Source organism: Punica granatum, chromosome 2, assembly GCF_007655135.1.
Source record: "Punica granatum isolate Tunisia-2019 chromosome 2, ASM765513v2, whole genome shotgun sequence".
Taxonomy (NCBI): domain Eukaryota; kingdom Viridiplantae; phylum Streptophyta; class Magnoliopsida; order Myrtales; family Lythraceae; genus Punica; species Punica granatum.
Window position 1 is genome coordinate 8,853,093 of NC_045128.1, and position 68,920 is coordinate 8,922,012.

Here is a 68,920-nt window from a genome sequence, read left to right on the forward strand (position 1 = left end):
GGGGCAAGTATGTAATAATCAAAGTTATGGTATCAAGATGTGAGAGATGATTTTTTTAAACAAAATGTGTCTGAAAAGACATAGTCAGTTAACTGCTTATATCATTTTATCATAAAGTCATTTCTCTTCATCCTGATGGACATTTCCTTTCAACGAGACACTAAAGTGTCTTATAAATAGATGTTTTCCACATCAAATGATACGAATGAAACATTATATTTAGAAATTTTCTTGTCTCCCCCCTCTCCACATCGCTCTAGAACCGCACTCTCGTTCTCGGTCTGCTGCAGAAAACTTAAAGCAAGATTTAGTGATTATGTTAACATCTATACATGTTTAGGGATCGACTTCGTCGATGCCAGACTCAGTCGGTCATCGGCTTCTTTGTATTCTAGAGATTTATTCGCAGAGATCCCGATTGCACATTATTGATGGGGGCGAATAAAGCCTTAAGGAAAGTGATTACGTGCCTAGAAGCCATCTCTCCAGTTTATTCATTTTCGCCAACCCCCAGATCCTACACCAACGGTAAGTGTCATGGCCTTCGTTCTTCACTGCCCCGTAGTTGCCCAGCGAAGCCCCGATCCTAGTGCCTATCGGCAAGCTGCTTCTCGGCGAGCCTCAGCACCTCGTCCCTCATTGTCAACTTGAGAGACCCATCCACGTCCCTCTCGATGGCCCATATTATATTTTTGTATTTGAAGTCTATCTTGGTCTTCTCGCTAACATCCTAAGTTAGATGAATTTTGCAGGGGAGATGGGACTAGACAATTTAGCGGATTAGGATGGGAAGGCATTATATAGATGTTGATACATCAATTGGAATGGAAGGAAAAAAACTCGTAATCATGTTTTGAAGGAACAAATAATAATTTCTTCTTAGTTTTTAAGTTAAAAGCTAAGAATCATTATGAGATCACACTTGGCTTAAGTTTATAGTAGAGTTCATTTAACTTAGATGACACGACGAATCTAGTTAGAGTTTCACCTCAATGGTTACTGTGTCTAGTCTCTCTGCACCAAAACTCAAACCAGCTAGACGGATTCACAAATACTCTACGTACCTTCATTAATTGCACGCTCATCCATCGTCTTAAAGGAGCTCCCCGTCCTACATAGCTGGTTCCACATCGATCCCAACCCGAATGTTATGCGCGACTATTTGACATTAATAATGATGATACATGTATCAGACAGTTCAATAAGTACCCGTAACCTTATTTTATTCAGTATCATGGAAGTGACCTGATGCAATCTATGTTATATATATAGAGGACCATGACCATGTTATTGTCATAAATAAATGAAAATGACAACACTAGCAAGCCCACCGTGCAAACTTTCAAATCAAAGAATCTAAGGGTATGGGGGAATATACTAGTGCCATACCCCACACGGATTAGAGACATTATCCGTCGGTCAACTTTGGGTCAGACCATAATTTTGGGTTGTTCTTACATCCATTTCCTTCGCACAATGATCTCCATCCTCACTTTTTTCCAATTGAAAAAGGAAACTAGGTTTGCTTCTTGTCGAAGGAAAAAAAAAACAATTTTTTCAATGTGCGATGTGCATCGAGTTATATATCTGAAAGTCCAATAAATTTCGACTAATTCAGCTCGAACCAAATCGTTCCATTAAGAGATAGAACTCATTCAACATGAAGTTTCTTCATTTACAAGACGGAATTTTAGATCTTATTTTAAAAAAAACAAATATTAAACTACTTCTAAGAAGCAAATTTTAGTTTGAGGAAGGGGGACAATCGAGGAGATCATTTGCCAAGCACATGTAAATCAGATGAGAGAAATTTATTAATTAAGCAGCTTGTGCGCATTTAGTCTATGTTTATCCAAAGCTTGGGAGGCCAATTAGAAAGGGAACACGACATAATAACGTATGAGGAGGAGGCTCGTAATGGCCTTGTTAAAGGGTGACATGATCCGTGTCAATGGTTACTATGCACTAGTTTAATTGCTACATTTAATACCCAAAAATAACGTGAATATGGGTAGAAAAATTAATGTTTGGCTTGCCTTACTATCTCAAATTAATTCAATGACCGGTAGTATTTTTAGTGCGTATTCAAATTAATCTAATAGTTTCGACTAATCTAGTTCGAATTAATTCGGTTTATTAAAGAGTACAATCATTTATCGAATTTTTCGTTTACAAGATTCGAACATGAGATCTTACTTAAATAGAACAAACGAATCCTTTGAACCAATTTATATTGATATAAATTATGGTCTTTTGATCATCTATATCGTGAATTAAGCCAAAATTAATGGAAGAAAACATTGCTTCCTGTAAGCCCCAGTAACAATTTGGAATATAAAATGATTTGCGTTTATTATAAAATGTCAGAAAAATGTTCGACAAAAATTAAAATATTAGAAAACACTGGACGGATCCCCCAATTAAGCATATATCGATTTTTCGATGTCAACCTCTCGCGACCATTTCATATATCAAGCGAATATTTAAGAAAAGGGGAATAGGGACGAAAATGATGTCATCATGAACCGAATTAATGTAACATTTTTCTTATGGACCCGATTGATGCAACTTGCATAAGTCAAGAACGAAATTGATCATTTACTCCCTTCTAAAATAATTTCATCAATGAAAATCACTCATTTAAAAGTACTGGAGAAGGTACAGTGATACATATCGCCGACTCAGAACTAACAGATTCTGAATCCAAATTGCCATTTTATTAATTTATTTATTTTTCTATTCTTACACTAGAAGTCATGAATGATCACGAACAGTACTTTTGCACCAAGAATGATCAAACTTAATCAAGTTCAATTGTGGACCGGAGAATCAAGCCATAATGTCTTTAAAACCAAAACAAGCCAGCCACCTGGGAACAATCATGGGGAACGATTTTCATTGTGATAAATTCGTTTCACATAATAACTACTAATACAATAATCCCGCTTTATAACACTCACCAATATAAAAGTATATGTCACATTGCAAAATAACGTTACATTAATTTATGTGCCGTGGAACGTCTTACGATGATCGAATCAATTTAAGTACATCTCGTCTCCGATCCGCCTTCTTGAGCGAGTCAAAGAGAGGATTTACGGGGATAACCATTTTTACACGGACCATACCGAAAAATCCTCGGCACGCATACCGAGTATAGGTTCAATGTCGACCGGTGCATACTCATGACTTGTAACAATAGGCATGATGGAGAAACAAGTCGTTGTTGCGTCATCTTCCAAATATTTCCATCTCAAATCAAAATCTTGCATGCACACATACACGTGCCTTCCATCCTCTTCAGTCTTCCAATCTTTCCCTTTTGCTTTCCAATCCAAACTAAGAAAAATTAAAAAAAAATTATAATTCATCCAAAAAAAGAAAAAAGAAAAAAACCAAGAAATATTAAACAAAATCCAAAGTACAAATCATTCCGGGAAGATCAGCCAGGAAAGGAGGAGGAGAAGAAGAAGAAGATGAAGCAGCCCAACCGGGCAACTGGGCAAGTCGCAGTGAACGGAACGAAGCTCTGGGAGGCTGAAATCGGAGGGGAAGACAGCAGGGGATTGACGGAGTGAAGCCCTAATTTTGTGGCTGAACCTCGGCGGCACTGCTCTGCGCCGACTCTCAGCTCAACGTCTCTCGAATCTGGTACCCATTCCTCCCCCCCTTTGTGTAAAAGCTCCATTCTTTTGTGGGTTTGGGTCGTCAGCTTCGGAGTCAAAGTCCTAATTGAGTAGGCCGTGTCATACGCTTGGATTGGATGTAAGTAGGATCGAAAGAAGAAAAGGGAAGGTTTTATCAGAGTATTCAGTTCATTTGATCGGTGCTAGGGTTTCATTCTGAAGCATCTGTTTCTCGGGGCGGCTTTTAAGCTATGGCATTTGATAATAACTCTTCGGCGCCAGCAGAGTTAAGACCAATAAACGTGGCCCGGACCTTGGTTGAGGATCCCCGCATTGTGCCTGCCCCTGCCGCCACCACCACTGGTCGGCCTGCTGGGGAAGGGTTTTACACGAACTCGCCCCATGAGACCGGGAACAGCCCGCATTCGATGCCTGTGTATTACCCCACACCTGGGATTCCAGATGCCGCAGGTTTTGGTGGCCTAGGGCTCGGGAATGCTGTCCCTGCAACATGGTACCCGCCTCGTGGGGCGGTGGGGCCAGCCGGGCACATGAGTGTGAATCCTGCTCTTGGGCTCGGGTATAGCCCGCATTTGTTGACTGGGATTAGTGGAACTGCTCTTGATCAGGTGGGGAATAGTGATGTAGCAACAAATTTCAGTGTCTGCCCTAATTTAGGGACTAGGATTGTTGGGAATCTTGCTAATCAGGCAGGTGGTGAGTCTGCTGGAAGCTTTGTTGGAGTTAGTCCACATTATGTTCCTAGGGTTGGTGTTGGCGGCGTCGATCAGGCAGTTGGTGCAAATGTGGGGGGCACTGGTTTTAGTGGTAACTCAGCGACCAGGGTTAGTGGGAGTGGACCAGAAAACGTGGGTGGTGATTCGGGATCTGAAACTGGGATCAGGTCCGACTCTTTCAAGCGAGGGAGCGGAAGTGGAGCTGATCGCGCGAGTGAAGATGGAGGGGAGGACTCAGTCTCGGGTAAGAAAGTCAAGTTCCTCTGTAGCTTCGGGGGAAAGATCTTGCCTAGACCAAGTGATGGAGTGCTGAGATATGTGGGCGGACAGACGAGGATTATTAGCGTCAGGAAAGATGTTAGCTTCAATGAACTTATGCAGAAGATGGTGGAAACCTATGGACAGCCTGTTGTGATCAAGTACCAGCTTCCTGATGAAGACCTTGATGCCCTTGTGTCTGTCTCGTGCCCTGACGATCTCGATAACATGATGGATGAGTATGAAAAGCTGGTTGAAAGGTCCTCAGATGGGTCAGCCAAGCTAAGGGTATTCCTCTTCTCGGCCTCTGAGCTTGACACTTCAGGCCTGAGCCAATATAGGGATTTGCATGATAGTGGACAACGGTACATGGAAGCCGTCAATGGTATTATGGATGGGATCGGTGTTGGATTTACAAGGAAAGAGAGCATAGCAAGCGCAACATCTACACAAAATTCTGATATTAGTGGCAGTAACGAAGTTGTTGACAGCTCCATTCTGGGCCAAGGAGAATTTACTAGGCCACCATCAACGAACAATGTCTCACTCTCACCTAAAGAGGCTCCATCTGTCTCCAAGGACGCTTCGACGATGTTCTTCGTGGAGCCAAATCCTTCGTCTTATTCTGATTCTTCAGCTGTTAGTAATTTCAGGATTCCAGCGGTTCAGTCTAGTGCTCCACAATTCCAGTCTCCCCACGGGGAGGTTGAGCCCGAAAAACCTGTGCCACTTTCAGGGCCACAGGCAGTGCCTTATGGTATGCAGGCTTACATGGACCCTACCAAGGAAAGTATACCCCGTGCAGTTGTCATGCCACCACCTCCTCTAATGGGTTTCCCTAGTTCACATTTCTTGGGCACTACGGGGCCCATTTATGCCCCACAGCAGCTTCCTGATGGCTCGGGCATCAGCAACCGACATCAGTATGTCTCTCCTGTCCACATGACATTGGGCCCCGCAACTTCCCACGCCAGCATGAGGCAACCTTTTATTCAGCAGCCTCTCATTCACCAACCTCAGCAAGCTCAGTTTGAGCAAGATGGATCGTCTTCTGGGCATAGGATCGTTCTTCTTCCAGTGGACTCAACCCACAGTACTTATCACCATCAAGTGGCAGTTCCACCTACAGTTGGAGGAGGAGCATATGGGTGGCATCCCGTTTTTCCTCCGGGACAAGTGGCCGTCTCAGATGGGTCATCACCTAATAGCCAACCAGAGAAGTTGCAGATATTTGAGGACTGTTATATGTGTCAAAAAGCGTTACCTCATGCTCATTCCGATACTTTAATTCAGGAGCAAAGAGATAATAGGACTGGTTCTGGAGCTGGTCCCAGTCCTACAGTTTATCATAGTCTTCCCGTGGAGGATAACATCAGATCTCGACTTGCGAGCAAGCCAGTGGTAAGTGAAGGTTCAGGGGAAGGAATTACTGAATTAGCAAGTGGGATTCAATCACCTGCCCATATGGAAGTTCCTCACCAGGGTTGTATGTTTGTGGGGTCCACACCTCAGCCTTGTCTGGATAATGGGCTCCCACAGCATGTTGTAAATAAGCCTATGAATGTTGAAACTAATCCTGTTGGAATCACGTCTGTTGAGGGTTCAGAACAACAGTTTCAGGGATTACCAGCAGAGTACTCCAAACTCCTTGATGCAAGGATAGAAAATTTACAGATGAGTGCCCCTGAGATGCTTCACAGCAACGATCGAAGTAATCAGTCACTAATCAATGACCTTTGGATGGCTGAGAGCTTAAAGCCGACGCAGAATCAGCAGCAGCACAATCCACTGCAGGAGATGCTTCTTAACGCCAGCGAGGTTCCTTATCTGCCTGAATTTCAAACTGGAGTGTCCAATCAGACTTCTCAACCTTCTGAGCTAGGCATTCCGCGGTCACACTCCCAGTCAAAGATGGGAATCCAATTGGATTCTCAAGGTGTTTATAATGGCAACCCTGCACTTACAAGTGAAAGAATTCCATCTTCTGCTGCCTGGATGGATGTGAAGTCTCTTTTCCAGCATATGCATGTGCCTTCTGATGCCCAAGCTGTGCCCTTGCATGGAAACAGACAGTCTTTCGCACCGCCACTAAGCAGGACTGAAGATCAAGACTCCTCGCTCTTCGTAAACCAGGATCCTTTCAACATGCATAGTGATGCTCATTTCCCTCCTCCAAAACCTGTCAAAATTGCTCTGAGAAAGGATGCATTAGGAAATAGGGATCCTTTTGTCGATAATTCATCAGGAAAGGTTGGAGAATTTGATAGAGACACTCTGCATTCGGCGAACAATCTTAATGTGGAGCAAGTTCAAACATCAAGAGGTTGGTATCTGAAGTAATACATCCAATTTTGTTCTGTAATCTAGGCTAATTTCTTAGTTCTGGAGTCATTTTATTTTCTTTGTTCTATTAATTTTCTGCAGAAGAACGAATTAAGCAAGACCTTCAGGATGTGGCTGAAGGCGTAGTTGCCTCTGTTCTCCAGTCAGCTTCCTCTTCTGAGCTCGGTCTTTCGGTTTCTGATGGGAAGCAGGGTGCTTTTGAAAAAATGCCTGAGGAAGAAGTTAGAGAAGTTGATGTGGAATCTCAATCTGAAGCTCTTTCTGAGGTGCTATTTTCATTTTGCTTTTTTGAAACGATTGCTGTATTTGTATCTCCTCTGCATCTGCTTTATGCATTCTGCTGCCTTACGTCGTTTCTTCCACTAGGATACTGAGGCTAAATTGTCAGAGAAGGTGAACTTAGGGTTTCCTGTATCAGAAGGCCTTGGTCGCTTGCAGGTAGATGATTTATTCTGATCTCATCTCTTGTCTTATTGTTATAACTGATACGGATCTTATTTAAGACAGACATATGGGATTGCAGATAATTAAGAACAGTGACCTGGAAGAGTTACGAGAGCTCGGTTCTGGGACATATGGCACTGTTTACCATGGAAAATGGAGGGGAACAGATGTTGCCATTAAGCGTATCAATGATCGATGCTTTACTGGAAAGCCTTCGGAGCAAGAACGAATGGTACCAACTCTTGTGCATGATACATGAAAAATCTCTAAGTATTGAGCAATTTCATCTTTGACCTACTATTATACTATCTTGTTGCTCAATCAGAGATACGACTTCTGGAACGAGGCTATCAAGCTTGCTGACTTGCACCATCCCAACGTAGTAGCCTTTTATGGTGTTGTGCTTGATGGGCCAGGTGGTTCTATCGCAACAGTGACAGAATACATGGTTAATGGGTCCTTGAGGAACGCTTTGCAGAAGAGTGAGAGGTATTAAATTCTGTTATTATTGGGCTACTAATAAATCGACCTTGAGCCCATGACATCCATCAACTCAATAGTTTGGGCATCCAAAGACTTATTTAGTGATATCACTGTGTTAAAGTAAGCTGGGAGAGTCGAATTCGAGACGTTTTACCATGGCTCAGTCTGCTCCTTGAATTACTAAATTGACATATGCTGTAGTTTTCCTTTCCAATTAGAATCGATTTTTAGTTTTTCTTTATTCACCTTTTGAAGCATATCGCGGTATCTAGATGCTGATGTAAGAATTTATAAGTTGGGTTTTCTTTAATACCAGGAATCTTGACAAGAGGAAGAGACTAGTGATAGCGATGGATGTGGCCTTTGGTATGGAATACTTGCATGGAAAGAATATCGTGCATTTTGATTTGAAAAGTGATAATCTGCTAGTGAATCTCCGAGATCCCCATCGACCCATTTGCAAGGTCAGTGGACGGATAATTTCCCTAGAGTATTTGCTCCCTTATAGGTTTCTGTTCCTTTAAAGAGCATTCTTTATATTCAATATCAGGTTGGTGATCTCGGGTTGTCTAAGGTAAAGTGTCAGACTCTGATATCAGGCGGGGTGCGGGGAACACTTCCATGGATGGCTCCGGAGCTCTTAAATGGCAGCAGCAGCCTCGTTTCCGAGAAGGTTCCTCTCTCTTTCCCTCTCTCTCTCTCTCTTTCTCTCTCTCTCAATTAATGTGTAAGGTTCTTCATCTACAGGTTGATGTGTTCTCATTTGGCATTGTGATGTGGGAACTGCTCACGGGGGAAGAGCCATATGCGGATTTGCATTATGGGGCTATTATAGGTAATATTACTTTGTTTTGCTTCATCCCGGTATTCAACTATCTTGAAAAATGATCACTTGGATTGCATGGCTGATTTTCTGCATCACTGGCAGACCTGCATTCTCATCGTGATTTTGTGTAGTTTTTATAAGCTAACCAACTGATGCTTGCCGAAAAATAATTCAGGGGGCATTGTGAGCAATACATTGAGACCGCCAGTACCAGAATCTTGCGACCTCGATTGGAGATCACTGATGGAGAGATGCTGGTCTGCGGAGCCATCAGAGAGACCCACTTTCACAGAGATCGCTAACGAACTGAGATCCATGTCCGCGAAAATCCCTTCGAAGCCGCAGAATCACCAATAGATGGATCCTACGCTACAAATGGTATATATGTAGTGCAAACATCTTCTATCCCAAATATATGCTGGAATATGTGAAGTTTTCGGGTTTCCTCTTGTTCGAGAATATTATGTCTGGGCCTATGGGCGATTAGATATCGTGGTCCGTGTTCATGCTTCTGTGCCATCCTGGTCCCGGGATTAGGCTGTGTTCTTTCGAACAGGGTTTTTTCTTGTTTTTCCATTGGGGGCAATACAAAGGTTCTTTTGTTTTTTCTTGAAGGATGCGGTCTGGTGATCCTTGTGATTTTGTGGTCTTATAAGTACTATTTATTATTATTATTATTATTATTGTTATTCAGGTAAATTAAAAGTAACGAACTTAATAACCAAAAGGAAAGGAGTTTTCTAAATTCTGTTGTTTTTGGATAATTGGGTGAAATCGAACTCGAATGGTTTGTAAAGGAGCAGCATTTGGTTTTAATCGAAGACTACTAATGAAGACTGGTATTACGCCGTGTTTTCATTTAAATTAATATTTAAAAATGGAACCCATGAAAATAAGTAGGACGAAATTTTATACTTAAAATTAAATGAATGGCCGTATTGAAGAGTTGTTAAACAAATATTTAGTTTTATTTTTTCTAAAATGTTAAATCATTTTCAATTTTGTTCTCTAAAAAATAATTCATTAAAAAATCTTGAAATTTATCTAAACCAAATAAAGATAAGGTTTTGCAGTAAAAGTTTACACTCTAAAATATTTTAGAATGTTGTATGTTGATTTTATGTTCTTATTTATATTTTAGTAATTTAAGCATATATATATATATATATATATACATGCATACTAGTTTTTTCAATCAACAACATAATAATGAGTAAATGTGTATGTATCATAGAACTATTTAATAATGTCTTTATCATTAAGAAGACTTAAAACATTAATAAAATTTTTTATTTCTGAGGCGTTATTTAAATATTGAGTGTAATGTTCATTATATTCCTGTATGTCTAAATTTCTATAAATTACATATCCATAAATATTATTGTACTGTAATAATTGATTAGAAGAAGTTAAATTAGAAAAGGTTTTATTATGTATATCTGTCTATTTCTTATGATATTTATTTAAAAATTTGACATAAAGTAATTAATATGGTGATTTGTTTATTTATGTAAAGATATGTGATTTTCTGGTTAAAAATATTGTTTATAAAATGTTCATCGGAGAAATTATTTGGTAAAAAAACTAAATGCAATTTTAACATAATTGCACTTTTCCTACGTTAATTTTAAGATCTTGAATTATGCATATAATTTTTTTACTAAAATTATTGAAATATAAACAATACATACACTTCAATTATAATATTTTTCTTTTAAAAATATTTTAGCATAATAGTTATTATAATATAATAAATTTAGTCTAGATATTCACATGATGCATTAATATAAAGGGATGATTAACTCATATCTGAGATGTTCCTCATAATGAATAAATGAATTTTTTGTGGCCAAAAAGGACAAAAGGTTCCGAAGTAGCCTATGTTGAAGGTTCTTGTTGAACGAATGAAATTCTCTAATCGCGTGATATTCGAAAATCTAAATTAGTAATCTATATATATGTGTCTAGTTTTAATTAAAGAGATATTCCGTGACAAAAAAAAAAGTTAAATTAATCAAAGAAGGTGCACAGCAGTGATGCACTTTCTCGCCTGATGACCAAAGTGAGCAATAGTGCACTTTCGTTTGATAACCAAGAGATCCTAAGTTCGAACATTGAACTACCCTAAAAACTTATATTACAATATTTTGGTTGGGAAGAAAAAAAAGAATCAAGCTTTTAAATTTCCGTTAATATGGGATTAAAAATAGATTTTTAATATGTGGAAAAATGTGCGTGGGATCTTCATTGTTGCAGACTCGCAATAATCTCTTTTGTTCTTAAGCAAACGTGTGGAGCTAACCAACCAACTTGTTGAAGTCATCGCTTGCCTCCTCAGCCGGCAATTTTGTGGTCAACTCTCATTTTATACCCTTTAACCCAGGAAATTTCGAATTTTCATCAATCTACCTAAGAATACCAACAAACATTTACGACCGTGTGGAGACCATTTGGAACTTCCTAGATGACGCACCGCGATATTTATCCGATACATAACCGAAACCCGACTCCCCCCAACAAATCCTCTCTTCTAAATCCTATTATTTTACGGGAGGAGACGACTTAAGTAGTCTATGCATTGTCAATAGTGCTTGTCGACAATCCCGAGCCAATGAACCCACCGCAACATGACCGAACCGATGTATGCATCCGTTTGTGGTTTATTTGACCGTGTCTCCTATGTGTTTGGCAAACCGAACCAATGGACCGCGTCCATTTTGTGTTTTGGTTTTCCGGAAAAGAAGGAATTTTCCAGGAAGCAGAACCAAAAATCATACATATATTGTTCCAACCGTAGAAAACTGTCTTGTTTCTTTGATATTTCCTCCTCCCTGTTCTATCCATAAAAGAGACTTTTTCTCCATAGCCAAAGCAGCAAATCGTTGAGCGATGGCTTCTCATCAGTACAAGCCTCCGAGCTCTCCGATAAAGGAGCACGAACATGAAGGGGAGGGCGTCGATGACTACCTCAACTCGGAGGAGGCTGCTTCCTCTTCTTCCTGTTTCTGTTTCCAGTGGTGGAGTAGGGGAAGCTACCACAACGCTCACAGGCCCCTCCTGGATGGTGACGACAGTCATCACCGCCACGGGCAGTGGTGGAAGGCTGTGAAGGAGAAGCTCATGGAGGCAAGGGAGTTCACGGAGGTGGTAGCGGGGCCTAAGTGGAAGACGTTCATCAGGAGGGTCGGAGGTTACTTCGGGAAGAACAAAAAGGCACAGAGGGGCCAGTTCGGGTATGATGCCGAGAGCTATGCTCTCAACTTTGATGGCGGGTTCGACAGGGAAGGTGAAGAAGATGATGCGTTGATGTATAACATCCGATCGTCAAGGTTCACGGCGCCATCTTTGGAAAGCAACAATGAGTATAACCATGGCGGATTATGATTAATATTCTCATTTAGGTACGAGTGGGTCCTTCATTTTTTTTAATCATTTCTCGGGTTTCGATTGTGATTTCGCGAGTATTGAATGGCTCCCGATCTGGGTGTCAGGGTGTTCTGATGCTTGAATTGATGTCACGTGAAGATATAGTTCTCATCAAAGGTTCTGCATTCGTTCACGAAGAGGTATTTATCAGTATATAGGACATTTATTTCTCGATGTATAGCAGGCAGCCAAAAACAAGTCTCGATTTGATACCAAATCCCGTGAAAAATCGCATATTCATATGGGGATTGGAAGTTGATTCGTTTGTTATTTCATTCAACTACGGTTTGTCTGAATCAATGGATTGTTTCTTTTGTCGTTCAAATCTCAATCAACTAGCTCTGCACTCAAACATGGACAATCGAATTATTGAATAAACAGAACATCGCAATTTTTATACTTGGCATCTACAGCAGCATGTTACATTGTTTAAGGTTGCTTCAATTCACATTAACTTGTAAGTTCACATTAACTTCTAATGCTTAGTGCTGAAGACATCTGTTCAGATGAGCAGACTGGCAATGTTCAAAGCCAAATGCAATTTGCACATTACTCGTAGAACGTGAGATAAGGATGGAAGATATCTTGACAAGCAGTATCAGCATGGAGTCGTCCTGGCATAATTTTTTGTCCATCAATCCTTCCGCAAATCGGATAGCTTTACCAATTCTGGCCTCGGTCAAAACACCTGACGTTAAATCTTGCCAAATGGAACGGTCCAGAGGAACCAAGACCTGATGCGCAAGCACAAAGTCCTCCACAATCTTGAGAGCGTCTTCTGCTCTGCCATTTTTTACTATGCCGGGGACGAGGGTACATGGCTGACGTGATCAGGATAGAGCGACTTCTTCATCTGGAAAAATACCCAGAAGGCAAAATCGACTTGATCATCCCTGATCAAACCATAAATTATCGTATTGTAAGTCAACATATCGGGAGTGGATCCTGCTGGTCTCATCACCTTCCCGTTCTTGCATAGGGCAATCAAAGAGTATATTAAAAGTTACGGTGTTTGGTCGGCAACCAATATTTGCCATGCTTTCGAAAAGCTTGATGGCTTTATGGACTCAACCCTCTTTACCCAACCCATCAAGCAAAGTGTTGTAAGTCACAGTAGAAGGAGAAAGACTCATCTCCCCTAATCTATGGAACATTTTCCATTCCTCATCTACTCGTCCATCCTTATATATAGGGAATCAATCAAAGAGTTGATGATTTTTTAATCGTGAACGTAATCACATCAGGAGAATAATCGTGCCCTCCCTCCCTTATGTTTTTTTTTTAAAAAAATTCATAATAATTATTTTAAATAAAAATATGTGGGTCGATTTCTCCAATCATGTTGCCACGTGACATCATTAAGTCCAAGTCAGCCGCTAAGAAGTCTTTTTTGATTAAAAAAAATTGATAACGAATACAAGAGGTGACGGCGACGACGAATCAAGCCTAAAATAACTTTTGGAAAGCATTGTATCTTGATCAAAATCATATGAGTTGAAAATACTCATCATACGGGTTAGGTAGCATTTCGAACTCCCTATTGTGAATTGCTATGATTCCAATGCAATTTGATCACAAACACTACCTCATGCAAAATTAATATCATCTAATGTAACAATCAAATGTTTTAATAGGTGACCATTCAATTTACTTAGTGTTAGATGAAATAATTAATATGCAATCTAATTTTCAAATAAAACAGAACATTGCAATTTTTATACTCGAGGTCTACATCGGCATGTTACATTGTTCAAGATTGCTTCAATTCACAGTGACTTCTGATACTTTCTGCCGAAGACATCTATAAAACGCGTAGGAACGTCCAAAGCCAAATTCAATTTGGACATTACTTGTAGTACATGAGGTAAGGATGGAATATATCTTTTGACCAAAGACCCAAGTTCTACAGGACGACGACTATTTAAGGTTGCTGGAACTTTCTCCATTCTCCCGAGATTTGATGCCTCGAATCCAATCCTCAAGCGAGTCATATCTGCACCTCAACGTGCATTAACAGCTCTGAGATTATCAGCTGAATTCGGTTGTTTATGCAAATTCATGGCTTTCATATCAAGAGGTACCTGAAGAAGATGGCCAAAATGCATCACATCTATGACTCGGAAAGAATCTGATGGCAAAATTCTAAGATTTAGAAAGGAAGTCTTACTCATTTTGAATCACTGTGAGACGTGACAACACGGAAAAGAACAAACTCACTTTTGAACCCGAGACCTCTTCTAAAAGAAGACACTGAAGAGTAGTTAGTAAGAGGCCCGAAGAGTATAAGATGATATACGTTGGGGAAGTAGGGATTCAGAAGAACTAACCTTACAAACTTATAAAATGCTCAAAGCAGACTGCAGAAATCCTTTCTGTTGAAACTCATTCTGCCTATCGAATTAAACCACGAGCAGTAATTAGCACCAAGATCAAATATCCTCAGGCAAAACTTTTTATTTCAAGCTGTAAAATCATTGTGAAACAGATGGAGCCACAAACATAGAAACTACAGGGAAGCCAAAGTATAATTGTACCTCATGGATCCTGAGAACACGAGATTCTCAAATCATATGCAGCGAAAACTCAAGAGATCCTCTGCAGCTAGTTTGGGAGTTGGGCAAAAGTTCCCGTGTTCGGGCTGCACCCACCCACCACCATCTTCTTGTACATAGCGTACGCATAATCTTTCTTTCCAGACACAGTGTACCCTCGAATGAGTGCATTATAAGTGAACACATTTGGCTTGAATCCCCTGCTCTGCATCTCCTCATACATCTCCAGGGCCCGCTCCATCATCCCAGAAACCCCGAGGTGGAGTATCAACGAATTGTAAGTGTAAAGATCGGGGCACACCCCTTTATCTTGCATCTCCTCAAAAAGAGACAGGGCCTCTTCTATGCGCCTTGCTCTGCCAAACCCGTCAATCATGAGATTGCAAGCGATCAAATCAGGATCAAGCCCAGTGAGCCTTAACTCATTGAAATACCCAAGAGCATCATCCACTCTCCCTGAGCTACAGAGGCAGTCCACGAGGATAGTATATGATCTCAGATCAGGTCTTATCCCTTCCCTCACCATCCTATCAAACAAACCACGAGCTATCTCCACCTCACCCATTTTCCCGAATCCATTAATCAAAATATTGTATATTGCACAGTTGGGCTTGCAACTATAATCCTGCATCTCCTTAAACATTTTCTCAGCTTCTTCTGCTCTCCCTGACTTCAAAAGCCCATCCAAAAGTGGACCATACGTGCAAGCAGTTGGGGTGAGGTCCCTGCTGATGAGATCATAGTATAAGTCCACAGCTTGATCTAAAGCATCACACTTGACGAGGCCGGATATAATGATATTGTGGGTTACGGTGTTTGGCTTGCAACCTCTGTGGAGCATCTCCCTGTACAATGCTAAGATCCCATCTTGGTTCCGGGATTTCCCCAGACCATCAAGGAACAGGTTGTACGTGAAAACATCAGGAGTAGGGCCAGTGACTTTCATCTCACCAAAGATTTTCAAAGCCATTTCCATAAGACGGGCCTCAATAAGCCCGTCAAGGAGAGAATTACACGTCTCTATTGACGGGCTAATCCCAAGATCTCTAGTAAACCTTTCGAACAAACTATGGGCATCGAGGGCTCTCTTACGCTTACACAACACCTTGATAAGCGGTATCAGCATGGAGTCGCCTTGGCATAACTTTTTCTCTACCAATCCTTCCGCAAATCGGATAGCTTTACCAATTCCTGCCTCAGCCAAAACACCCGATATTAAATCTTGCCAAAAGGAATGGTCCAGAGGAACCAAGACCTGATGCACAAAATCCTCCACAATCTTGAGGGCGTCTTCTGTTCTGCCATTTTTTACTACGCCGGGGATGAAGGTACATAGGGTGACGTGATCAGGATAGAGCGACTTCCTCATTTGGAAAAAGACCCAGAAAGCAAAATTGACTTGATCATCCCTGATCAAGCCATAAATTATCGTATTGTAAGTCAACACATCAGGAGTGGATCCTGCTGGTCTCATCATGTATAGCATCTCTAGGGCCAATGGTACCTTCCCATTCTTGCATAGGCAATCAAAGAGTATATTAAAAGTTACGGTGTTTGGTCGGCAACTATTATTAGCCATGCTTTCAAAAAGTTTGATGGCTTTATGGACACGACCTTCTTTACCCAATCCATCAAGCAAAGTATTGTAAGTCACAGTAGAAGGAGAAAGACCCATCTCCCCTAATCTATGGAACATTTTCCATGCCTCATCTACTCGCCCATCCTTATATAGCGAATCAATCAAAGAGTTGATGATAACCACGTCAGGCTCACACCCGCTCTCCACCATCTCTGAGAGCAACCTGATAGCTTCATCCACTTGCCCAATATTGCTATAACACTTCATCATCATGTTATAAGAAATAGAGTCTGGAGCAATCCCGCTGTTCCTGAGCCCATGGAACATCTCTCTTGCTTCCCTGAGCCTCCCTGCCTCAGCAAGGCTATACAGGGAGGCATTGAAAGCAACAAGATTCGGAACGATTCCTCGACCTTTCATGCTGTTAAACATCTCCAAAGCCTTCTCTGAGTCTCCCTTCTTTCCGTAGTAGTCGATGAACAGGATGTACGTGTAAGCAGCTGGTGCCACCCCAAATGACTCCTCCATGCTACCAAAAAGCTCAAGTGCCTCCCTCAACCTATCAACTCTCAGAAGCCCGCATATCAACGTGTTGTATGTGTGGAGATTAGGAGCTATTCCTCGCTTCCTCATGACATCTAATGTATGAAATGCTTCATCAAAATTCCCAACTTTGCACAATGCTTTTAGGAGTACCGTGAACGTTATCACATCAGGAGAATAACCATCCTTCTCCATCTCATCCCAGAATTGTCTCACCATCTCCAATTCCCCATGGTCACTAAACTTGTCTAACAAAGTGATGTAAGTCACCTTGTCAGGCTTCTGACTGCTCATTTTCATCTGACAGAAAAGTTCTTTCGCATCTCTGAGCTTCCCTGCATTACACAGCCCATCAATAAGCACAGTGTAAGTGACAACATCTGGCCCACATCCTTCACTCTCCATTCTCTCCAAAACCTTATATGCCTCCTCAATCTTACCCGCCCTCCCAAGAGCCCGAATGCAAATTGTAAAGGTATAGACATTTGGCTTGAGCCCCAAAGTTGCCATCTCAGCTAAAAGGCCCATAAGAGTCTTGGTGTCTCTCTTCTTCCCCGATGCTACCATAAGTGCAGAGTAAGTCTTCAAACTTGGCTTCAGCCCTTCAGAAACCATTCTCCTGTAAACCTCAAGAGCCTCCTTGGAAAATTCAGACTGAAGCAACAAATGAATCAACCCATTATAGGAATACGCATTCATCACAAACTCTGCTTTCCTCATACTTTCAAGGGCAAGGGGGGCTTGCCGAATCCCCCCTCGGACATTGAGAACCTTGAATATCGCCAAATAGGTCCGCGAATTCCGGTAAATTATCCTTTTCTGCATAAAATCAAACACAACAACCATATCTTCCACTCTCCTATGAGCCCTCAGTATCTCAAGCATGCAATTGCAAGTCTCAGTGGTGTGAACAGGATTAGGAAGCTTAGCAACCGACATGAAGTATGTAAAGGCCAATTTTGGGTCTGAAGTCAGCTTCAAGACCCTGACAACTTCCTCGGAGCACACTGAGCTACTCGGCTCCTCACAACTTCTCACCACGAACCTACGGCTGCCCACCTGCTTTTTCCTCTGTTTCTTCAAATTTACAGAATACCCACATGGCCAAAACCTCAAATTTCCAAGAATCGATAGCTCTGCAGTCTGATTGGCGCCATTTACAGGAGATAATTTACAGTTGAGGCTGCAAGAGCTATTACTTACACTTGCAGTGGAGCAGCAGAGGGTAGAAGGTGAGAGCACTATAACAGCCATTTCTCTATATACAGTAAATTCGATACAGAGAGGAGAGAGAAAGGGAGAGCAAAAGATGTCGGGAGCGCTGGCGAGGAGCTAAGCTCTCATGGTTGTCGCGCAGAGAAAATCTGAGAAGGAAGATGAGGCCTGCCGTGCCCTTCCGGATATTTTTCAGGCCATTTGGAGGGAGTGGCGTTGTTTTGTAGTTCCACCCCTGAAAGTTTATACTTCTCTGTTCTCGCATAACAATTAGGAAATATTACAATTAAGTCCATATACTTTTAACCATGTCACAAGTACACCCTCTTCACTTTTGAAATCGATTCTTAACATTATGAACTGATTGTACGAGGAATTGCGTAGACTTTCGCACCCTGCGTGAACAATCCATGCTAATAGATCAACGTTGCCTTTAGCCTTTGTACAATTATTATTAGTCAAGCTCTCCAAGCCAATACTGATTAGTTAGTTTTACGCATTGTTCGTAACAGCTAGTAGGATTCATAGAGATGAATAACATTAATCTTTACAAAAATAATTGATTAGAAGGATTAAAGCGTGAGCATTAGCTGGCGATCTTCAGCCAAGATGTCAAGCTCTTGGGTGCAAACTGATCCCGAAAATGAAATTGCAGGGCAAAAATGCACAATATTGGGGCAAATTGAGACTAAACGCAGCACTTTAGGGTGCAAATAATATATCTCACAAAATAAAGAACCTTTCTAAAATATCAGGCCTGTCCACACCCCATCGAGAGTGAATTCAGCAGGCCCCATGCATTCATTTCATTACTCAGCTTATTAGCCTCCCTTGTTTGAACAGAAACTAATGTATTGCTGAGCATAATCAGCGTCTGACAAACCGTACAAGGGTCCATCCTTGAATTGTAGCCCCAGTGAGGAGGAGAGATCTATCAATGGGCCTTGTGCACACCGTTTATCATACCAAAATGATATAGCGGTTTCATCCCCTACACTGTACATACTGATCATTTGCTTTGCTACCTCCCTTAACTTCAGTATCTTCCGCCATTTCCATGAACCGTTGCTCTGTGGATTGATAGACCAAACTGAAGCTCTTTCCTTTTATAGAATAAAGTTGAGGATTCTAACCTGTATGAAGACCAATTTCAAGCTTGCAGGCTCGTCGATGGCAAAATCCTCAAGCATTTAAATTGCGTTTCTGTGTTTGCTAAAGTGTGAGTTTGTTTGAATTGAGCTTTTGGGTCGGGGCAAATCTTGGGCTTTCTTTTAAAGATGATTACTTCAGTAACCTGATAGTTCAGCTCAAACATAACCTGATAGCACGAACAAGCCACCAACTAGCACAGAACCCTTATGAATACTAGTACATTGACATATTTTACCCAGTTGCAACTCCTATAGCCTGCTTCGGTTCGAAACTGATGGAAGAAGGCTATGCATTTATGCTGTGGCGAGGCGATCAGGTACTGGCACTCTCTTCGACCGGATGGATATTGAAAACATTTCAAACTTTTGCCGTGAATCTGCTCCATCAACTGGAGGTGTTCCTGGTCTTAAAAAGTTGCTTCATGGAAAGCAAAGGCAAAGCTAACGAAATCCTATAGGCTCTGTTGTGTTCCAGAGGCAAAGAACAAAGAAACCAATTTTCCGCTTTTGCAGTTTGCTTTTCTTGGATGAAAATGAAATCATTCGATCGATAAAAAAAAAACTTCCTTTTCTTTCAGCATAATAAAATATCTTGTCAAGGCCCATTTCTACTAGAACCTCTTCATTCTCTAGGTTTGTTTAGTTTTACAAATAAATTTTAACTTTAATATTAACTTTACTCCATTTAACTCCACTAATCTTCAATTCAACAACACAATCATTACTTTCTCTCAACTATTCATTATTTTTTTCAAAATTCAACAACACGATCATTACTTTCTCTCAACTATTCATTACTTTTTTCACATTTTTTTTCATAATTCAACAACACAATCATTACAATCCAATTAAAATCAAAACTCAACTCTACTTAACTCAGAAACCAAACACAGCATCGATCTCCCGAAGTGCAAACACAAGGTTTAGAAAATAATCCACAAATTGTGGGCAAAAATAAAAAATAAAAAATAATAGTAATCATCCACAAATCCGAGTTAGAGTAATCAATATGATTAATAAGTATGTGAAGGATGATTAAGTGCAGTTTCAGTTTGACAAGTAAGGGACTTGCCTTCTGAGTTTCCAACGTCTTGACATAAAACTCAATGACAAGGTCCAAATTGGCCGGTCGAGCCTGGCCTAGCCATCCAAATGGATACCGGCTCTGCCAACCGTAAACTAACTAGGCTTAAAGCACTATGCATACAGATCTTTCGAAACGCGAGGATCTTCAGGGATGTTTGGCTTGGCAATGAGATAGGCGTGAACTAGCATGAGATAAAGCTATGGTATGGCCCTGTGAGGTCCAAGAGCACCGCCGGCACAGATAATCTAGAGGGCGATCCTTGAAGATTGCTCTTGCCAAACACGACACGATCATCAATCTCGGTACAGAAGTCTATAACAACATGAGTTGAGCTTCTACTCTAGATATATATCGAGCGTGGTCCCCATTATACATAATCACACGGGTGGTGTTGTGTATCTCGATATAACTTTCTTTCTTATGACATTCGGGGAGTCAAAAGATACGCACATTATATGGACTGGGTGATTACAAAAGGTGCAGAATTGTTGAGGGGGTCAATTGCAAAAATTAGTACAACTTTGAGCATCGAATTGCAGAAGATAAAAATTACGGGATTCCGTTTTGCAATTAAACGAGACTCTTTCGGTGCACGTTGGGCACCTCAAAATTAAAATGTGTCATGTGGTGGGTCACATGTTCTCTGTCCGTTCCCAACTCATTCTCCCATGTGGGCCCGGGACAGCCCAAAAATTAATATAGTTAAAACAATAATAGCAATAATATTAATATAAAAGTAATATCGAATCCTCTCATCTTAAAATAGATAAAAATTTGCAGGTCTAACTATGTATATATATATATATATATATATAAAGACAACTATAATTTTGCCAGATAAGGATTAAAATGCTAAACTATGTGACTTTTTTTTGTGTGTGAATCCTGCTAAATTATGTGACAATTTTATTTATTATACTCATATTTTACGGTCTTAACTCCAAACTCAAATCACAGAAATGTTCAAATTTCGAGACAAATCGAGTACGTCCGGTTCTCTTCGATCCGTTTATTCTTCATGGATCTACATCATCTGAAAGAGTATCATATCCATACAAGTCAACATTTGACTCCTAACATCAAATCACCTGAAAGTTTGGATTGTGAGGCAGGTCGATTATGTCATTTTAGATCCTACTCTGATTTCGAAAAATTTGTAGTTTTACTAACATGCATGAACATGGAGGAAAAATAAATGAGAAACTTAATTAAATTATATTATAAGATAAGTATCAAAATGTAAAAATTTATAAGAAATTATAAAAAATTGGTTAAATAGTTTTTATATGGAAGTGAGGGAAAAAGTGAGGAATATATTTGAATAAAAAAGTTTAAGATTAGAAGGAAAAAATAAACGAAATTAAAGATTTTAGCAAGTTATAGAAATGAAAAGAAAATAGGCAAATATTGGAAGGGAAGGTTCACCAAGTCACATGGCTCCATGAGATTAAGATTGGAACAAATATTGTAATATATGGTAAGAAGGATAAATATTTCTTTCAATTATTAGGTGGTTAAAAATCTATCTAAATAGTTTTTATTTAGGGGTATTTACCTAAAATGACCCATGGTTTGTCCATTTTGTCAAATCTATCCTATGCTTTTTTTTGTCAAATCTATCCCATGGTTTACTTTTTGTATCAAATCTATCACGGCGTTATCTTTTCCGTCGACATCTAACGGCCGTGCTGATATGGCGCCTACGTGGCAAGTGTGGCCCACTATCTCTCCTCGTGCCACATCAGCACGGTCGTTAGATATTGACGGAAAAGATAACGCCGGGATAGATTTGATGCAAAAAGTAAACCATGGGATAGATTTGACCAAAAAAAAGCATATGATAAATTTGACAAAACGGACAAACCATTTGTCATTTTAGGTAAAAACCCCTTTTATTTATTAGTATTGTTTACATCATATAGCATGTTTAAAAGAGTAAAATACAGAGCTACAAGAATTAAAATAAAGAATATTTATATGCATGTGAGTATTAAATAAGATATGATATGTTTTAGTTAATTAATGTATAGATAGATAAGGCATGTCAATTTTAATTTTTTGGAGAATGTAAGAAGTTATCAAAATAAGGGATAAAAATGAAAAACAATTAAAATTTTTGGGTAAACTTAAAAAAAAATAAGAGGCTAAAATAGCTGAGAAATAAAAGGACACGTGTCCTCATCTTATGCAAAAGGGAGACAATAGTTTTAGACTATTTTCTGTAAGAATAGTTTTAGATTATTTACTTGTGCAAAACACCGCGCGATGCCGCGAAAAAAGAATCAAATTTCGATGTAATGAATTGCTATTATTTATTTTATGTAAATTAAATTATATATTAACTCTTAAATTTATCATATATGAAAAAAAAATTATTGTGTATATATTCCTTTAAATTTTATGTTAACTCTTAAATTTCTTAATATTTTGCTCACTTGACAATTTTTAATAATCAAAAGCGTAAAACTTAAAAAGAAGCCTTGAAAAAAAAATATATAACTTAAATTTTATGTTGACTCTTACATTTCTTACTATTTTGCTCACTTGACAATTTTTAATAATAAAAAACTTAAACCATAAAAAGAAAGTCTAAAAATTGTAGGCATGATATCTGGCCTCCTACAACAAGAGTTTTAGTTTGTTTAGTGTATAGATAGATAGATAGATAGATGGATGGGATATTTAGAACAGGGAAAAAGAATTACTTATTATGTGTGTAGAATGGACACAATTTTGTCTTTTTTTCTTTTATTGAAATGTTATTTGTCTTCTTTATAATTAGGAAAATACGAGATGGTGACTTGAATATTAAGTTGTACATGCACTGGACCGAACACTTGTCATTCCCACGTATCAGGACGTAAATAATTGATCGTCTCGTAAGTTCGTGGAAATTGCATTATTATATTATCAAAAATTAAAAAAAAATTTAAAAAAAGGGAGATGGTGACTTGAATATTAAGTTGTACATGCACTGGACAATGTAGCCGACCAGTCCCCATATAACAAGTGATGTTGTATAGTTCAAATAAACAAATGCAGTCTTCTTATTATATACATCTTAGTTAGGATAGGACAGATTTTGTTATTATAACCCCCTTTAGGTTATGAGATTATCGATTAATACAGTTAAGAAAATAACAAAGAAATTAAGACGCTAAAGCATATTCGATCGTATGCAATTCATTGTAGAAATGATGTTCGATTATCGTATGATCCCAACTTGTTAATATCTGATCCAAAAAAAGAGCAACTCGCTTCTGCAAGCACCCGAGAATGTAACATGTCTTTACGAGGATAGCGAGCTAATGCGATGATCATGGGACTTCCGATGCGTATGCAACGATGCGAAATTCGGGGCGTGTTTTAAATAAAATGTTTGCTAGGGCCCAAGGGAGGAAAAGACATGGGGAGATATTTTGCTTCCAACTTTCTTTGAAATATTTGAGTACATCCTTTTCTTGTTAGACAATAATTAAGCTAAGCTGGAAAAGTTGGGTGAGTCCCAACTGTGCGGCAGCCAGCACGTCCCAGTTCATTGCCTTGCTTGCATCCCTCCCCTCTCACATCGCTTTTGCTCAAACCAGATTCGAATATGACAGCGTTCGATTTCGAGCTCATACGAGCCACCGATGACTCTAGACTTCTTTTAGTTCCCGACCAATTCGATGTCCGTTGATGGTGCGGCATTATAACAATTGTCGGCAGGACTGTTACGTACTCGTTGAATCATTTAAATCATTTCTCATCTGTGGTTGTGGAATCGGGATTCATAACAGGACTCAGACGGCCATAGATAGTCCCACGCGATGACGTGATAGAGAGAGAGCGCGCGAAAATCACGGAAAATTCTCCAGTCCAAGGGCGGACCATCCCGGGTGCTATCTCTACCATCAGATGAAGCCCTCTCATTTGAGTCATCCGAAGAAATAACTGGTTTCATCGGTTGTCCTCTTTTCTTTCTTTTTTTTTTTAAAATAAAATAATTGCATTTCTTTGGAGAAGGGCCGTTCTCTTTCACCCTGATAGAAAAATGTCGCTGACGTCTTCCTCTTCTCCACCTCCTCTTCTTCGGAAACCCTAGGTGACTTCACAGGCGTCACCGCCCGACCTATGTGCTTTTTTTTTTTATATAGTTCTCAAAATTATGAATTACAGTTAGATAACAAATTTTCATCTTTTTTCCTCCACTATATGTTTGAAGTTGTACTTTACATTTTTAATTTTCTTACCATTGAAAATAGATAAAGAAGACAGAGAAAGAAGGAAGAAAGCGGAATGAACAAGAAAGTGTCCTTGAAATTTTGTGGGAGTGACCTTGTAGATTAATGCAAATGAAGAGTTTGATATATAGTTTTGGGAATTTTGCAGAATTGATATATTGTTCAGTTTGTTTGATACTAAATTTATTTATCTTACTTCTTGGTTTTCCAGTTATGGCTCTAATTTAGTTGAAGGTGTCAACTGAATCTTGAACACTTAGCAAATATTTGGAAAGGCCTTTGTAATAGCAATATATGACAATCTTGTGAACTTCAAAATTTTGGTTGTATTTGCAATGATTAGGAACAACTGATTGTACAATTGATTGTAATTTGTAGTAATAATTACAATATTTATGAAACAACTGATTTGATTGTAATTGGTTATATTTGCAATAGTTCGGAACAGTTGACGTATTAATATATGCAGTTGAATGTGATTTGGATCAGCTAACTTTCTCTAAAACAACTATCGTTACATATGTTGTTTATTGTGATTTGGATCAACTAACTTCACTGAAACAAATTAACCATATATCGTCAATTGGAACAACGACTATATTTATATATGCAGTTGACTATGTTCTGTATCAACTGACTTTTCACTAAACAAAATAACCATACATATCGCCTGAGAGGTGGATGCCGTCGATAGCAACCTCTCAGCCCTTTGCCCAAATCTTCTCTTTAAAAAAAATAGAATTTTTTTTTATGAAAATGAATTAAAATGAAAAATGAAGTTTCATTAATGATATTAATTGTATGAATAATCTTATTTTAATTTATATAAAAAATAACTTCATAGAAAATATATTGATATTTTCAATATTACTAAGGCAAAATATTTTCAATATAATAATTAATCCAATAACTTAACTAATATAATTTATTTTTAATTAATTAAAGTATGTTAATAACTTATTAAAAATAATTTTCTAATTTACAAGAAACAATTTCACAATTATTAAAAGTATTTAAGAAAAATTGTTAAACATTATATGACCGGTTGAACTTAGCGTTTTAACACTTATGATAACCTTTATATATTTTTTGTGATAATTAGTTATCACTAAGTTTGATGACCTTAATAAGTTAATATATTTAGTGATAACTAGTCGAATTATCACAAATTATTTCTCAGTTATCATACGTGATGATAAGTTCAATATATTTTCTGATAACTCCATAAGTTATCACTAATTGAATTTAGTTATCAGAATTTGTGATAACCTCCATATATTTTGTGATAACTAGTTATCAATAAGTGCGATAACCATAGTATATTTAGTGATAACTTGTTCATTTATCACAAGTTACCCTTGATTTATCATAAATTGTGATAAACTCGACATATTTTGTGATGACTTATATTTTGTACAATTAAAAATTCGACTTGTGATAAAATTATATTATTTGTAATAATTAATTATCACTAATGATCACCTCATGTAATTTTGTGTTGACTCCTAATTTGACAAATCATCACTAATTGAATTTACTTATGACAAATTACTCCTCTATTATCACTACTTGTGATAGCCATAGTCTTTTTTTTTCTGATAACTGTCTAGCAAGTTATCACTAATTGAACCTAGTTATCACTACCTATGATAACAACAAACATTTTGTAATAATTAGTTATTATTAGCTGTGATAACCTCAGTATATATAGTGAGAACTTATCATGTTATCACTAATTGAACTTAGTTATCATGACAATTGATAACCTCTATACATTTTGTGAGAAGTAGTTATCACCGATAATGATAACTTCAATGTATTTAGTGATAACTTGTTAAATTATTACAAATTACTCTACAGTTATCACCCATTATAATAACCTTAATACTTTCTATGATAACTGGCATTTTTAGCAATTTATCACTAATTGAACTCAGTTATCGCGACATGTGATAATCTCTATACATTTTGTGATAACTAGTTACTACCGATTGTGATAACTTCAGTGCATTTAGTGATAACTCGTTAAGTTATGACAAATTACTCTTCAATTATTACTCCTTGCACTAACCTAGATACATTATGTGATAATTGCCATTTTTAGCAATTTATCACTAGTTGAACTTACTTATCACGGCAAGTGACAACCTTTATACATTATGTGATAACTAGTTATAACCAATTGTGATAACTCCAGTGTATTTAGTGATAACTTGTTAAATTATCATAAATTATTCCTCAGTTATCACTCCTAGTGATACCCTTAATATTGCCATTTTTTAGCAAATTATTACTAATTGAACTTAGTTATCTCGATTTGTGATAATGTCTCTACATTTTGTGATAACTACTTATCATCGAGAGGGATAATCTTAGCATATTTAGTGATAACTTGTCAAGTTATCTCAAGTTACCAATTGGTTATCACTGCTTGTGAAAATTGTTATTTTTAACAAGTTATCAATAATTGAACTTAGCTATCATTACTTGTGATAACGTCTATACATTTTGTGATAACTAGTTATTACTAACTGCAATAACCTAAATATATTTTGTGATAACCCTAAAACAATTAGTGATAAACTTATCAAGTTATGAGAAATTAAGTCTATATTATCACAAGTTGTGATAACCTCAATACATTTTGTTATAACTTGCATTTTGGACAAGTTATCACAAATTTGACTTGAGTTATCATAAATAGTGATAAACTCGTTTATAATTTATGATAACTTGAAAATATTATTAATACATTAACATATTTAGTAGTTAAAACCATTGTTATCAGAACCGGACCGGACCGGCCGGTTCGACCGGTCGGACCGGGAACCAGCACCAAGTCCGGTCCGGTTCGCCTAAAAATCGAAATTGCAGCTTTGAACCGCCGGACCCATTGAACCGGCCGGTTTTAAGCAAAATTTCATTAAACCGGCCGGTTCTATGGGTTTCCTATTTAATGTAAAAATTGGTTGGTTATGTAAGGATTTGAACTCTTGACCTCTTGCTTTTCATATTAGCATATTACCAACCAAGCCACCACCACTTTTTTGTTCTTTTAACTCTACTTTTAAGTACTTATTAAAATAAAATATTTATTTTGAAATAAGAAATATTAAATATAGATACTTTCTTATACTATTGTTATATTTCTTTAAAATCATCATACTTTTATCTTAGTTATCATAATTTTTTTAATAATATGAATATTTATTTTATTTTAAATAAACGAGCGGTCCGACCCATCGAACCCCCGGTTGGACCCATAAACCCATGACCCCGTACCCCTTCCGGTTCATCATCCGGTCCGGTTCTGATAACACTGGTTAAAACTCCTTTTGTAAATATATTTAAAATTTATTATTATTAACTATATGAGCAATTTTTTCCTAGTAATTTCATAATTTTTTTTTATATATTTCTATTTCTTATTAATATAATAGGAAATAAAATATATAAAAAAAAAAGCGGTGTGGTGGGGGGTTTTACCGGTTGCAACCGGCAAATCCAGCCCCCCATATACTTTCTCTCTCCTCCAGGGATGGTGCGCCCATGGAAGGGGAGAAGCTCCCGAAAATCATACGCATGACGCATGACGAGTCGCGTCAAATCAATCAAATCGAATTAGTTAACCGCGACAGTCCCATCAAAGATTAATACGGAAAGAAGCAATCTTCCCCCCTAATCCTGATGAAATGTTTGCATGCGACATTCACATTACCGATATCGAACTTCATTGCTCCGCAGGCGATCCGATATCGTAATTAGAGAGGTCGAATCGATAGAATTCGAGGGAAGCATGAGTTGAGGGAAGAAGAAAGGGGAAAGAATCAATAAATTAGAAATATCAAAAGATCGAGATCTCTAACACTGATTCAGATTTCAAAAAACAGTCAATGCCTTCTATGCACATCGATCGATCCCTCATTCCTCTTCGAATTCGCTACAGAAAGAGGAAGACGAACCCAACCGCCTCATCTGGCCCTTCGCCGGCGCCTGGGCCACTGCCGGGGAGGTCGACGGCGATGGCTGGGAGTTAGCCATCAGCGCGAGGCTCCCCTCGCTCCACGCCCTCCGGATCGGGTACGACACGGACCTGTTCTTCCCGGCGCCGGCCAGGGGGCAGCCGCCGCCCTTCTTCTTCTCGTGGAGAGCGCAACTGCAGTTCTTGTGGTAGGGCCGCCGTTCGACCCCCGAGTCGAAGCCGGAGATGCAGCCGCAGCGCAGGAAACCGTCCGCCGCACCGGTGGCCATGATCGTGACGACGGCGAGCCGCTAGATCGCCACAGAAACGCCGCCTTTGCTTGAGCACCGACGATCGCGTTCTTCGTGTATGGCGTGGTCAAGCCCCTTTATATATTTATAGAGAGGGAGGAGAAATAATATTCTTCATAATCGCAAATTGGCCCTGAAGTCTGTTTCCTTTTCACATTTACCTATAAATAGTTTAATTTTTCACAATTTGCTCCATGTAGTTTAATCTTCGTTATTTACCCCTCACTGAAAAGGAAGAGATGTTAGGGTGCAGATATATGTTCTAAATTTGACAATGCTCTAAGTTCGACAAAATATGTTGGGGGTGCAGATATGTTAAAAATATGACAAAATAATTTGAAGAAAATTACTATATAAAAATGTCAGATTATTAAATTTGAAAACGTAATATTAAATAACCTATGTCGAAGTACGACAAACTCAATTCATTGAAGATATATTTTAACCTCATTTATGATGATTAGGAAAGTAAATATCAATTAGGCTTTCTGATTTGATAGGATTTGATTTGACTTAAGAAAAGGATTTTACGATTCAAATCCATATGAATGGAAGAAACGTGGGACAATAGGAGTTTATATGTAAGAGACATAATAACTAATATGTTAAGCAAAAGTGACATTTTGCAAATTTTCCTTTCTGAAGAAAGCTACATGCAGAGCCGTACCCAATGGTGGTACACGCAATGTCCAATCGTAAAAAGAAAAAACATGTACCAATTATTTCCTTTCTCATTTCCAAATTTATTTCTAATCACTTGCTCGAGCGACAGACTATACGTCCATCACGACCACCTATCCTAAATTCCCAACATAAGACTCGGAGATTTTCAGAAAGAGATCAGCACCTGTCGGGCCTCATCTCACCAGGGAAGGTCCCGCGTCATCACGAGCTAAACCGAGATATAGAATCGCAAAGACTCGTCCTAGCGAGCAAATCCCGATCCGAGATAGGAAGGGAGGGAGTGCAGTGAAACTATAGGGGATATCGATGGAAAGGAGCTAAACAACATGGGCAGATTGGAAATGACTTTACTTTCTGGAGTTGGGGACAAATTAGGTTTGTCGGCTACCTGAGGGTTGAGGGAAGAGAGCATTAATGAAAAGCCGTGGGGGGAAGAGCGCTAGGCATGCCGTGTCTTGTGGGGTCGGTCGTATGAATCCATTTTCCACTGCGTGACCCTTTTTGTTTTGTTTTGTTTTTTTTTTTTTTGGTGGCCTATTACTGAGTTTAGTTGGCTACGACTTTCATTGTGTCCCCATTTATGTCAGTGGCCGAACTCCCCCGAGAACAAAAATTGTGGAGAATACATTTATATATTTCAAACTGCAATGCCCTCCAACTTAAAATACTTTCACTCGATGAGAAACAATGACCTTGTATTCGCACTCTCTGATTATCCTTTAGTACACCGGAATGAAAAGAATGAAATGAAATTGATACTTCATCATTTCATCATTTAGAATGGTCCATGTTTTTCAACTTGATATAATGATATTTCCTTCAAACAAATTTAAGTAATGCTCATTTCATCATTTTTAAATAATATTTATTCGTGTATGATTTTTTTTGAAGTTTATATAACTAAATATCTAAATATATGCATAAACTAAGATCTAAATAAATAAATTTCTCCTTTTATAATTACATTGATCCATATTTTAAAATTTAATTGGAAAAAAATCATTTTCTCTCAATAATATTATATTTTACATTATAGAATTCATTCCGTTCTTTTCTATTTCATTTTGGCATGCAAAACCTGATAATATACAACACTTCCTCGCGGTAAATGACAAGTTCTATGTTTCAGAGAAAATAAACGAAGTTCTATTCTCTCAAATTGGGAATCTTGATTAATGGTATATATATATTGTTAAATACTTATAACTACAAAATGTATTTTACTAACTATGCTCTTTTCTTTGTCCTTTCAGAACCATTTGTTGTTTTCATCGTTTGAGCCTTGGGATTGCCCTTTATTGGTCTAGTACATGTGATTTCAGTATTTCAATGAGCCCTTGCGCAATATATATATACTATATATATATATTTATATTAGTTTTCCTATTTGATAGTCGAGTAGTGACCAGACAACTTGCATGCAATTCTAAAAAATAAGTTAAATATAGATTATTCACGCTTGAATATGTAGGGACAAATTCATGATGATTTGATAATAGGATTTCAACATTATGTTTAACTAGTTGATGCTTGCGCACTGCGCTGTAACTTTTCGTCAAGTTTTGTATGATCTAAAGTGTATAATTAATAGTCTGACGTACAAATGAATATAATTTAAAAATGGTATGTTAAAATATATCTTACCAAATAGACATAATAATACAAACTGTAAGTGAGATATCGTGAAGAAGTTCGAGCATTGGAAAAAACTATAATGAGTAAAAAGATGATACGGAAAAATAATTTTTCGTTAGAGTTTTGAATTTATAGGCCATTTTGACACATTGAACTTGAAAAATGTCACATATCTCGATAAGTTCTATCTAATTATCAAGAAATTTTTTTAATTTTTTTAATTAATTATATACAATAATACGGACAAATAACCAAAATACGTTAATTTAGCACAAATAAATAATAGTAAAATTTCATTTAATTGTAAAAGATTAATTGAACGGAGTTGAGGGTTCATAATTTGACATACGTAACGCCTCTTCCTCTCAATCTTCCGACTTTTGTATTTTCTGCCATTGCATATATACATTTGGGCCAATGTATATACAGTGTTTGAGCTTATATACCCTATCAAAGTTTAGAGCCCAAATAAGATAAACATGCATGGGCTTAAACCAAGTCCAAACTCCCTCCAGTTTACTAACGTGATCACTGGTCCATGTAGAACCACCTTCGATTTCGACAATATTTTAATGGAAGAGTTATCAAGACTCCTGAACCAAACTGCGTGGTTTTAGCAAATAAGTTGAAAAACATATCGAAATACTCGTGATATTATTAAAAAAAATATATGAATTAGTTCAAGCAGTTCATTACTTGTTCTTTTTAAATAAGGTTTCGAGTTTGAGTTATGTAGATGAAGAAAATTCATGTTGGGAGATTTTATTCTTTGGTGGACTAACCCGACTCAACTGAATTAGGCAAAACCCATTATGCTTGGAAATACCAAGGTATACACTGGAGAAAAAAAAAAAAAAGAATTTCTAATTCAAGACTTTTCCCTCGTCTTTCTCATGGTCGGCTTTCATGGGAATTGCGAGGCATCGATGAACCATCGGGTGCTATCACATCCCATCGAAAAAAGAGTTGAAGATGGGATTAAAGAACTTCAAGTAAGAGCACGAGAAGATGGTAGGAGCAATTTGTGATTATTCAGAAACTCAAAAGTTTGCGTGATGGCATAAATTAATTAGAGAACGTGCAAAGCATTATAGCCTTTCGAAGTTGATCTGAAGAGATTCCAAAAGATATGAGCCAATTCCCGTTCTAACCACTACTTGTACAAATAAAGAGAGAAAGAAAATGGAGTAACTTCAATCCGAATCCAAATCGGCTAGACCGATCGATAACAATGCAATGAATGGTAAAAAGAAGTAGATCCAATAGTCGAGATCAACCTCATGCACTTTGAGCAACTGTAATCTTTACGGTTACGTAGGCGATACATGAATAACAATTATATTTATCACGTTAGCAATTATTTTTCTTTTAAGGAGGGCAAGCTCAATATGTAAAATTCTGTCTACCATATAATAATGTCAAGATAAATCAAAATAGACTCTCTATTATTATTATTATAGTTAGTAAAAGATTTTTTTTTCACTTGATAGTAAAGAAATTTTTTACTAATCAATGAGATTTCTAACACCTATAAATAAAACATACGTTGTTTTGGCTCTTATTTAAGTAGGATATATTTTTTTTAAGTTTTTAACCATCAATGGGGTGTTAACTAAGAGAGAATAGCGCAGTGGCGCATATCTCCGCACGTTCTCGTATGGTAATCAAGCGGTTCCAGATTTGCTATCTCCGCACAATTCCCATTCTAACCACTATTTCTATAAATAAACAAAGAAAATGGAGTAACTTCAAACCGAATCCAAATCGGCTAGACTGATCGATTACGATGCAATGAATGGTAAAAAGAAGTAGATCCAATAGTCGAGATCAACCTCACGCACTTTGAGCAACTATAATCTTTACGGGTACGTAGGCGATACATGAATAACAATTATATTTATCACGTTAGCAATTATTTTTCTTTTAAGGAGGGCAAGCTCAATATGTAAAATTCTATCTACCATATAATAATGTCATGATAAATCAAAATAGACTCTATATTATCATTATAGTTAGTAAAAGTTTTTTTTTTTCACTGGATAGTAAAGAAATTTTTTACTAATCAATGAGATTTCTGACACCTATAAATAAAACATACGTTGTTTTGCTCTTATTTAAGTAGGATAATTTTTTAAAGTTTTTAACCATCAAAAGAGGGTGTTAACTATCAAAAAGAGGGAATAGTGCAGTGACGCATATCCTCGCACGTCCTCAGCTGATAATCAAGCGGTTTAAAGTTTGATATTAAGTAATACTATTCATATTCTTTTATTAGCTATTATGATATATATTATTGTATTAGGAACACGAGCCTCCATTGTGAGCGGGAAAAAAAAATCTGAACTTTTAAGACTTGAAAGAAAATTGCTGGACAAAATAAGGTAGTCAAATATCTCAGGAGGGGCATGTGTACTTTTTGTGGGGCAAAATTTTCAATTTAATAATCTATACTACTTCAAAGGGAAGAAGTTTATTTTGTCTAACATTCGATTTTCCAAGATGTCCTTCTTCCATTTTCGATGAGAAAATCGTGAGCCATTGGATATAAAGTTAGTTTTGTAAATTCGCATTCCCACTTCTCTCTTAACCCACATTTTTCTCCCAAAAGTTCTCCTTTTTGTTTCTCCCTCTCTCAATTCTCTTCGTGCATAACTTCCTCACATTTCAGTTTTTTTAATTATTTAATTAATTTAACTCTCAAAATGAAGTTTTTTTATTTCAACGGGGCAGAGTGTATTATTCCGACTAATTAAGATTAATGAAAAAATTACAATGCATTATAAAAATTGAACTTGAAAAAAAATTTATTTAATAAATTTCGCTCGTAGCGCAGGTCTACATCTAGTTTTTATATATTTGAAACCCGACCTGGCGATGTCGCTTATAGCTCACGAGCCTTTCCTTAATCGCATGGCCCGGGCCAGCTCGAAACCCAACTTGACTCCCTGAAGTTCAGCTGCAATAGACGTAGTAATCCCAATATTGTTAGCAAACCCTCTCGGCCATCTCCCATATTCATCTTGAATGAGTAAAAAAAAGATATCCGGACCCTTTTTCCACGGTAAGGGGAAGCCACCTACAGGGCTCCGAGGAGTTTGTCGATCACCAATGGAATGACAAGTAGAGAAAAAGGAAAAAAAATTCAGGCATGGGAGTGCTTTTAAAACCCTAGAAACTCACCTTCAACTTGTTGCCCCCAAAATTCGTGGGTCGTAACCTGCAGCTCAGAAGTTCGAGGGGGAATGGCTAGTAGCTCAAGGGATGGAACTCAAGAAGGAGAGTGTTCGAACCGAGCTACAAAAGAGAAAGAACAAGTAGCTGAAAGGAAACCGAATGTAAAAGCAAGATCGATAAACTTCGGTAGGGATCAAGCCAAGGCAATGGAAGGAAAATTTAGCTTTGCTCGAAGTGGGCATTGGAGTAGCAGCAGCAGCAGGTAAAGGCGTAGGAGCAGCTCGAGGGCATGAGCAGCAAGTAGCTCAGCATAGAGTTTCGAGGAGGGCAACTTAACGGTTCAAGGAGGAGATCGAGACGATATGTTGTGGTTTGTTTGTTTGTTTGTTTTTTTTTTCTCGAGAATGACCGAGAGAGAGAGAGAGATTGAAGATGAAAGGTGCTGGTTGATGATAAGGGAGAGTAAGGGGGCTAGTTAACTTTACTCTTTTTTTTTTTTTAATTAGTAACCAGTTCATGATATCGGTTCCGGTTCAAAATACCCAATAGGTAGAAATCGGAATCGAAACTAGTTTTTGCCAATTTTTTATTTTAATTCCCGGACTTTACCATATTTTCAATATGATTTACTCAAACTCTACACTAACGGGTAAATTTCGACCGGTTCCGGATATACCTTGTATTCGAGCACACTTCTAGGATGTACATCTTGTATTGCATAACAAGGCAAAAACTAGAAGCATATTTTTAACATGATAAAGCTAAACCATTTGCCCTTTAGTCATCCTTCGCACGTGCATCGAATCTCTAATTTGAAGTATCGATCTAAATATACAATACCTTTTGAAAAGCACAGTGAGATGGTAGAATGGATGGGAACCGAGTTAGGTTAACTCGTCCCTTTAGATGTCTAGTGGGGAAATCAATAGTAGCCCGCAAAGGTTTGGCTCAATTAAATTTGTTATGGTTTTTTTTCTTTAATTATTATCTCTGTTGCTTTAGATTTGATGAATGATTTGCTTCTATGTCAAATAAAGTTTGGCCTAAGTAGGCAGCACCTCGATGGAACTGAATTGAATTGGGTAAATACTAATGACTAACTCCAAATATTAAGTAGTACCCAGAAAAAGAAAAGCTACAGATAATATATAAGTCAAACAAACACAAAAAAATAATAAAATAATAAAAGACCTTTGTAGAGCCGATAACTTAGTTGTACTTGTACTGGCGAGTTGGAGTCCAAATTGATTCTCTTTACGTGCAAGTTAAGGGTCAGCAACTTCTTCCATTTAAATATTTAGATTAGATAGATAGAATCAATTATGAATTTAATTCAAATTGGTTCAGTATTTATTTTTCTTTAAAAAAAAGTTTTTTTTTTCGAAAATTCATTATTTTTGGAGATTTATCATTTAATAAGCCAACGCAAATAAAAATTATCGTACAATAAGAAGAAACTTTCATGTTCACATATGTGGAGCCCATGGATTGGGCTCATGGCATTTGCAAATTATTGTACAATATAATTACAAAATCACCCCAATTTTGCTTTCGACAATCGGGATCTTAATCCGGTTAGCTAGATTATATATGGTCAAGAATGATTCGGGGCCGTATCAAAATTAGCTGGAAAAGTTAAGGTACCAAGGCAGTACAACATTATCAAAAGTAGCCAAATTGAAAATCTTCACGAACAATACTAGTGGCTTTTATCTGATTTATTATTATTTTTCATACTTAAAATAGTAGATGAGGTGTGTAGTCAATTCTTGTCCCTGTTCTACCTGTGTCGGTGAAGTACTAGTCCAAAAAGAGAAAAAGAAAAAGAAAATATTGCTATATTGCTTGTCCCTAAAACCCTAAAAATATATTGTTATGTTTATTTATAAAATTAATTTTTTTTTCAATTCAATAACACAATCATTACTTTTTTATATTTTCTATAAATTCTCTCTCATATATTTTTCTTATTTATTATTTAAATTAATTTTTATACTAAATTCTATCAATTATTTAACATTTTTTCTTAAATTTCAACACTTTTTTTCTTCATTTCAACACAATTATTACTTTTTTTTATCTTCTTTTTCAAATTCTCTAACATATTTTTCGTAACTATTTTTACTTAAATCAAATTAAATCAAATTAAATCAAACTTAACTTCATTACCAAACGCTTTAATAAAATAAAAATACATAGAAGGAATGCCAAGATTTTCACATTTTAACTGTAATTTCAAAATAAGGAATTTGTATATTTTAATATTAATACCTCGTTACGCCTATTAAATTTTATGAATTAATCAGTTAGAAAAGCATTATCTTTATACTTTTTTTATAGGTATAGTATGATCTTGGAAAATAATATAAAAATACACCACTTTTACATTTTTTTTCTAAATATAGCACGACTTTTAGAAAGTAGCGTATAAAAATACGATATTTGTACTTTTTCCTAAATATGACACGACTTTTAAAAAATATAACAGAAAGACACAATCTTCAAGCATGATCTTTTTTTTTTAAAACGTGCTAGAATAGCAGTTAAATTTGAAGGTAGTGTCTTTTATACTATTTTTTAAAGGTCGTGTTATATTTAAAAAAATTATAAAAATCGTATCTTCCTGTGCTACTCTCCAAATGTCGTGCTATATTTAAGAAAAAATGTAAAGATTACACATTTCTGTGCTATTTTCTAAAAATCATATTTTATTTAAAAAAATATAAAGTTCATACTTTTCTAGGTAATTAATCTAATTTTTATTCTATGATCACATGGTGTTTGCAACTAATCTGCCGAGGTTCATTCTCGTTCGGGCATCCATTCACTCAGCCCAAGAAGTCCATAATAATCACTAATAATAATACCTCATAAAGCTACGCATCATCACTTATTTGAAATATGCCAAGGAGCATAAGATTGAGGACAATTAAAACTGGAAATTACGGTAAAATATTAGATGCAATCGACCGCATAAGTTAATTACGAGGGGCAGCGTGGTAATTTTGCGGAGGCGATTTGTGTGAAGAAACGTTGTTTTTTCCATGAGAAGAAAGAGTGAAGAACAAATCACGCAGAAAGTAGAGCCCGATATATCTCTTTCTTCCCGATCTCTCTCTCTCTCTCTCTCTCTCTCTCTCTCTCTCGCTCTGTACTCTTTATGTGTTCTTCGTTGCTGCTCAAGAGGTAGCGTTAGATCTGGAGGTAAGTTTCCATCTGATCATGAGTTTCAGCTGTTGTTGATCTCTGTTCCTCCTGCTCTGCTCCGTTTAGTTCTCCGGTAGTCGAAATTTCCTTTTTTTTTATCTCTTAAATCTGTGAAATTCGATCAATTTTGATTGACCCGGGAAGGAATTTGATTCGCGTTTCGCTGATTAGTGCATTTCTGCATCTGGGTTTGTCCCAGATCTGACAGTAGTTCGAGAAAATCGCCCGGAAAATGATGGGATCTCTTGGGCAATTCGGGGGATTCAAGATCTGGGTTTTGCTGGTTTTGTCTGTGTTTTCTCAACTGGGGGTGTCTTTTTACCTGCCGGGGAGTTACCCTCACAAGTATGGGATCGGGGACACCTTGTCCGTGAAGGTGAACTCGCTAACTTCGATCGACACCGAGATTCCGTATAGCTACTATAGCCTCCCCTTCTGCCAGCCCCCGGAGGGCGTCAAGGACAGCGCCGAGAATCTCGGCGAGCTCCTCATGGGGGACCGGATTGAGAACTCGCCGTACCGCTTCAAGATGTACACGAATGAGACGAAGGTCTTCTTGTGCGCCACTCCTCCCTTGTCGGGCGATACCTTCAAGATCTTGAAGGAGAGGATCGACGAGATGTACCAGGTCAATCTCATCCTCGACAATCTCCCTGCGATTCGGTACACCAAGAAGGAAGGGTATTTTCTCCGGTGGACAGGGTACCCTGTTGGGATCAAGGTCCAGGATGTTTACTATGTATTCAACCACTTGAAGTTCACGGTTTTGGTCCACAAGTATGAGGAGGCAAACGTTGCCCGTGTTATGGGCACTGGAGATGCCGCTGAGGTGATCCCCACGATCGGGAATGGCGGAACTGAGGTTCCAGGTTACATGGTTGTTGGGTTTGAGATTGTCCCCTGTAGTATCAATCACAATGCTGATTCGGTCAAGGGCAAGAAGATGTACGATAAGTTCCCTTCCTCGATAAAGTGTGACCCCACCACCGTCTCAATGGCAATCAAAGAGGGCCAGCCTATTGTATTTACTTATGAGGTCACCTTTGAGGAGAGCGACATCAAGTGGCCCTCTCGATGGGATGCATACCTGAAAATGGAGGGGTCAAAGGTCCACTGGTTCTCGATCCTAAACTCGCTCATGGTGATCACTTTTCTCGCTGGTATTGTCCTGGTGATCTTCTTGAGAACTGTGAGGCGGGATCTGACCCGTTATGAGGAGCTCGACAAGGAGGCGCAGGCCCAGATGAATGAGGAGCTATCAGGCTGGAAACTTGTGGTTGGGGATGTATTCCGTGCCCCGACAAACCCAGCCCTCTTATGCATAATGCTTGGTGATGGGGTTCAAATTCTTGGAATGGCAGTCGTGACGATTCTCTTTGCAGCCCTAGGGTTCATGTCCCCTGCTTCTCGGGGAACCCTCATCACAGGCATGCTGTTCTTCTACATGATTCTGGGTGTGCTTGCCGGCTATGTGGCAGTCCGCATGTGGAGGACCATTGGGTGTGGGGACCCCAAGGGTTGGGTCCCTGTGGCCTTCAAGTCCGCTTGCTTCTTCCCTGGGATAGCCTTCACCATCCTCACGACGCTCAACTTCCTTCTTTGGGGAAGCCACAGCACTGGGGCAATTCCCTTCTCACTCTTCGTCATATTGCTCTTGCTCTGGTTCTGTATCTCGGTCCCGCTTACCTTAATTGGAGGATACCTTGGGGCTAAAGCTCCTCATATAGAATATCCCGTTAGGACCAATCAAATCCCGAGGGAAATCCCGGCCCAGAAATACCCATCTTGGTTGCTTGTCCTCGGGGCTGGAACCCTGCCCTTCGGGACCCTCTTCATCGAGCTCTTCTTCATCATGTCAAGCATCTGGATGGGTCGGGTTTACTATGTTTTCGGATTCCTCTTCATTGTGTTGGTCCTGCTGGTCGTTGTCTGTGCTGAGGTTTCTCTCGTCTTGACCTACATGCACCTGTGTGTCGAGGACTGGAGGTGGTGGTGGAAATCCTTCTTTGCCTCGGGATCAGTTGCTATCTATATCTTCCTATACTCGATAAACTACCTCGTCTTTGACCTCAAGAGCTTGAGCGGCCCAGTCTCCGCAACACTCTACTTAGGATACTCACTCTTCATGGTGTTTGCCATCATGCTTGCCACGGGGACGGTCGGGTTCCTGTCCTCCTTCTGGTTCGTCCACTACTTGTTCTCCTCAGTCAAGCTCGACTAAAGCTGCTCAAGCATTTCGAGGGAAATTCAGATAAAGAGAGAGAGAGAGAGAGAGAGAGAGAGTATAAAACAGGACAGGATCAATGCAAATTGTTCTTAATTTCTGTGATGTATTACTTTTACTGTTCTTGGATGAATTTGGTCTAGGAAAACATAGTTGTAGCTCTGAGCCTTTTCTTTTTCTTTTTTTCCCCCCTTTTTTCTTAAGATTTAAATAATTTTCTCTGTAATTCATGTTACATTTTCCTAAGGGCATTCTGGTGGAGAAAATGGAGCCTTTTGTTTGGTTGGTGTTTAGATGGTTTCTGATGATCATTTGATAATGATGCTTCTCCTGTCAAGATAAAAATTGGCCATTTTTTAGCTGTGAAGATATTCTACCAAACTCCTCAACTGTCTGAAAGCTGTAGCCTTCCAGCATGAACTAATCTGTTGTGCTGCGCACATCGCAGTTCTGCCGACTTTGAGTCGGGTTGTAATCGAGTAAATTTCAGGTTATGGCAGGATAAACAAAAGCTAGGCTCATACAATTCTGGGTCCTGAAAATGATAATGATTTCAAACTTTGTTACTCATTGAGGCCAAACCATGATGCGCGAGACACGTTCTTCAGGTTTCCAATTGCAAAGACGCTTTTGTTGTCTGCCGTTTGTGATCACGATAGCTTAGCACAAAGGGGTTTTGATATAGTCATAGAGTCTCGGGATCTGATCCTCGAGGTGAAAGTCACTGGTCGCATATAAGTGATCTCAGCTGATAAGGTAAGTCTCCTATAACAATATCAATGATGGTAATAAGTGTCCCCTGTTACAGAATGTTCGCTTGCCCTCAAGGTCCCGGACCCTCTCTATCATGGTGTAATTTTCACATTCGTCGTTTTCCAGATTATGGTAAACCAGAATCAGCGACTCCTCAATTAGTCGATTTAGAAGACAATGTGACCGACCTCATTTGGCATTGACCTCATTCGGCATTGAAAAGGTCTAGGTCTATTCATATTAGGTATGCTTACAATGTCCTTCCATGTTTGTTCACATAATCATTAGAAATTGCATGCTACACATCAGCTAAAAGCTACGACTCATTCCTAAATTCGGGTAAAAATTGTCCAACTCATATATGTCATCTTCCTTTCTGCAGCGCAATGAATAGTACGTAAAAAATAGGTGAGAGAAGAAAAATAAAGTACGGGAAAGCATTAGTGGTCAGAGCACCCAGTCGTGCTTCATCATCGTTATTCGAAGTGTAGTCGACTTTGTCTTCAATGAATGCCTCGAAATAGTTCTGGTATCCCGTGTTCCTTGAAGAGAGCCTTGAGCTTCCTACCTTCATCATCTCCATGGCCTGCAATAGAGTTTCATAATTCCCTCTATGTCAGGAGCATCGAGGTTTATTTGGCTGAATACTCGAATACAAACTCTACTAAGTTTAGAAATCAAATTTTCAGAAGCGGGAAAAGTATGCATGGGTTTCAAAAGACTTCTGGTTCCTTCTTTTATTTTATTTTATTTTTGGTTATATGGAGATTAGTAACACAATTATCCTAACAAAGATCACCTGAAAACTGAACATGAACTGCCTAGCTTTCTTGCTGACCGTAGGATTCGGATGACTCTGAAGCTTCTCGTACATAGAACGGGCCTGATCTCGCCTGCCATGTCCCAGTCAAATCAGTCATAATTTACTAATAGACAACAGTCTTCCACCCCACAACAATTATTATCATCAATGACAAGGAGGATGGAATAACCTATGAAGAATAGTTGAGATCATACAATTCGGTTGCCATTCAATTCTCCAGTTTGTTCCGAGAAAATAAGAAAAAAAAGTATCCCATGTTTTTATCAATTGTATAATATATAACTACCTTGTTAGCGAATCCTGGCAAATAGACCACTGCAATGCCGCTAGGCCATGAATTTCGCTCTGCAAGGGTAACAATCAAACTATAATGAATTAAATAAAAGAGCATTTTGCCTCTGCAGTATCAGAACAGGTCTTATTTTCAAAGCACATACCAGGGATTGCAAGGGAAAAGCTGCAGAATTCGATTGAACTTTACCTGAAACGGCAGGTTTTTCATGATCTTCTCATAATAAGGTAAAGCTTCCTTGAGCTTTCCCGAATCCATCAGAGCATCACCGTCCTTCAGAACCTGTAATTAGCAAAAAAATGACCTAAAAGCACCATTATTGGGAATATTGCGACTTAGATTCTTCATCCAAATACAGCAAAGAAAGAAAAGTGCAGAGAATCAGAGGCTGGAAGCCTGAGTTGTTCCACAGCAAAAGTAAGAATCAGAAAGCAACCTTCTCACATTCAATTTTCAACTTTGGATCAACATTTAAGCCGATTTTCTTCTTGTAAGCAGCAAGCAACTCTCTTGTTCGTGCATCTTTAGCAGCCCTCTCTTCAGCAGTTTCAAGTGCTTCTCCTGGGCGAATATTTCTTCCACCCCCATACTGAATACGAAGATATAATGATGGGCCAAAGATTAGTTCATCCTTATATGGCTAGCTTCAATTAATACAACAGGTTAAAGAGTGAAAGGGTCCAGGAAAAATCAATTTTTAACAGATTGCTTGCGCTTCTAAGCATTCATTACAACACATATAACCACCAGAACACAAATAAACCACCAATACAATCTGCATCATCAGCAGTTTAGCATGCGTCACATTGTTGATGTTGCTTGGTCTCGGAAAGACTCCCCAAGAAGAAACCTTTGGGTCGTAAACCTCTGACTTATCTTCCTTTACTGGTTTGGGTTTTGTTGCTGTCGAATCTTCGAATTTACTAGTGTTCCTGACAGAACAAAAGTGCCCGAGAAAAATACCTTTGACAGATTGCTTGCATTTCTAAGCATATATTCTAATACAAATGATCACACATCACAAACAAACAACCGATATGCAGTCCATAGAATGTGTGCTATCTTTAGTCTAGTGTGTACCGATCTGGAGATGTTGCTTGGTCTCGGAAAAACGCCCCAAGTAGAAACCTTTGGTTTGTAAACATCCGAGTTATCTTCCTTTACCGATGCGGGTTTTGTCGCTGTCGAGTCTTCGAATTTACTCGTGTCTCCGACGATGATCTCCACTTCCTTTATGTCCTGATCAGAGAAAGTCTCGGCTACGGGAAGCAAACCGGGAGGAAGTCTGCGAGTCCGTTTCTTATCCCCAAAGTCAAGACCCACGAAATCGACGCTCGAAACAACCAATTGATCCTTGTTACTGGCCTTCTCAACTTTGACCCCTGCGCCGGAATCTGCCCCCTTTTCCTCATTCAATCCTAAGTCCAGCAAAAGTTACGAGCTTTAGCGAACCAAAATAGAAGACCAATGTGATTACTTTACAATTCAATGGCACTTGCCTTTGTTCTTCCTGTACTCTTTCGCCTTCTCCATGGCAATCTTGGCCGCATCCGGGACTTGCTCGGCGCCATTTCCGCCATTACCCTCCGCCGGAGCTGGACCAGGGCTGGTGGCACCGGCTCCACTGTCGGCCCCAGCATCCCCAGTCATGACTTTGACCGCGGGCTTCGACTGCGGGGACTTCCGGTAAGCCGTGGCCTTCTCGAAGGCGAGCTTGACCGGGTCGACGGGACCCGGGTCGGGCTCGGAGGATTCGGGTGTGTTGGAGGAGGACGAGGCTTTGAATGGGTTTATTGGGTTCGGGGACCAGGGGAAGAGAGTGGTGGGTTTGGCGGGAGAGAAGAGCGGGACGATGGGGTTGAGGGGAGGGAGCCGAATCGGGGATGGGGGTTGAAGAAGAGACGCCATGTCAGTGGTTCAGAGAACCGTGAGAGTTGGGGAAGGAGATCCCATGGCGGGAGGAGGAGGAGGTGAGTGGCAGTGGTTGGCCAGTACGGAGGATGGCGATGTTGCAATGTTGAAAATTGCATAAGCACCCCTGTATTTTATATAATTTGAAAATCATCCCAGACCTTTATTGTATTTCGTACTAACCCTTTACTTTCGAAGATTTTCCAGAAAATGCTTATCCTGAAGGAAGAGATCAACCAAGTTGAGGACTAAACCCCTCCAGGCTTTGCCTCGATCGATCATGATCCCGCAGCTCGGGTTTCTACAATGATAATCCTCAGGATAATTCCACGAGAATCCCGTAACAAATGGGAATGAGTTCGTAACCAAGCTAGATTTTCTTTTTCTTTTTTGGTTAATTATGGACCCGAAGCCTAAATAATCGAGTTCGATTGGATAATACAGAAATGCTCGAATAATTACACGAGGGCCAATCACAAGAAATTTGGAAAATCTCAATGACATTGGTCGTCACCTTACTCATCTGGTACGGAAAATAGAACATGTAAATGTGACAGTGACAAGGAAATTCCTGTACTTAACCTCGTAAATATTCCTCTACACGTGAAATTAATTGCAGGCGTCCCCTATCACGAACTATTCTACCCAAAGGGAAATGAAAATGCAAATCAATACAGCAATCAAGAAATTATTGTCAGGCGCGAAGGTATACGCGCATGAGCAATTCGATCTCAACTCTCGGTGTCATATCACCCTGCGTCGACTTCGATGATGAGGGACCCTTCTCTCGTGGAGTTTGAGCTCCATAAGTTATCCTGGACTATTATGATCAAGTCATTCTCGCAGCCCTGAACGGATGTAAAATCAAGTTATATGTATAATCATGTTGAATATTACGGGAAAAAAATTCTTTGAAAAGAGAAAATAGGAAGTCGAAATTTACTTGTTCTCTGTCCACCGGTGGATGCACGCGAGCTTTCGTATCCGGAATTCCGCATCTGAGGGTCCGTCATCATCATGGGTTTTAGGATATTAGGATTTATGCTCGTGATGATTTTAACTTTAACTTTAACTCAAAACATGGGTTTTAGGATATTAAAGTTTTGGAATAATATGATTAAAAAGACATTTTGAAAGAGAGTATGAAAGGTTTAGGGCATGAAAGGTTTACAAATAGTAGAAAAATAAATTTTCTTCTAAATAAATAAAAAATTATGACAACAAAATATATTTCGTATATAGTCATCACCTGCATACTGGAACTTGAAGCTGGACCACTGCTGGATGTAGAGGGTGAAGAAGTTCCACCGCTGTGTTGTGGGAAACTGGGCATTGAACTCTCAGCGAGTGCTCTCAATCGGTTAAGCTCCGGCAGCACCACAGTCCCGAGGTCGGGCCGGTCCCTCCTCCTCAGTTCTGCGCACTTGAGGGCGACCTTCGCGTAACTCATGGTCTCCTCGACGGGCCAGTCAGTGACGGAGGGGTCTAGAGCTTTCGCGAAAGTCCCCCTCTCGATGGCTTCTTCCACAAGGTGGGTCAGGCCCATTGGAGGCTTGGCGGTTATTATCTGGAGGAGCATGATCCCAAGGGAGTAGATGTCCGACTTTATTCCTAGCATTCCCGTCTGCTGATACTCGGGGTCGATGTAGCAGAACGTTCCTGCAGTCGAGGTCATGCGGTACTGTGTCACTGAGTTGGCGACCGATGGCGGGACTAGCCTTGCCAGGCCCACGTCGCTGATCTTGCTCACGAAATTCCGGTCAAGGAGGATATTGCCGGGCTTCAAGTCGCGGTGCACTAGTGGCTCCGGCTTGGTCTGGTGGAGGAACAGGAGTCCTGTCCCAATCTCGGCAGCAATTCGGAACCTGATCTGCCAGGGGAGGACAGGGCTATTCCCCCTCCGGAAGAGGCGGTCTTCCAGGCTCCCATTTGCCATGTACTCGTAGACCAGGCACCCATACTCTGGGCAGGCTCCCAACAGCAGTACCATGTTCGGGTGCCGTATGCAGCTCAACACCTCAACCTGCAACATAATTTTAAATTTGATATGATGTTATTGACCATTGAGAAATAAGATAACTTCACGATTTCAGTTCGATATAGCTTATATGATTGGCTCGGAGGTCATTGCCTCCTACCATTTTACATATGAACAACTTTTCATCGTGTAGCAGTACGGTTGTTTTAACAGTCGAATTAGTGAACCGGGCCAGCCAATGGCCAGTCCTCAACTGATCTGCTGGACAAAGCACTAGGTTCGATTTAAACCAGGGCCGACATAGTGAAGGGTTACTATAGCACCTCTTGTTGAAACTGTGAACGCCCTTGAGCTGCATCCGGCCTCAGGACCTTGATGGCCACTGCAGTGTGATCCAAATAGCACTTGTAAACCGGCCCGTAGCCTCCTTCACCTATCTTTCGGGCAGCTGCAAAGTTGTCAGTGGCCGTCTCAATCTCCTCGATTGTGTACTTCCTGTACCGGCGGTCCTGACCGAGGGAGCTCATGATCTTCTTCCTTTCCTCGGCCTCCTTGACCGCCTTCTTTTCAGCGTTGATCCTCTTCTGCGCTTCCCGCTCGGCAATCCTCTGGGCAACCTCAGCCGCCTCCAGTGCAGCCTTGCACTTGGCTTTCTCCCGCTCAGCGAGCTCTAATGCTGCCTCTTCGGCCATCCGGGCCTCTTCGAGTCTTTGTTCCTCTCGCATTTTCCATTGATGAAGCTGATTTGCCTAAAATCACAAAATAACGTCAAATCATTCATTCGACCAAATTTCTCGGCGTTTTCCATTTCTTTCCAGCTTGGAAAGCAAGAAAAATGAATGAAAACAAGAACCAAACCTTTTCTTTTGCTGTGAGTGCTTCCTTACAAGCTGTGCTGTACATATCAATTGTCTGTTTGAGCTCAAGCCTGAGCCTCCTCATCTCTGCCTCCACATCTTCCTGAAAATTTCCGAATCTTCCGATCAATTAAATTATCCCCTTCTATTTTGCATCTCTACAGAAATGGAGTAGTTTATAAGCAAGTACCATGGTCTGTGATGAGATCGATAGTCTGCCGCTATCCTCAAGCGACGATGATGAGCCGAAGTCGAGCTGCTGAGAGGAAATGTCGAAGGACTGCTTCCCCTGGGATGAGAAAGAGGAAATGCCGCCAAAGCTTCTGTTGTCATAGTCAGAGCAGCCTGAGAGCCTCGCTGGCTCCATTCCATCGAACAGAGACTGGAAGCTCCTGTCCGTACTCGGCCTCCCACCGCTTACAAACGATATGTCACTGTCGAGGTTAGTCCTCTCGTATGATCTGTTCATCGCTGCTCCCGGTCTTGTGAAGGGTGACCTGCCACCAAAGTTTGAGCAAAAATGTCACTGACCCATTTGGCAGAACTGAACACATTATGCTGTTATCCATTAGTCGAAAGTTCGTGAAGAGTTCCTTCTATCCCAATTCACAAAATTCCAGGAACTTACTTGATTTCATTTTCATCGGGCATATTGCGAGGTGCGAGTGGATTCCTTTCTACGCCTACAGTAAAAGAAAGGAGATCATTAGACCCAATTAAGTGTAATCGTTTGAAACATTCTATTAAGCACATTCTCACCATTAAAGAAGATAAAAATTGCAAGAAACCTTCCGAAAGCCAATTCTCAAATCGTTCTATTTAGTTCTTTGGGGATCCCAATAAGTACAGAGAAGGGAGAGGAGTTTGGAAGTATGGTACTACTACCTCGTGGGATATGGTTCTGTCCCGGACGCACTTCATTTTGGTATGCTGGCACGGGGGCAACCGAGCCGGCGGTAGCTGAGGTGCTGTTTTGATAGATTGGAAGTGGTGGGTTGAGGGGCAGAGGCTTCTTCGGTGGGGTCGAGGATGCAGATCTTACGGCTGATATTTTACCCTTTGATATGATATACACTGTACAGAACTCCGGGGCTCCTTTGCACACGCTGCCCGGAACATCTGTGCTCTTGAATCTTCAGACACGAAACAATAATTCAGAAACATCAGAATCTATAAACACAAAGTATAATTGTTCCATATACGAAGTGCATATTGGATTCATTCAGAGCTTACCTGAAAAGGCCACTTTTGGTCGGTGCTCCGAGTACGATAGTATCGATGGCATTGGTGTTAATATAGTCGATTATTCCCTTCGTTATGTCTGAATCTTCAATAATTACCTCATTGCATTGGATCTGATACACGCATGAACGGGGCAATTACGAATACATATCTACCAAACATCATCAATCCTTTCAAAAGTGAAATTGAAAGGGACGTCGTTATTTCTAGCGAGGTTGTTACATCAACATCGATGCATTGCCTACGGTGTAATCACTCATTATCACATAATATTCAAAGCACTATCAGATTTGTGATTTAATTCTCTTCCGAGGTTTTAGTCGTAAGCAATTGCGATTGATATTGAAGGATTAAGCCGAGACTACATTAGCAAATGGAGACTTACTTCTTTTCTCGTGCAAAAGCAACGGAATGGGAGGAATAGTTCCCTAGCTTGGCTTTCCAGTTGCGCCTTATACACATCACTCGTATCTCCATTTGCCCCATTGCTTCCTACTGCACTTTCCAAAAAACCCGATTGGATTGATCATTAGAACGACAAAGTCATCGACATTTACCTGTGTATAATTTACACGTGCTACGAAACCATCGAACAACAACCTTGTTTGGCCAAAAACTTGGAAAGAAGATTGGAAAAATTAGAAGGCATGTCATGTTTTGTTTCCTGTCATCTACCTAACGAGATAGTTTCCGGAAAATTTTCATGGAAAATGAAAGCAATGGAGGGAGATCATAATACCTGATACGGTTATGGAGGATGCTTTCGTCTTGATATGGAGGAGTGTCAAGACTTGCCCCTTGCCAAGAAGATGATCCACTGCCCATTTCAAGGCATACTGGCTTGCCTTGTCCTTGTCGATAGCCACTGCCACGCTTTCTTCCCTCTTGTCTCCTCTCTTCGCCATTCTTCCGTCGTCTGTTCACTCACACAAAACTTTCCGGATGAAAAACAATCACCCGAATGTCGCAACGGCTTAAAGAAAACTTGCACAGGGAAAATGTATTACCTCTTCAACACTGTGATGTTCTGGCTTCCGCTTTATATCCTTGGGATGAACTCTTCGTCCGAGCTAACGATTTCCAAGACTAACTATATGTCCTTGCCGGGATTATTCGGATTCTTATTTGAGCCCGTGGAGATTTTGTTGATGGTTTTCTCTTTGCTTGTTCTATTACCGTCTCTCCCCATTGTTGAGAAGACAACTCGGAAGTAGTTTTGGCTAAAAAACTAAATCAGTTGATCTTTGTTTTCCTTTTGTCCCCTTTGATTTCAAAATTTTTTTTCCTTTATTCTGTAACTGATTTTTTTGGGCAAAAAACAGCTGGAGACGAGTCCAATGTGTGTTGTTAGTTAATTAAAGTACGTTGTTGACATCCTAAATTTAGCCATATGTTTTACCAACATTGGCCATTTCAATCCCTTGTCTCTGTTAAGGGGGGAGAGGGCTATTTTGTCATTTTGTTAATTAAAGAAAGATAATTGGATGAGGAGAAGAATTGGTTTGTCAATTTGGGCCGTTAGTTACGCTTGTTTGACCTGTAATTTGACCCCTTCCAAAATGCAAAGAGACTTGCAATCTTTTCATTTGTAAAATTGGTTCTGTCAGAGGTCCAATGGGTTTACAGTTTACTCAGTAATTCCCGTTGCGGTTAAAAGTTTCTGGTTTACGGTATAAACATGAAGATTGTTTTTGTTATTAGCTAATATATGGTTGTTGCGCCGAATAGAGATCGAATGGCGAGAAGAGGACATTAGTTGTGCATTTACAGTGACCAAGAAGAAGGAAAAGAACACCGAAAACTGCTACAAGAGGTGACCGATACATTGTAGTTCTTGTCTTGTTTTCCCGAACTATCGGAAGAATAAGAAGAACAATCGGAGGAGGAGCGATTTTGAGCCAGGGGAGAGACAGTTTCCCAACTGCGGGAAGAAGCGCAAACTAGTGAAGAAGACGAGCAAGCCCAAGTCGAAGGAGAGAGTGTTGAAATGTATGTAGTGAATGGTTATTTTAGGTGATGTGCGCTCAACCTTCATATATAAAAACATTGAGTATACAATAAACGTATCGAAAATTGACTTTATTATGTATATAGATCCGATCAATTCTAGTTCCACAGAGAACCTGTTGTTTACAACCGGCTACCCAAGGAGAGTAAGCGACTATATGCGACTTCACCTTGTCGATCTGACTCGAGACGTCATTTCACCGAAAAGAGGCCAAATACTCCGTGTATGCAATGCAACTCACCTTTGTCGAGTTTAGCGCGGGCCTGGTAACAATAACATCAGGGACCAAAACGGGCACCCCACCAATCATTCATGCGGAAAAAGCCTAAATAAACAATTTGAGGACAAAACTATAAATCTGTAAAGTTTTGTGGACCAAACTGTAATTTGATTCTTCACCCGCCAAAATAATATCCCGAGCAATGTCCCATCTCCCCCATTGGACAGTAACCACCACCACCACATCCTTCTTCTTCCTCTTCTGCTACCATTTTAAGCCTTCCGCTCTTTCTCTCTCTATACTCTCTCTCTCTCTCTCTCTCTACAAATGATGATCGGCAGCAGCTCGGTGTCGTCTCTGCAGTGCAGCAATGTCGCTGCAACTCCTCCCCTCTCTTCCCTCTCCGCTTGCTCTCTCTACCCTTCTTCGATTTCTCCATCCCCTTCCCCTTCACTCTCCTCTCTTCACTCGTCTTTCTCTAATGGAAGCCTTCAGTCCCTCAGTCTCTCCCATACCGCCCTCTCGAGCGCGAAGAAGCCCGAAACTAAGGTGAGCTTCAACTTCTCCTTATCATTTCTTTATTAAAGTTCAAATTTTTCTATAAATTCTTCGTGAAGATGTCAATAGTTTCCTTTTTCGGTGTAATGATTCTGTGACATGGTGGCAATGTGCGGGGATTGAAGGTGAAGTGTTCGGCGAGTGAGCCGCTGAAGGTGATGATTTCCGGGGCTCCGGCTTCTGGGAAGGGGACCCAGTGTGAATTGATTGTGAAGAAGGTAATCTCTCGCTGATGCTTCGGTGTTCAGTAGGCCAACTTCTTGGAAACACAGGTTTTGTATGGTCTTGAGCGTAGTGAATGAGGTCTCTTTACATCTCGGAATTTGATTAGTATGTGTTCGAGTTAGCTTCAGTAAATTTCTGAATTGCTCCGAAGCAAGTGTTTCAAGAAGACATTCTGATGGAGCGGATCAATCGTTAGTGCAGCAGATGTTCCATTTCTACTCTACTGAATTCAAACTTTTCTTAGATCGTATCATACTTTCTTATACGAGCCTTCTGTTTTCAAACTAAATCTGCTTTACTGCAAAACTTGAAGTTTGTCCTTAAGTTGTGAATTTGATGATCAAGGCGTTGTATACTTTCTTAGCTCTTGAATCTGAACTTTCTTCATATTATGTCCATTTTAACATAAGCTGCTCCACTTGAATGTTGTCCGACAATGTGGCTGCTTAGATGGTTATGCTAGATAATTGCAAGGCTAAAGTTTGTTTTAGGAAATTTATTTCATCCCTTATCAGATCTCTGACTGCATTGAAATACTCTTCTTGTTTCGTTATCAGTTCAGGTTAGTCCACGTATCCACTGGAGATCTTCTCAGAGCAGAAGTAGCTGCTGGGACTGACATTGGAAACAAAGCCAAGGCATTCATGAATGCAGGACAGCTCGTTCCAGATGAAATCGTTACTGCTGTATGATTCAATAAAGAAAACTCACTTGTCTCACATCCTTTGTTTGTTCGGTCATGACTGGGAAGGCATTATTAATCTTTGCTTTTCTTTTTTTTTCTTCTTTCAAAGATGGTCACTGCACGGTTAGCACTTGAAGACGTGAAACAGAGGGGGTGGCTCCTTGATGGTTATCCCCGAAGTTATGCTCAAGCTCAAAGCCTCGAGGAACAGAACATCAGACCGGATGTTTACATAGTGCTGGATGTATGTCGAAGTGAAAATTGCAATCTCGCATAATCATTGATCGTTGATATTGATAGTAATGCCTCATTTGATGTAACAACCTCTCTACTTTTTCACTTTCGGTACTAAGTAAATGGAAAACTATAGTAAAAAACTAGAGTAAGTAGACCGGTCAGATAGCACTTTAAGACCTGCTTTTTTAAACCTTTTTTTTCCTGAAAAGAACGAATATAGGAGGCAAAATATCAATGCATTTTCGACATATGAGGATCTCTTATGAGCTTTGGTTGTAGGGAACTGTTTTAGCTTCTTGTCTTCATTGTTGGATACTCATTAACTGTTTTCTGTTCCATTTTTCAATTTTTTGAGGGGAGACCACCCAAAGACTTGTGTTTTGTCTAAGGATTTCTTAAGACCTGGTTGACCACGTTTTCCCCACTTTTCTAGTTTGTCTGAAAAGAAAATAGAACAGTGGAAATATTTTTGATGGCCGGACAGCTGGGACTTTTTGTTGAATATATACTATACATTTGCATTTGAAGGCTTTCCTTGTCCTATCAGAAAAAGAAATAAGATGCTTTCCTTGTCCTTTGACCTTAATATTCTTTCTTGAATTTTAAAATGGAAGTTAGGAGCTCTGAAATATATTAGTCTATGCTCTTCACTTAATCACAAGTAACATGTTATTTGAATTGATCTTTTACGTAAATGTTACTCTTATTACTCAGGTTCCTGATGAAATTCTAATCGACAGATGTGTCGGGAGACGGCTAGACCCAACTACAGGGAAGATCTACCACATAAAGAATTTTCCTCCTGAGAATGACGAAATTAAAGCAAGACTTATTACCCGTCCTGATGACACGGAGGAGAAGGTACGACTTTTCTTGACTTTCTAATGTACCCAATTAATCATTTTTATGTTTGCAAAACGAAGGTATGTCAAGTGTGCTTACTCTTGGTGATTGTCTTTTGCACCTTCCTATCAACTTAAGTACAGTACTCTGCTGCTGTCATTTCATGGCATGATCGTGAGATAACCAACCTTTCTATTTCAATTTTTTAGGTAAAATCTCGCTTGGAAATATACAAGAAAAATGCGGAATCTATCTCAGCAACTTATTCAAGTATTACAAAAAAGGTGCATCGATGTACAAGACAGACGTTCTTCTCTGCCGCCTTATATGTTGAACTCAGCATAATGTCATTTTCTCCTTTCCCGTATCTTGTAAAATTTCAGATTGATGGAAGCCGTTCAAAAGATGAGGTTTTCATTGAGATAGACTCCATATTGACGCAACTACAGAACAATAAGCAAAAAGGAACAAATTTAGGTATTGCCTTTCAATTCATTATAAGAGATCACTTATGTGTTTATTTGTATGTTTATTTATTGATTATGGTCATCGGTGCATGATTTCGATGAACTTTGTGATGTTTCTTTGCCAACAACAATGAATTCAGTACGAGGGAATGGTTCAGTTCAGGAATTTTCAAAAGAGGTATTTGATGCTAATTTATCTCCGCAATTTTTTATTGAATCTTTTTATGGTATAATTGTCAGAACCACTTTTTATATCGTCCTGTTTTCAATTTTTACTTCCCTTTTATTTCTTATCTTATTTTGCTTTAGCATCCTGCAGAGTAGCTGGAGAGGAATCCCAACTAGATTGAACAACATCCCGCATTCCAGAGAAATCAGGAAATATTTCTACCAAGATGTCCTTCTAGCAACCCAGAGATCAATAAACGATGGAAGAACAAGATTAAAGGTCTGATATCCGTCCTTAAATCACTTTATTAAGAATTTCGGGTACACCTTTAGATGATTGGCTTTATCTTTTTGATATTTCGTATGCTGTATTTTGATCCCTGTACGTAGTTATGAGACCCCTCAGAATTCTTTGTCTACCTCTTGGAACTTTTTTCCACTTCATACAAGTGAAACTAGAATTCCATATTGACGTCGCGGTGAGCGATTTTGGCAGGTTGAGATCAATATTCCGGAGCTTAACCCAGAAATGGTGAGAAGTTATTTTTGAAGAGAGTGCAGCTCTCATTCTTTTTCATTTTTTCCCTTCTTCTATTTTACTTCTAACTACTATAAGGATTTTCTTGGACAGGATGTTTATCGAATAGGTACTCTTATGGAACTCGTGCGGGTTATTGCCCTTTCATTTGCTGATGATGGAAAACGTGTTAAGGTGCAGTTATTTTAGTTTCTTTTGTTAACAGTTGATGCAATTTCTGTGTAGTTTTCCTTGAAAAATACTATGGTGGGTATCTCTGCTTCAGGAAAGTTGATATGAACGAGAACTACTTTCCTTACAATCCAGTGTTTCATTCATCAAAGAAAAGCATGTTACATAATTGAAAAAAAAAATTATTTTGCTCATTAAACTCCACCAGAAAAAATAATCCCTGAAACTTTTTGTTCAGACTGAAAATAATCTAATCCAAGCAGATGGAAAATAATTGGTCCATTTTTCCCCAAAAGTTCGTCAATTGTCACGGGAAGTATTTTCTTTGGTTTCTATAGTTCAACAACAGAAGGAGAATTCAGTCAGCAAGTCATATGTCAACCAAATAGTACAGAAAAAAGTACATGATGACTGAAGAATTTTGTCAAAAAGTTTGTTTTCCATTGAAACTCTTTCACTGTGAAGATATATTTCATGAAACAGATGAAGCGTGTTTGGTTCTTTTTCGTGAACCTTTAGGTATGTGTTCAAGGGTCAATGGGGGAAGGTGCTCTTGCAGGAATGCCTCTGCAGCTAGCTGGTAGTCGGAAGATATTGGAGTTCATGGATTGGGGTGAATATGGTGCTTTAGGTACCTTTATAAAAATTGGATCGATAGGTATGTTGACAACACCCTATATATTATCCTCTCTGATATATCCTTGACAATGTAAATAAAAATCTGGAGATATTCTCTGCGATTAGACAGTGTACGTCTGGTAACATATTCTGATTGGTTTTTGACAAATGATATTTGCGTTTTTTAATAGAAAAGTATTTCCATTTTGCAGGTGGAAAAGAGGTTGATGAGGAAGATGATATATTTATCTTAGTGGCTCCTCAAAATGCTGTAGGCAATTGTATTATCGATGTAAGGACCTTTAACAAACATTCTTACTGATCTACAAATGCTTAAGCCGGTGAATCCATATGGTTTGAACAATATATTCTATGATCTGGATTTACACGTGCAGGATCTAAGGGCCATGACTGATGCTGCAGGTCCCCGACCTGTCATTCTCATCAATCCTAGGCTTAAGGTTTGCTCTTAATTTATGAATATAGGATGAAATATCGAAATTAAAACTCCTGTATGTGATTCTTTAAGAGCTTGGGCTAGAAAAATCCCAGTTTTCTGTCTCTTGAAAAGCAAGGAACAACGGGGAGAAAAAAAAAAGGTCCAACTGCAGTTTACTGTATCATGATCCCATGCGCCTTAGGAAATACAATTTAGTGAGTACTGCCTTTATGGTTCATATTTATTCTTGCACATTCCTCTAATTACCTAAGAATTTCCTAGGGAGGATAGTGGATTAGTTCCTGAGAATACACCGAGATGTCTTCATTAAGCTCGTTTTCTCTCTTTTTGCCTCTGTTTTTGGCTGTGGTGTTTTACTAAGCCTTAATTCATGCATTTCAGGATTTACCCGGTTCCAGTGGTATCATGCAAGTAAGTAGAGTAGCACATAAATGGTCAGAGATCAAGTTCTTTCTGTTCCTTAGACAGGGAGTGAGTGTTTTTAAATCATGATATTCATTATTTCTTGCAGACAATTGGAAGAGACAAGAGGCTTGAATATGCTGCATCATTTGAGAACTGCTATTTCTTTAGGCTTCTCTATTACGCAGGAACTCAGTATCCCATCATGGGCGCTCTAAGGTAAAATTTCCCAGGATACTGCACAAACTCGGATGTTGAACCTTCTGTCCTTGTTATGATCCCAAACTCCACATGCATGTCGTAAGTTGCATACCCATGAATCAAGCTTGTTATTTTTTCTTGAATGTTCATCAGGAAGCATTCCTACAAGTAATGTCAGTATTACCTCCAACTGAGAATTGTCAATACTTCCTCCTTTCCAGGATGTCGTATCCATACCCGTATGAGCTGTACAAGAGAGTCGATAAAGAGTTTGGGAAGGAAGAGTACGTATTGCTGTCCACATATCCCGTGAAGCCAACTGGTGATGAAATTAATGATGCCTTTTTAGGGAAACCAAGGTACATCTCACAAATTGCATGCTTTGTGCTATTTAGATGACAACAGAAGAAAGTCCAAAGGCTGAAAATACCATAAGTTACTGGAACATGTGAGTTTAAGCATCTAGACCACTCCATCATCGGGTGTTCAAACATCTCACTGACCATATTGTTCTGTTTGGATGAATCGTTTGCAGGAATCAAGCCAAGGGCAACTCCGGAATCTGGTGAGAATCTTCACTCTTGAGTTTGTTTCTTGCTTAGTTTTATCAAAATCTACAAAATTAATAAGTTGGAAGTGGCTTTTGCTTGGTGCAGGGGCTTCCTGAGTGGCATTCTTGGTTAGACAGGGAATTGCATATACAACGCATACATACATGGTTTGCTCTTCTCTTCTTTCTTGCCCCCATTTTGCTTCGTGGGGTGCAACTTTGTTTATAGTCAATCTTTTCAAATATATCTTGCATACTAGTCGGAGAACCGACAACTTCTGTGTATCGGACCAAGATTGAATCCGCAAATCTTTTTCGCTTTTCTGAATCCATGAGATAGCACCATCTCTAATAGATAAGTATTTGCCCTTTTCTTATCTCACTATGGAAGGAGATTTCCGGCCTGCTGATTTGACTTATTCCCACTGGATTTCCATGAGATTTCATGTTAATATTACCATCGAATCACATTAAGATTCACTTCATGTTTTTTTTTAAATGAATAACAAGGTCTCATAAGTCAACAGGATTAAACTAATTACCGTTCGGGTACTAATTTGACCTTGGCCATTAAGCACTTCAAGTGGTGTCGGAACCCGCTTTTTCATATCTTTAATTCCTGCTTTTTCATATGATTAGAATAAGATATCAAATCAAAATTTTGCCATGATAATAATAATTAAGTTCCTAATCTTTTGACTGTAATGGGAATCCAGCACATAATAATTTTTGCATCCTTTGGCCTTTACTTTTTTTTTTCTTTTTTTTTTTATAGGATCTTTCCTTTACTTTTTCTATGAAAAGCTGTGCTCTCTCTGTGTCACCTTTTTCTTCCTATTAAAACACACTCGCACACAAACACATTGATTTGGTGGGGTGTCCCTTTCAAGCTTTCTCGGGAAAATCCCTTCAATTCAATCCTCTTCCTTCCACCTTTTCCTCAACGTATCTCTTTGACTGGTCTTTTCTCATGCCTTGCCAAATTCCTCGAGCCGATACGATCCGAGAGGTAACCGGATGTTCATATGCATAATAGTTAATTTCATTACGAAAATGATACGTTCCAAGTCTGTTGCAAAGGCTATGATTGGCTCGCCGGCATCTGATGTTCGAGGGGTTAACTCTGCTCGATCAATCTTCCATCATACTCGCATGACGTCTTATGGTCACGTTTTACATAATGACCTACGATTCAAATGCTACCGTACATTTGGTCATGGAGGAAAGATTATCTGAATTTTCGAAGATAGTAAATGAATTTTATCTGCTTTATTTGGTTTATTGTTTGTTTGTAGTTTCTATTATGTTCGTGTGCTGTGACTGCACAAAATTAATGATTCTCACGGGAGTGCCCCTTGTCGACTGTGAAAACTGCAGAAGCCTCTCTTGTAAGTGACAAACATTTAATACATTCATTCATCTGTCCTCTTCTACAAATAAAATCGAACCACCAAGTTCGGTTGATTCACGTAATTTGGCACATCTCTATCCTAAGCAAGGTCTTATTTTAGAATATTGTACGTGGATAAATAATCCAAAATTTGGAGCTGACTCTGTATGAATCTAAATTAGTCGAAATTCACCGAGATTCCGAATTATACTAGCTGGTTGCACATCGAAAAATCGAAATTGGTTACACATAATTTTAGAGATTTGGAAAAAAAGGGTACTTTGTTTCTGAATTTCTGACGTTGCCCATATTCAAACACCGCATTGTGTTGGCTGTTCATGATTTGATTAACTGAAATATGCCATTACTGCAGAATCATGCAGAAATTATTTAGAGATATGAATCTACAGCTCTTTCTCTTAGGGAGGTCATGTGAGCATAGGGAGTTAGGGTATAGGATTTTCGACACCTGCTCTCCAGCATAGAATAGTTGAAGTAGAGTAGATGATGATGAATTGCAAGTGTCGTAATTGCGTACCAAATGCCAAGTAAATGCATCACGTGAGAGGTTGTTCAGGTGCATATCGACTAGGCATTGCTCTTAAACCATAGTAAGAGGTGCATCTGCACCGTGAGAATAACGAGAAGTTGCCGTTCTCTAGGTACTTCGAGTTATAGAACCATCTAAGAAGGTTTTTGATTAAACAAGGGGAATTATGAAGATGAAGCACTCCAAGGTCCCCCAATCTTAATCAGTGGAACCCTAGCGGGTCTTGGAAATTCTTCCCTAGATCTTATCGCGAAAGGTACTGACAGACGGAGGAATACTTACATGTAAATTTAAAATCTATGTAAAGTTTGTAAACACCCAAAAATAGTAAAAAATTAAAATTTATTTCTGATTTGAAAGTTGTTTCCTTTTTCATTTTTTTTCCAAAAAGGATGAAATCTATGTAACATTCATCTAAATATTTATCCTTACACACAAGGACCATTGATCGTCAAAGGTGATGACAAATGGAGAAATACTTACATGAGTAACGCATAGATTTGAAATCTATGTCACACACCCTAAAATGTTAAAAAGTTAAAATTTATTTTTGATTTGAAAACTGTTTCCTTTTTTATTTTTTCCTGAAAAGATAGTTACATAGATTTAAAATCTATATGACATTCATCTAAATATTTCTCCTGACACACAAGGAACATTGATCGTCATGGATTTTGCACATAGCAAAATATGTTGGGACCCACATCAATCAAGCAGCCTAAGTTACTGAAACTGCAATTTTCTTGTAGACCGATAGATAAATGTCATGTGGATTTTTAAATTTTTAACATTCTTTTCTGAGACCATTTAACTTGGTTTTTAACTAGGGAGTGCGTTGGATATGGAGTCTTCTTAAAAGTGTACTTTTATGGAAGCATAAAAAAGAATAAGTACCTTGCTTTTTATCAAGATAACTTGCTATTTGACAATAGTCCTATTGTGTACAAAATAAAAAGTTTCTTTCAAAATAACAAGTTTGGTATTATTTAACAAATATATTATTATATTAAAAAACAATAAGTTTCTTATTAAATAACAAGTTTTTTACAATTTAACAAGTTTCTTATTATTTTTCACCGATAATCATCCGATAACTTGCGACGTGGTAGTCTCTGATTGATTTCTGCAAAATCATCCTTTTAAGAAGGCACCCAGCAAAAGTTTATCTCTTAAGTATCTAGAATATGAAGCCTCCTTAAAAATTCACTAGGCTCTGAAAAAAAATAAGTTTCTTGCTATTTGGCAAGATAACTTGCTATTTAACAAGAGTATTGTTGTATTTAAAATATTAAATTTTATTCAAAATAATAATTTTTTTATTATTTAACAAATATATTATTATATTAAAAATAATAAGTTCCTTATTAAATAACAAGTGTTTTGTTATTTAATAAATTTCTTATTATTTCGTTACTGACAATCATTCGACAACTTATTACGTGGCGGTGTTTAATTTGTCTATGTAAAATCTTCCTTTTAAGGAGGCACCAAAGAGAAGTTTATCTCTTTTAATTATTATTACTTATTTAGGAAAATGAAGAATTGCAATAGAGGTATTGGCCTCTCTTTAGTGTCTTTCAAAGACAGAAAAGCCTTTGGGTGGTCATAAATCAGAAGGAAAAGGCATTGCCTTTTTCATCACTCACGCACTCACCAGTCGCTTGCACACTATTGTCTTTTTTGAACACATTTCCCCTACTCTCACCTTCAATTGTCACTTCCCGACTTTTTTCACGTAACTCATCCCTTTCAATAACCCATAAGAAGCACAAAAAATAAAAAAAACCCTCTGGCCTTTTCCCCAGCCCTATATTGAATACATCCACATAGTTATCTTTCTTTTCGATGTACACTCATCATGTGCGAGAAACTCGGCTTAACCATGATTGCCCATACGGCAAGACACGGATGATTGGGCCATGGATCCAAGACGAGGACGATATATGTTTAGAGATTTCACGGTTTTGGTATTGGATCGAACTTCTCAATGCAAGATCTCGATGCAAAGTATATCACTGTATTGAAGGAGTAATTTGGTACGAGATACTGGCCAGTCGGTTACGGAATAGCATTGTTGATTCTCGAAGTATATTGGATTTGTGTTGGGATACATTGTTCGGATTAGGTATCGATACGAAAAGCAGGGCAATTGGAAAAAAGAAGGAGATGCTGATAGACACATCCATGGAAAAAAAACGCTTTGTTATTCCCTAATGGCGGACACGATCAAAATAAACTGCTGACGTTAGGGTCCCTCTCTTGCCCCCTAAATAAAGCAAAAATCCATAATAATTCTTCCTTCCTTCTCATCCCATCAACTAATCATTTTGTCATTTTTCTCCCCCTACTCCTCTTTTCCATCCACTTTCTCTATTTCCCATGCATTCAATCACTGCCCCACACGGACAAAAAACCTAAAATCTAAATAAAGCAAATTTTATTTTTAATTTTAGGAAAATAAAAATAATAAAAAACAGCTGTTCATGATGTACATGTCTCTAATTCTTGCCATTTTGAAACAGTAATTACCCGAACCGTTTGAGTCTTCGATTCCATCATTGGTGTCTACTCGCTGGTGTGCCGCTAGCTGTAACATAGTAGGACGGTTTTAACCTAGAAAAAGAGACAGGAAAAACCTGTCGATACCGTGCAAGCCTGGTCGCACGCACGTATGCTCGTGTTTTCGGTGGTTTCGTGTGATCTTCTGTATTAGTGACTGTATGGTCCAACGTTAACCAGCACAGAGCATAAATTCTTTATTCCAGTGTGGTGTCGTTCAGGAAAGTTTAGACGTACCACTGCGGTAGAAAGTTTACGTACATGCACTCACTCATCTTCCAGTCTACACTTCGAATAGCTCCAGTTTCCTCTGTTCCTCTTCTTCCTCTTCCTTTCTCATTGTTCCTCTCTTCATCTGAGCTCTCCAATTGCCAATGGAGCTCCCCTACTCCCTCTTTCTCAGCTTCCTCCTCCTGTTTATCTGCTCCACCTCCGTCAGCCCTTCTTCTTCCACCACTGACATCTTCACAGAGGCCCTCCTGAACCTAAAATCGGAGCTCACAGACCCGCAAAACACCCTCGAGGACTGGTCCATAAGCCCAGAACCAGACCCCTCGCAGCCCGCTATCCAATCATGTTCCTGGCCGGGAATCACCTGCAACGGCAACAAAACCTCGGTGATCTCGATCGACTTGTCGGGAAGAATCCTGAGCGGGTCCTTATCGGGCGAGAAGCTCGCCGTCTTCCAGGACCTGCAGCACTTGAACCTCAGCTACAACTCCTTCTCCGGGGCTCTCCCGGTGGAAATCTTCAACCTCACAGAGCTCAGGACATTGGATATCAGCAGGAACAACTTCTCCAGGGAGTTTCCGGGGGATATTTCACTCGCTGGGATGAAGAATCTCGTGTTGATCGACGCGTTCAGCAACAGCTTCTCCGGTCCCCTGCCTCGGAATCTGCCTCAAGTCGAAACACTAGAAGTGCTGAACCTTGCAGGGAGCTACTTCAGTGGAGGAATCCCACCTGTGTATGGAAGCTTTAGGAGCATAAAGTTTATTCACTTAGCCGGGAACTTCCTCAGTGGGGAGATCCCACCTGAGCTAGGGAACCTCCAGACCTTGACTCACATGGAAATCGGGTACAATTCCTACGAAGGAGGCATCCCGCAGCAGTTCGGTAATTTGAGTGCGATCACATACCTTGACATTGCCGATGCCAACCTCTCCGGTCCAATCCCGAAAGTGCTTTCGAACCTCACCAAGCTTGAGTCACTTTTCCTGTTCAAGAACCAGCTTGTGGGTCTGATTCCCTGGGAGCTTGGCAGAGTGGTGTCACTCACCGACTTGGACTTGTCGGATAATCTGATCTCAGGACCGGTCCCTGAGAGCTTCAGCGGGCTCAAGAACTTGAGGCTCCTCAGCCTGTTCTACAATTCCATGAATGGGACAGTCCCGGATTCTGTCGCGGAACTTCCTTCCCTTGAGACTCTCCTTATATGGAACAATCTCTTCAGCGGGCCACTCCCAAAGGACTTGGGCAAGAACTTGAAACTCGAGTGGGTTGATGTTTCGACGAACTACTTGGTCGGCCCGATCCCGGCAAAGATCTGTTCGGGAGGTGGACTCCTCAAGTTGATCATGTTCTCGAACAATTTCACGGGGACCTTGTCGCCTTTGGTCTCGGATTGTGCATCCCTTGTTCGGCTCCGCCTCGAGGATAATTCATTCTCCGGCGAGATTCCACTTAACTTCACTCTAATCTCTGACATTTCCTACATCGATCTTTCCAGAAATAATTTCACGGGGCCCATCCCCTCCGATATTTCCCGCGCCGCGAATCTTCAGTACTTCAATGTGTCCGGGAATCGTGGGATTGGAGGCACAATCCCGACGGGGATATGGTCTATGCAGTCCCTGAAGAATTTCTCCATGTCCGGTTGTAATGTCTCGGGAGAAATTCCCGCATTTGGGTCATGCGAGTCGGTTTCGGTGATCGAGCTTAATGATAACGCCTTATCAGGTTCCCTACCTGAGAGTATTTCCAGTTGCCGGGAACTTGAGTGGGTCGATTTTTCCAGGAATCATCTCACTGGTCAGATTCCCAAAGGGATTGCTCGTCTTCCTGCTCTCAGTGCCCTGGACCTGTCCCGCAACAATTTCACCGGTCCAATACCGAGGGAATTCAGGGATTCTTTGAGGCTAAGGCAATTCAACATCTCTTTCAATGACGTATCTGGACCAATACCTTCCAGCAAGGTCTTCAAATCGATGGATCAGAGCTCGTTTCTAGGTAATGAGAGACTGTGTGGCGCCCCACTGCGACCATGCCCTGGCTCGATAGGTATTCTCGGAAGCAAGGGCACAAAAGGGAAGCTAATATTGGTCCTCTTACTATGTTTGGGATTAGTCGTTCTCACGGCACTGTTGGCCCTAGGGATCTTTCATTTCATTAAGGGCAGCCGAAAGGGCCACTGGAAGATGGTGTCCTTCGATGGGCTCCCCCGATTCACACCGAACGACATAATGAGGAGCTTCGAGGTCTCCGAACCCATACCAACACCACAAGGTCCGGTTTCCAAGGCAGTTCTGCCAACTGGAATAACTGTCTCGGTCAAGAAGCTGGAGTGGGACTCAAAGAGAATGGAGATCTTATCGGGGTTTATTACCAGAATGGGAGAAGCTAGGCACCCGAACCTGACCCGGCTACTCGGGTTTTGCCACAACAGAGAGGTGGCTTACTTACTATATGATCACTTGCCGAATGGGAATTTAGGTGAGAGGATAGGAGCCAAAAGGGACTGGAGGGAAAAGCGTAGGGTGATCAATGGGATTGCGAGAGGCCTTTGCTATCTCCACAATGAGTGCTTCCCTCCAATTCCTCATGGAGATTTGAAGTTGAACATCGTGGTTTTCGATGAGAATATGGAACCCCGACTGACGGAGTTTGGGTTCCGGTACCTGGCTCGGTTTAATTCAGGTTCATCGCAGATCGGAACCACGGAGAAGGGTCCAGGTATCCATTGAATTAATGAGGCTTTAAATGCCCATGTTAGCTTCAAACAATCGGCCCAATGGATTCACAGAAGTAACCTTTCTTCCCTTTCTATTTTCTTCACAGGGGAATTCAGCGGTGCGATTAAGGAGCAGCTCGAGATGGATGTGTACAACTTCGGGGAGATCATAATCGAAGTATTGACGAACGGAAGGCTAGCAAGTGCCGGAGACAGCATCCACAACAAGCCAAAGGAAGTTCTCTTAAGAGAAATTTGCAGTGAGAATGCTGGTTCCATCCAAGAGGAAGTACAGCTAGTCCTCGAAGTCGCTCTACTTTGCACTGAGAGACCGGCATCGGACCGACCAACAGCTCGAGATGCACTGAAGCTTTTATCGGAGCACAAGAGCTTGAGAAAATGAGCTTACTTTCAGAAACGGCAGAGTAAAGAAAGAAATTGAGCTTAAGCATTAAGGTAGATATGTGTATCATGTGATTGGATATTAATAGCAAGCATGTAACTATTGTTTTAGGTAGGTCTTTTATGGAACCCCCGTCTGTAATTTTTCTTCTTGTTTTTTTTTTTTTGGGTGATCATATATAGCAACATTTTGTGGAAAAAAATATAAAGCAAAATTTTAATAAACCAGGTAAGTGCATTGAAACAGAAACGCCTTTGTCAATCGGCTTGCAAACTATGCAGTTTCACTTCAACTAAGAGTGCAGTTCTTTCACTTTCATCCCTCGTCTTCATATCGTTTAATCTTCGGTCAAGATGGGCTTCGAACCCGTATTCAAACCCCAAAAGAATCTTGTTTGATTTCAAACAAACAAAATAAAATCTTAAAATAAAACAAAATAAAATCTTTCAAACATTATTAAAATCTTACATTAACTTAATTCTACCCACAACAAAACAAAATAACTCATACAAAGTCAAAAAATGGGCCTCATTTATACTGCTCTTTTTCAAAATCAAATCAAATAACTCATATAAAGTCAAAGGGTGAGACTCATACATAACCATTTATATCACTCTTTTTTAAAATCAAAATCTAATTTTAAAATGTTACTTACAAACCAAACACAACATAAGAGTCTTTGGTCAAGATGGTCTTCGAACCCGTATTCAAAACCCCAAAAGAATAAGAGTAAGTTACTTGAAGGGTAAGAAATACATTATTATAGAAAAAGACTCGGTAGTTCAATATTTATCGAAAAAGCATCAATCGATGCCTTTAACGCAATGATAGGTTTGTGAGAGGACTACGTACATGGAATGCAGATGAAGTGACTCCAGTATTATCGGTTTGCTAATCTCATGTAATTTTCGAGCTTAGTGTTTAAATTACAGAGAACATTAACATATGCATAAGGCATGATCGATCTATCTCGGGCCATGCCATCTCAGATCAAGAGCACCAACAACACCCTCAAAGTTATCAAACCTGGATCCCACAACATCCACCCCGACCCCCAGCCTCTCTGCCCCCGCAGCCGTGACCGGCCCGTGGGCTGCCACCACCAGCTCTGGCCACTTCCTTCTCACCGTCCCCCAGTCCCATCCAAGCTCTCTCAACCCTTTCAGCAGCCCTTCCACCTCGGCCGTGCTCGTGAATATTATAGCGTCCAGAACCTCTTCTCCCATGATCACCTCGGCGCATTGTGGGCCCAGCCATCGTGTCTCATATGCCCCGACCTTTACTGGCATCCAGCCACTAGCCTCAAGTTCCCTAAGGAAACTCGGGACTACTGGAGGCTCCTCGATCCCAATGACCAGAGGCACCGGGCACAAGACCTTTCGGCCGCCTCCGGGCCCTAGTGACTCGACCAAACCGCTCGGAGTGGGTGTCGATGGCACGATGGTTTTAATTCTATGGAAGTCAGGACATATCTTCGACAAAACAATTATGAAAACTCAATTTCCACACGAAATTGAGTTTAATATATATAATAAAGAAAGATATTATGGGCAGAACTGAAAATCATGCAAAGCAAAGAGAAAATAGAGAGACAATCAGAATTAAGAACGAGGGCTTAAATAAAAAAGAAATTAATTAAGCGGGGAAATTGAGAAATTTAGATTAGTTAATTAATTAATTAATACCTTTAACAGAAACTCCTCATTTAGGAGCTCGGCGTCGCTGCCCAAGGCGGCGATTAGGAAAGCGTCACCGTCCGAGGCGAGCAGCGCCCCTTTAATCCCGGCCACCGCAGCGCAGAACGCACCTATTCCGGCACGCGAGGTGAACGCTACAGTGGAGAAGGCCTCGAGGGCCGGCGGAGGCGAGAGGTGAGGGATGAGGGACTGTGGGGTGGCATTGACGGTGAGGGTGGGGCACCAGAGCGGTGCGTGACCCCTGAGGGCGAGGAGGCGAGAGAGCCTGTCGGCGTAGTTGTTGGGGGTCGTGAAGGCCACCGTGCGACCTGTGGCGGCGGAGGTGGGCTGGTGGTTTATGGCGGCTGACGGTGAGGAAGAATGGCCCGTCGTCGCCGGAGATAATGTGGCCATTTAACGGATCGAACATTTCCTGAATTTTCATAGTGAATTTGTCTCACATTTGATATTTGCTTTTTTTAATGGTAGATTTAAGTTTTACTCCCTTACTTTTCTAGTGCTTCAGTTTTGCCACCCTCTTTATTGAGAGTTCTTATTTTAGCCCACTATACTTTCGATGAAGTTAGTTTTGCCTTATATAATGATTAAATTCCAATGCACTCTTTTTGTCTTTTAAATACACATATTAACCTTCGTTTTCAGTTGGAACATTTAGCCCCCCACAAAGGCAAGTTGAAAAGCCCAAATGCACGCTATTGGAAAATGCACTGCACCCCAATAGCCACCATTCTTATCGAGTAGGTTAAATTGCATTATCAAAGTAGAAGCGAGTCTCTTGACACACTCTAATTTTTAATCTAAGTTGAGATGGTTGATCTTGGCTAAGATTGTTGGATCTGGGTTGAACTGAATGAGATGGGTCAGGCAACCAGGGATCAATCATGATGAGTTGTTTAGACACATGAATTGGAAAACTTGACAATCGTCGAAAAGTTTTTAAAATAAAATTTTATTATGAAAACTACCTAAGGTATCATGAAAATTTAAAAATGTATGTGTATATACAAAATTGGAAATATATGCTAACCATTGTCGGCGACCGCCACCCATCTATATGAGGTAGCCGGTGAATTTGGATGAGGGCTGGTGGCCGCAATTGATAGTCTCATTCCTCTAAATCAGTCGGGATCTCAGAACCCTAATTTTGAGATCTCCACTCTAGGGGTGAGGCCATCGCCCCCCCTTCCAAGGTTAGTGGTGACCTCGGACGGGGAGTGCTCATTGCAAGGGATGCCCCACCCCTTTTCCCTCGTCCGATCTACACTTTATATTAATATCTTCATTTTTTTATTTTCAAAACAAAATAAAATAGAAAATTGTCGATCAAGATTTAAGAAGTACTTAAACAAATGCTGTAATTTATTGAAAATTTAAAATATATAGTATTATGTAGTGGTTTGCACGGTACACCCTCTTATGGTAAGTAAGCTTGGGTTTGGTTTTCGAATTAGATAATGATTCAACTCAACTTGATTTTGTGCAGTGATTACAATGGTTGATAAATATATTGATGTGTAAGAATATATATATATATATATATATGTATGTATATATAGATTTGATAGTAGATAAGAAATTTATTATAAAAAATTATTATGTATGAATAGATGTGAAAGTAGATGGAGAATTTATTATTAAAAAATTCATTATAAAAATGGTTAGAAAAAAGTATATGAGGAAATTTACTATTAAATTAGATTAAAAAAATATTGTATTGTTGAATTTGTGAAGAATAGAGTTGAGTTGAGTAAGATATTTTACTCAAAAAACAAACAAAGCATAAATATTTCAAATTTTTGATACTTTAATTAGTCAGGTGAGTACTTATATAGTACTCACAAAAGACATGTTTGGACTATAATACTAAACATTAGAAATTTTACTACTTTAATTAATAATGATGTATTATAATTAAAATGATTCTAATATTTCTGTTATTAATATTAGTACTTATATAAATGCACAAATACTACACATTTGATTTAAAATTAACTATTTAAAAAATTGGTGCTTTTAGTTATTTAGGTTAGTGTTTCCATGTACTCGCCGAATATTACACATTTGAACTAAAATATTACCCTTTAGCTTAGTACAAGGAAATAGTGGAAAACTAAATAAATAGATATAGATAATTCTACTACGAGAATCAAGCATGAAATCTATATATTTTGATATCTTGTGCAAACACTAAAAGTATTAAATTAGTCTAGTTTTAGTACCTTTTAGGGAAAAAAACACCCATTTCTTATCCTGAAATTTTCTTTACTTTTTCTCTTTTGTCTCAAACCTTTTTTTTTTTTGCGCATCTTCTCATTAACGTTGCATCTTTTGTTCGTTTTAATCCTATCATCAACTTTTTAGTTAAACAGTTGCATTTCCTTCAAAAATATTCTGAAAAAAAAATTAATTTCATCAAATAATTTTCTAGAATCTATAAAAGAGCATAAAAACAAAATTGGAAAGGAAAAGGAAGAAGAGGCCTTTAGAGCCTTGGCGATAGCCACACCTTCCCCTCCAACGTTGTTGGTAACCTCTAGGGTCGTAGGCAACTTCAAAGGGGGAGGAGTGACCGCCCACGAGGCCCTCTCCCGGAATCGATGGATCTCAACCGAAATTGGAATCGATTTTGGGGAGAGGGAACCTTGTTGGAGGCCCTGTCTCCCTTTCCAAGGTCACTAGTGACTTTTGGGGCTGCTGACAAACTCGGAGGGGGGAGGCGTGCATGAAGTGATACATTCCGATGATTTCCATTTTTAGTTGCACATCGAAGACGATCGCATTAGTTGGTAACAATACAACAGAAGAGAAACCTATTACCTTATAGCTCTGGCCCTTGGCTACTTCGCCGTACAAGGCAAGGTTCTTCCTAATAAAACAAGAAAAGATATTCATGTGTTTTAGCCTAAATAACTAAGTTCAAACTCCACATGACAAACACATCTCCGATTCAGGTAGCTGGAAATCATCTAATCATAAGGCATTGTCCCGCTATGCATTTTAAAATATCGTGACTGTCTCATGACATGCCAGTCTAGGCGGCAAGTTGATGGTTAGGATTGCCATCCTACTCGATCTAGCATCCGGCCATAACAAACTCAGACCCTCGGGTGATCCTAGGCTTTTAAAATTAATTTAAACATTAAGGCCTATTTCGATGTATCAAGTCTGATGGATGTCACACATTGGTTAAGTGAGAAAATCGGGACTTTATTAACTTCATAAAAATTGGTTGTGTGCTCAATTGGGCCATCTAACATATTATTAAACACGTGGACAAAACGCTCTTTAATGAAGTTTTAGCTTTAGTTGCTCGATAGTGGATCCACCAGCTTTCGCTTGGTAGGTGAGGAATGCACGAGTTATCAATTTATCTGGCAAACTTTTGGGAGCTCATGTTAGACTGTGGGGTCAATTTATCATATTCTATCTAGGCTGATTAGTCGGTAGATAACTTGCTCGTATTTCTGCTTCTTGA

The 68,920-nt window shown here is 39.4% G+C and overlaps 10 protein-coding genes and 1 long non-coding RNA gene across 15 annotated transcripts; 5 read left to right on the forward strand and 6 right to left on the reverse strand.

Moving 5' to 3' along the window:
- Positions 1-3,336: 3,336 nt before the first annotated feature.
- Positions 3,337-9,356, forward strand: LOC116197685. Of its 3 annotated transcripts, none has more exons than XR_004155083.1 (9): positions 3,337-6,944; positions 7,046-7,230; positions 7,331-7,402; positions 7,488-7,640; positions 7,734-7,897; positions 8,208-8,257; positions 8,442-8,564; positions 8,639-8,726; positions 8,893-9,040. XR_004155083.1 is itself a non-coding variant. In XM_031527885.1 (9 exons), exons 1-9 carry the CDS (start codon positions 3,878-3,880, stop codon positions 9,072-9,074), a joined length of 4,182 nt encoding a protein of 1,393 aa, XP_031383745.1. In that variant the 5' UTR covers positions 3,343-3,877; the 3' UTR covers positions 9,075-9,356. The 3 variants fall into 3 exon arrangements, 1 of the variants encoding a protein (XP_031383745.1); XM_031527885.1 differs by having other exon boundaries at positions 3,343-6,944; positions 8,208-8,355; positions 8,893-9,356; XR_004155085.1 differs by lacking the exon at positions 8,208-8,257 and having other exon boundaries at positions 8,893-9,356.
- Positions 9,357-11,382: 2,026 nt separating this feature from the next.
- LOC116197694 lies at positions 11,383-13,310 on the forward strand. The gene is made up of 2 exons (XM_031527901.1): positions 11,383-12,118; positions 12,209-13,310. Exon 1 carries the CDS (start codon positions 11,607-11,609, stop codon positions 12,099-12,101), a length of 495 nt encoding a protein of 164 aa, XP_031383761.1. The 5' UTR covers positions 11,383-11,606; the 3' UTR covers positions 12,102-12,118; positions 12,209-13,310.
- A 519-nt stretch (positions 13,311-13,829) lies between these two features.
- LOC116197686 (pentatricopeptide repeat-containing protein At4g31850, chloroplastic) lies at positions 13,830-18,238 on the reverse strand. Of its 3 annotated transcripts, none has more exons than XM_031527888.1 (4): positions 14,678-18,238; positions 14,471-14,534; positions 14,311-14,377; positions 13,830-14,224 (listed from the first exon to the last, which is right to left on the reverse strand). In XM_031527888.1, exon 1 carries the CDS (start codon positions 18,069-18,071, stop codon positions 14,745-14,747), a length of 3,327 nt encoding a protein of 1,108 aa, XP_031383748.1. In that variant the 5' UTR covers positions 18,072-18,238; the 3' UTR covers positions 13,830-14,224; positions 14,311-14,377; positions 14,471-14,534; positions 14,678-14,744. The 3 variants fall into 3 exon arrangements, with proteins under 3 accessions (XP_031383748.1, XP_031383746.1, XP_031383747.1); XM_031527886.1 differs by having other exon boundaries at positions 14,311-14,380; XM_031527887.1 differs by having other exon boundaries at positions 14,311-14,393.
- Positions 18,239-28,303: 10,065 nt separating this feature from the next.
- Positions 28,304-28,837, reverse strand: LOC116194321. The gene has a single exon (XM_031523112.1). It carries the CDS (start codon positions 28,742-28,744, stop codon positions 28,415-28,417), a length of 330 nt encoding a protein of 109 aa, XP_031378972.1. The 5' UTR covers positions 28,745-28,837; the 3' UTR covers positions 28,304-28,414.
- A 4,986-nt stretch (positions 28,838-33,823) lies between these two features.
- LOC116196969 lies at positions 33,824-34,831 on the reverse strand. The gene is made up of 2 exons (XR_004154946.1): positions 34,265-34,831; positions 33,824-34,040 (listed from the first exon to the last, which is right to left on the reverse strand). It is a non-coding gene; the product is annotated as an uncharacterized LOC116196969 (long non-coding RNA).
- Positions 34,832-37,302: 2,471 nt separating this feature from the next.
- LOC116197922 (transmembrane 9 superfamily member 11) lies at positions 37,303-39,982 on the forward strand. The gene is made up of 2 exons (XM_031528199.1): positions 37,303-37,462; positions 37,665-39,982. The coding sequence occupies exon 2, from the start codon at positions 37,698-37,700 to the stop codon at positions 39,684-39,686; it is 1,989 nt and encodes a 662-aa protein (XP_031384059.1). The 5' UTR covers positions 37,303-37,462; positions 37,665-37,697; the 3' UTR covers positions 39,687-39,982.
- Positions 39,983-40,634: 652 nt separating this feature from the next.
- LOC116197924 lies at positions 40,635-43,533 on the reverse strand. The gene is made up of 7 exons (XM_031528201.1): positions 43,057-43,533; positions 42,638-42,975; positions 41,994-42,146; positions 41,747-41,839; positions 41,552-41,610; positions 41,242-41,335; positions 40,635-41,028 (listed from the first exon to the last, which is right to left on the reverse strand). The coding sequence occupies exons 1-7, from the start codon at positions 43,463-43,465 to the stop codon at positions 40,807-40,809; spliced, it is 1,368 nt and encodes a 455-aa protein (XP_031384061.1). The 5' UTR covers positions 43,466-43,533; the 3' UTR covers positions 40,635-40,806.
- A 974-nt stretch (positions 43,534-44,507) lies between these two features.
- Positions 44,508-48,450, reverse strand: LOC116193620 (U-box domain-containing protein 35-like). Its single transcript, XM_031522363.1, has 10 exons — positions 48,264-48,450; positions 47,931-48,040; positions 47,537-47,658; positions 47,186-47,436; positions 46,932-46,986; positions 46,494-46,800; positions 46,305-46,406; positions 45,770-46,195; positions 44,691-45,491; positions 44,508-44,534 (listed from the first exon to the last, which is right to left on the reverse strand). Exons 1-10 carry the CDS (start codon positions 48,448-48,450, stop codon positions 44,508-44,510), a joined length of 2,388 nt encoding a protein of 795 aa, XP_031378223.1.
- Positions 48,451-50,005: 1,555 nt separating this feature from the next.
- Positions 50,006-56,278, forward strand: LOC116197923 (adenylate kinase 5, chloroplastic). Its single transcript, XM_031528200.1, has 19 exons — positions 50,006-50,322; positions 50,457-50,549; positions 51,114-51,242; positions 51,351-51,485; positions 52,193-52,339; positions 52,531-52,605; positions 52,705-52,798; positions 52,929-52,966; positions 53,108-53,236; positions 53,453-53,488; positions 53,588-53,668; positions 54,185-54,323; positions 54,496-54,575; positions 54,679-54,744; positions 55,125-55,154; positions 55,255-55,364; positions 55,568-55,705; positions 55,882-55,911; positions 56,003-56,278. Exons 1-19 carry the CDS (start codon positions 50,101-50,103, stop codon positions 56,028-56,030), a joined length of 1,800 nt encoding a protein of 599 aa, XP_031384060.1. The 5' UTR covers positions 50,006-50,100; the 3' UTR covers positions 56,031-56,278.
- A 4,194-nt stretch (positions 56,279-60,472) lies between these two features.
- LOC116196720 (leucine-rich repeat receptor-like protein kinase TDR) lies at positions 60,473-63,997 on the forward strand. The gene is made up of 2 exons (XM_031526585.1): positions 60,473-63,347; positions 63,453-63,997. Exons 1-2 carry the CDS (start codon positions 60,770-60,772, stop codon positions 63,746-63,748), a joined length of 2,874 nt encoding a protein of 957 aa, XP_031382445.1. The 5' UTR covers positions 60,473-60,769; the 3' UTR covers positions 63,749-63,997.
- Positions 63,998-64,505: 508 nt separating this feature from the next.
- Positions 64,506-65,861, reverse strand: LOC116194292. The gene is made up of 2 exons (XM_031523068.1): positions 65,434-65,861; positions 64,506-65,220 (listed from the first exon to the last, which is right to left on the reverse strand). The coding sequence occupies exons 1-2, from the start codon at positions 65,836-65,838 to the stop codon at positions 64,714-64,716; spliced, it is 912 nt and encodes a 303-aa protein (XP_031378928.1). The 5' UTR covers positions 65,839-65,861; the 3' UTR covers positions 64,506-64,713.
- Between the last annotated feature and the right edge of the window lie 3,059 nt (positions 65,862-68,920).

Bases quoted from the DNA above. Each gene is read 5' to 3' on its own strand.
- LOC116197685 (XM_031527885.1), top strand. From the start codon at position 3,878: ATGGCATTTGATAATAACTCTTCGGCGCCAGCAGAGTTAAGACCAATA. The intron at 6,945-7,045 runs GTTGGTATCTGA...AATTTTCTGCAG, and splicing joins GCAAGTTCAAACATCAAGAG to AAGAACGAATTAAGCAAGAC. The intron at 7,641-7,733 runs GTACCAACTCTT...TTGCTCAATCAG, and splicing joins CTTCGGAGCAAGAACGAATG to AGATACGACTTCTGGAACGA.
- LOC116197694 (XM_031527901.1), top strand. From the start codon at position 11,607: ATGGCTTCTCATCAGTACAAGCCTCCGAGCTCTCCGATAAAGGAGCAC.
- LOC116197686 (XM_031527888.1), bottom strand. From the start codon at position 18,071: ATGGCTGTTATAGTGCTCTCACCTTCTACCCTCTGCTGCTCCACTGCA.
- LOC116194321 (XM_031523112.1), bottom strand. From the start codon at position 28,744: ATGGCCACCGGTGCGGCGGACGGTTTCCTGCGCTGCGGCTGCATCTCC.
- LOC116197922 (XM_031528199.1), top strand. From the start codon at position 37,698: ATGATGGGATCTCTTGGGCAATTCGGGGGATTCAAGATCTGGGTTTTG.
- LOC116197924 (XM_031528201.1), bottom strand. From the start codon at position 43,465: ATGGCGTCTCTTCTTCAACCCCCATCCCCGATTCGGCTCCCTCCCCTC. The intron at 42,976-43,056 runs GCAAGTGCCATT...TGCTGGACTTAG, and splicing joins AGAGTACAGGAAGAACAAAG to GATTGAATGAGGAAAAGGGG. The intron at 42,147-42,637 runs GTACACACTAGA...CTTCGTATTCAG, and splicing joins CAAGCAACATCTCCAGATCG to TATGGGGGTGGAAGAAATAT.
- LOC116193620 (XM_031522363.1), bottom strand. From the start codon at position 48,450: ATGGCGAAGAGAGGAGACAAGAGGGAAGAAAGCGTGGCAGTGGCTATC. The intron at 48,041-48,263 runs GCTTTCATTTTC...TGGAAAGTGCAG, and splicing joins TATTATGATCTCCCTCCATT to TAGGAAGCAATGGGGCAAAT. The intron at 46,407-46,493 runs GTACTTGCTTAT...GGAAATTTTCAG, and splicing joins CGATCTCATCACAGACCATG to GAAGATGTGGAGGCAGAGAT.
- LOC116197923 (XM_031528200.1), top strand. From the start codon at position 50,101: ATGATGATCGGCAGCAGCTCGGTGTCGTCTCTGCAGTGCAGCAATGTC. The intron at 54,576-54,678 runs GTAAGGACCTTT...TTACACGTGCAG, and splicing joins TAGGCAATTGTATTATCGAT to GATCTAAGGGCCATGACTGA. The intron at 55,706-55,881 runs GTACATCTCACA...AATCGTTTGCAG, and splicing joins GCCTTTTTAGGGAAACCAAG to GAATCAAGCCAAGGGCAACT.
- LOC116196720 (XM_031526585.1), top strand. From the start codon at position 60,770: ATGGAGCTCCCCTACTCCCTCTTTCTCAGCTTCCTCCTCCTGTTTATC. The intron at 63,348-63,452 runs GTATCCATTGAA...TTTTCTTCACAG, and splicing joins AACCACGGAGAAGGGTCCAG to GGGAATTCAGCGGTGCGATT.
- LOC116194292 (XM_031523068.1), bottom strand. From the start codon at position 65,838: ATGGCCACATTATCTCCGGCGACGACGGGCCATTCTTCCTCACCGTCA. The intron at 65,221-65,433 runs GTATTAATTAAT...GTTTTGTCGAAG, and splicing joins ATGAGGAGTTTCTGTTAAAG to ATATGTCCTGACTTCCATAG.